The 71,784-nt window shown below is 46.2% G+C and overlaps 1 long non-coding RNA gene and 1 pseudogene across 1 annotated transcript in view; both read left to right on the top strand.

Annotated features, from left to right (window-relative positions):
• The first annotated feature begins 1,141 nt into the window (after nt 1-1,141).
• On the top strand, nt 1,142-43,482 carry LOC117978922 (putative RRN3-like protein RRN3P2; annotated as a pseudogene).
• A 21,311-nt stretch (nt 43,483-64,793) lies between these two features.
• LOC134729291 (uncharacterized) overlaps nt 64,794-71,784 on the top strand; it is a 9,583-nt gene continuing 2,592 nt past the window's right edge. Inside the window, exons 1-2 of the long non-coding RNA XR_010110260.1 lie at nt 64,794-69,801; nt 71,643-71,784. The exon at nt 71,643-71,784 is cut by the window's right edge and continues 2,592 nt beyond it. This is a non-coding gene — a long non-coding RNA (uncharacterized LOC134729291). The remainder of the gene's footprint in view (nt 69,802-71,642) is intronic.

Raw genomic sequence — 71,784 nt, forward strand, 5'->3', positions numbered from 1 at the left:
CATCCATGTCCCTACAAAGGACGTGAACTCATCATTTTTTATGGCTGCACAGTATTCCATGGCATATATGTGCCACATTTTCTTAATCCAGTCTATCGTTGTTGGACATTTGGGTTGGTTCCAAGTCTTTGCTATTGTGAATAATGCCGCAATAAACATACGTGTGCATGTGTCTTTAAAACAGCATGATTTATAGTCCTTTGGGTATCCTGGGTAAGTTTTTTAAAAGTGTTATTTGTAGAGACGGAGTCTGGCTGTGTTGCCTGGGTTGGTCTCAAACTCCTGGCTTCAAGTTATCCTCCTGCCTCAGCCTCCCAAAGCTCTGGCATTACAGGTGTGAGCCACTGCACCCAGACTCAGACTTTTTTTAAGGGAAAGAATGGGAGTGTAGGTGGGGAGACACACTTTGGGAGGCCAAGGTGGGAGGATCACTTGGGCCGGGGGTTCAAGACCAGCCTGGGCAACAAAGTGAGACCTCGTATTTACCAAAAATACAAAAAATTAGCTGGGCTTGGTGGTGTGGGTTTGGGAGGCTGAGGTGAGAGGACTGCATAAGCTGTAGGAGCCCGAGGCTGCAACGAGCCGTGATCACGCCATTGCGCTCTAACTTGGGCTAGACAATGAGATCCTGTCTCAAACCAAACCAAAACAAAACAGATAATTGTCAAATTGCTGTTTTGCTATTGTTGCTTTTTGTTTTTGCTTTGCTTTGCCTTGGAAGTGAAGAAGAGATTCTCATTTAAACAGTTATCTTGAAGTATCTTTGTGAGCTAGGGTGCAATTATTTCCTCTGTCCTTGAGACACAGATGATTCCTGTCCAACATTCCCAAGGAACTCAGTAAGGACCAAATAGAGACTCAGGAAAGACAGTTACTGATTTTACACTGTTGCAAAACAGAGCTATGGTTTATGTTTAACAAACTGCTGGCGGGGCGTGATGGCTCATGCCTGTAATCCCAGCACTTTGGGATGCCAAGGTGGGCGGATCACTTGAGGTCAAGAGTTCAAGACCAGCCTGGCCAACATGGTGAAACCCTGTCTCTACTAAAAATACAAAAATTAGCAGGGCATGGTGGCGCATGCCTGTAATCCTAGCTACTGGGGAGGGTGAGGCACAAGAATCGCTTGAACCTGGGAATCAGAGGATGCAGTGAGCCGAGATCACGACACTGTACTCCAGCCTGGGTGACAGAGCGAGACTCTGTCTCAAAAAAAACACAAAAAACAAAAAAACCAAATTGCTGTATTTTATTTTGTGAAATAGGGTCTAGCTCTGTTGTCTAGGCTGGAGTGCAGGGGTGCAATCACAGCTCACTGCGGCCTTGACCTCCAGGGCTCAAGCGATCCTCCCTCCTCAGTTTTCAAGTAGCTGGGACTACAGGTATGCACCACCATATGTTGCCCAGGCTGGTCTTGATCTCCTGGAGAGAGATACATATAAACACACACACACACACACACACACACACCCTTTTTTTTTTTTTTTTTTTTTGAGACACAGTTTCGCTTGTCACCCAGGCTGGAGTGCAATGGCACAATCTTGGCTCATTGCAACCTCTGCCTCCTGGGTTCAAGCTATTCTCCTGCCTTGGCCTCCCAAGTAGCTGGGATTACAGGCACTGCCACCATGCCTGGCTAATTTTGTATTTTTAGTAGAGACAGGGTTTTGTCATGTTGGCCAGGCTGGTCTCAAACTTCTGGCCTCAGGTGATCCACTTGCCTCGGCCTCCCAAAGTGTTGGGATAACAGACATGAGCCACTGCGCCGGGCCCATACATATGCATTTTTAAAAATTTATTTATTTATTTCGAGACAGGGTCTCACTCTGTTGCCCAAGCAGGAGTGCAGTGGTGCTATCTCCCAGGCTCAAGCAATCCTCAGCCTCCCGAGTAGCTGAGACTACAGGTGTGTGCCATCACACCCAGATAATTTTTATCATTTTTATTTTTTAAGTTTTTTGTAGAGATGGAGTTTCACCGTGTCACCCAGGCTGGATATTTTTGTATTTTTGATAGGCCTGTACAGTTTCCAAAGTTGCAACCTTTCCCCCTCCCTGAGAGTAGGGGCGGCCCCTGCTCTCCCTCTACATCCTCCACAGTCCCGAGGTTTTGGCCTCTGTTTCCTCTGTTTCCTATGCTTGGAACACCAGTCGCTCTTTTGTTGGTCTGGCTGACTTCTGTTCCTCTTTTAAAAATTTAAGTTTGGCCGGGTGCGGGGGCTCACGGGGCCCCTGATTGTCTGAAGGTTGCGCTGGCACGCGCAACTTCCGGGACAGAGGCTGTGGCTGGAAGGAGCTGGGCATCCGGCCTGAGGCGCAGCGGTCGCGTTAGTTCGGCCCAGTGGCGGCACCGCGGCTTCACACGCGTTTGCCGGGAGATGCGGCCGCTTCGTCCTCTGCAGTCAAGATGCTGGGCGCGTCGAGGACTGGGTAAGATTCAGGCCGCTTCCTTCTGCGTGTCTGGGACCAAAGCTCAGGACCGCTCTTAGAGGAGCGGATTGAAAGGATGTGGGGCAAAGCTAATGGCGTGTGATAGGAGCACGGGGTCGAGGGTCATCTCACGTTCACAGAAATGAGCTCATTCCTCCTAACTGGGTAATAGACATGGTGGGGCCTGGAAAAGTGAGTATGTTCTCTGTTCTGGAGGCCCCCTTTCCCGACTGTGTCTCTTCGTGATTTCCCAGGCCTGGGTACTGCCTTCTGCGCCTTGACCCCTTTTCCTTCCCTCTTCTTCGTCCAAATTTGGAAGGGATTTCCCTGGGCTATGTGGGTTATCAGCCGAACGTTGTCACTCATGGCAAATTGAATATTACATCTTTTTTGTTTGAAATTTGTTTCGACACACGCATTTGTTTAGCAGTCTTTATTTTGCTCCACTTTTAAAATCCCTAACCCCCATAGCACTTTTGGCGTTTAACTTTCAGAGTCATTAGGATGCTATGTTTTTTCATTAATTTACTACGTGTAAGTGAAGCAAACCTTGTAAAACAATTAGCGTAATATGATTCATAATATTTATCGAGCTCCTGCTTACTGTGTTAAACACTGGGGACAGTGGTTTATCCAAAGACACTAATGTCCCTGCTTTTTACAGAGCTTACAGCATAGGGGGGAAAGGCAGTACATAGGCCAATAAATAAATGAACACGATGATTTCAGTTATACAACAAGGTAATGGGGGAGGGAGAAGGGAGAGAAGGAGTGTTTGAGATTTCTCATTGGGAAGACATCTGTCATTTGAGCTTCTATTTGAATGAAGACAAAAATCTAGGCCGGGCGCGGTTGCTCACGCCTGTAATCCCAGCACTTTGGGAGGCCGAGGTGGGCGGATCACCTGAAGTCAGGAGTTCGAGACCAGCCTGGCCAACATGCGAAACCTCGTCTCTACTGAAAATACAAAAATTAGCCGGGCGTGGTGGCAGGTGCCTGTAATCCCAGCTACTCAGTAGGCTGAGGCAGGAGAATTGCTTGAACCCGGGAGATGGAGGTTGCAGTTAAGCTGAGATCACACCACTGCACTCCAGCCTGGGCAGCAGAGCAAGACTCCATCTCAAAAAAAAAAAAAATCCAGCCACGTAGAGATTTGGGAAAAGAGTATTTCCAATAGAGTGAACAGTAAGTGAAATGAGAAACAGCTTGGCTTGTTTGAAGAGCAGAAAAGACATGATGGCTGTAGTAAAACAAGTTGTTGGAGATGAGGTGAGAGAGGTAGGCAGGGGCCAGATTAATGTAGGATCTTAAAGACCACACTGAGAGATTTGGATTTTTACTGTAAGTGCAGTGGGAAGACAGTTATTGGTTGCTGAGCAAAGGAGGGATTGTTGGTTAAGAGTGGAAGCAGGGAGACCAGTAAAGAGGCCTTAACAATAGTCCCACTGAATTATGTTGGTTCAATAAAGGTTGGCTATTATAATTTTTATTATTTTCATGAACTTAATAGCTTGTTAATCTTGGTTCCACAGGATTTCAAATATGCGTGCATTAGAGAATGATTTTTTCAATTCTCCCCCAAGAAAAACTGTTCAGTTTGGTGGAACTGTGACAGAAGTCTTGCTGAAGTACAAAAAGGTAAGAGGAGATAATGTGTGAGGTTTGCTTTTGGTCAGGTCAGAATACAACTATTGCTGTTATACTAAAGACCAATAGAAATAGCAAGATTAATTAAGATACCAGTTGAAATCAAATATTTAATAATAGGATGATGCCGTCAGTGCAAAATTAGAGTAATAGTGTCCTTTTTTTCCCCCACCTTGGCCCATTTCACAGGTAATAATGAGAGAGTAATAATGTCTTTACTGAGGTTTCACCTCTTCAAATGCTTTATTTACAAAGCATCTTTTAACTTTAGCAAGTGCTGGAATTAAAAACAATTACAGCATTTTATTTATTTATTTATTTGTGCTGGAGTCTTCCTCTGTCACCCAGGCTGGAGTGCAGTGGCGTGACCTCGGCTCACTGCATCCTCCACCTCCCAGGTTCAAGCAATTCTCCTGCCTCAGTCTTCTGAATAGCTGGGGTTACAGGCACGCACCACCACACCTGGCTAATTTTTTAATTTTTTTAATAGAGACGGGGTTTCACCATGTTGGCCAGGCTGGTCTCGAACTCCTGAGCTTGTAATCCACCCGCCTTGGCCTCCCAAAGTGCTGGGATTACAGACGTGAGCCACCATGCCTGGCCTACAGCATTTTATTTTTTGAGGAACTTACCTAAGCATTACTTTGGGACGGTAAACCGGTTCTCTGAATAGGGATTTTTGTTTTTGTGGTAGTTTAGAAGCATTTCTACTATATCTCAGCAGTAGAGGGAAAATGTTAAGTAACCGTATGTTTATATGTAATATCCATTTGTATCCATATTTGAGTGAATACTTTTTTAGATCCTCCTGAATTAGATCATTATAGCTGGCTGTTTTTTTCCCTCATGCTTTTTGAGAATTCGCAGGAGTATCAACTATTATATTCATATGTCAATACAGAAGTATAGCTAAATGTAGTTTATCATTTTCCTTTTTCCAAGCCCTCTGGCTGCACTAACATGAGTGTTTAAATTTTTGTAGTCATGATTTTATAATCCGCAATTGACATGTGAAAGTTAGTGTTCCTTTTATAATTTCATCTGATGTTAAAGTACGGTTAAAAGTCTTGCTGTTGATACTAAACAGGAAACAAAAGCATAACTTAATTCTTTCCCCTTCTTGTTAAGAGTGAAACGAATGACTTTGAGTTGTTGAAGAACCAGCTGTTAGATCCAGACATAAAGGTAATTAATTTTGTGTTTGATCATTAGCAAAATTATTGCCACTTTATACAGACATAGTTTGCTCTTTGGGTCCCATTCTGTTCTGCAGAACTTGCTCTCTCCATGGTCCTCCCTTACTTTAATCTGGTGGTTCTCAACCAGGGACAGTTTTACCCCCTAGAAGACATTTGGTGATGGCTGCAGATATTTTTGTCACAATTGGGAGGAAAGGGTGCTACTGGCATCTAGTGGGTGAATGACAGAGATGCTGCTAAACATCTCACAGTGCACAGGGCAGCCTCCCATAACCAAGAGTGATCCAGCCACAAATGACAACAGTGTTGAGGCTGGGAAACCCTGCTCTAATGCTTCCTTTCTATTAGATTACTACCTCTTTCCTCCATGCTGCATGCAACTCTTCTGTCTCTTTAAAGCTAAAACAAACAAACAAACAAACAAAACCACTGTTTCAGCATTTCCAGGTTCGAGATACACCTATCATGTAGTAAAACCTTAATACATTTTGTTTCACCATTCTTCCTTTACTGCCCAGTTTTGAAGAGAATGGTTTATTACCATGGCAGTGGTAGTTAGATTGGAATGAAATTCCAATTTTATTATCCAGTGTGTGATCTTGAGTAAATTGTTTTAACCTCTCTGCCTCTATTTTCCACCGTGTGAAACCAAGAAAACAATAGAGATTTAAAAAATATGGAGTGTTTTGTTTTTTAAGAGATGTGGTCTTGCTGTGTTGCTCTAGCTATTCACAGGTGTGATCATAGTGCACTACAGCCTTGAACTCCCGGCCTCAAATGATCCTTTCTCTTCAGCCTTCTAAAAAGCTGGGACTATAGGTGCATGCCACTGTGCCTGGCTTTAAACATGGAAATACTTAACAAGGATTCAATGAGCTAATATGCAAGAAGCACTTAGAACAGTCTCTGACTCAAAGTAAGGGCAGTAATTGTCATCTGTTGTTTTTGTTCCAGCTGACTGCACTGTATCATTTCTCACTCACATTTAAGTCCACTGTTCTTATCACTGTAGTAATTACCCTGACAGGTTACCCATGTTTTTTTTTTACATGCTGATTTAAGTGGACTTTTTTTGAGACAAAGTCTCCTTCTTGTCACCCAGGCTGGAGTGCAGTGGTGTGATCTGGGCTCACTGCAACCTTTGCCTCCTGGGTTCAAGCAATTCTCCTGCCTCAGCCTCCCAAATAGCTGAGATTACAGGCACCCGCCACCATGCCTGGTTAATTTTTTTATTTTTAGTAGAAACGGGGTCTCACCATACTAAACGGGGTTTCACCATCTTGGCCAGGCTGGTCTTGAACTCCTGACCTCAGGTGACCTGCCCGCCTCGGCCTCCCAAAGTGCTGGGATTACAAGTGTGAGCCACTGAGCCCAGCCTCAGTGGACTTACTTTTTTAAGCCTTGTATTCCTTGTATCAGCCGACACTGTTGGCCACCCACTTCTTAAAACTTCAGTGTTTCTGATCCTCCTGTCTTCTGATCCTTTAATCTCTCTCTTTTTTTTTTTTTTTTTTTTTGCTCTGTCACCCAGGCTGGAGTGCAATGGCGCAATCTTGGCTCACTGCAAGCTCCACCTCCCGGGTTCAAGTGATTCTCCTACCTCAGCCTCCTGAGTAGCTGGGACTACACGTGCCCGCCACCACCCCCAGCTAATTTTTTGTATTTTTAGTAGAGATGGGGTTTCACCATGTTAGCCAGGATGGTCTCGATCTTCTGACCTCGTGATCCACCCGCCTTGGACTCCCAAAGTGCTAGGATTAGAGGTGTGAGCCACCACACCCGGCCAGTGATCCTTTAAGCTCTAGTATCTCTCGATAGGTTCTTGATCTTAAATTTGGTGTTGATTGGGCTTCAAAACTTGACTCTTTTCTCACTCTGTTGATTCTTCTGTGTGATCTCCTCATCTCCCTTCATGGCTTTGAAATCTACCTGTGTCCTAATATATTTGTGTCTGTAGCCAAGATTGCTCTTGTGGGCTCCAGACTTATTTCATTTTCATTTTTGGGGAAAGGCAGAACAGAGTCTTGCTCTGTCACCTAGGCTGTAGTGTAGTGGGATGATCTTGGCTCACTGCAACCTCTGCCTCCTGGGTTCAAGCCATCCTCCCACCTCAACCTCCTGAGTAGCTGTGCCACCACGCCCAGCTAATTTTTTTGTATTTTCAGTAGATTTGGGGTTTCACCATGCTGGCCAGGCTGGTCTCGAACTCCTGACCTCAAGTGATCCACCCGCCTCAGCCTCCCAAAGTGCTGGGATTATAGACGTGAGCCACTGCACCCGGCCTAGACTTGTTTCTTAACTGTCTGTTAGATGCATTTACCCAGAATCATCATAGATGCTCCAAACTTAGCATGTCCACTCTTGGCTGGGCTCCATCTTTCGTGGAGCTTTCCCTGGTTCTCTCTAAGCACATGGTTGTTCCTTCATTGAGTCCATTTCCCACACTTCCAGATCTCTCTAGTTACAGATCTGGTTTACAAGGCCCTCCATGGTCTATTTGGTGCTTCTTTGTTCCCCAGATTTATTATCTGTTGGTTTGGTCACTATACATGCCAGCCATACTGAACGTTTTTCAGTTTTCTGAAAACATACTTTTCCTTCTGTAAGAAGCAGAACTTCCAGAAAAGACTCAACTGTGTTACTGTTTAAAGACAGCTGAAGCATCACTTTCTCTTTAAAGCTTTTCCTGACCCCTGCCTTCTTTCCCAGATACAAAGGGACATTTTCTTTGTGTTCCACTGTATTTTGTATCAGCAGTTCTCATTCTTGGTATTTTGACATACCAAGAATTGCACTAGTTGTGTGGAGTGTTGCAAGTAGAACTTTTTTCGTCTTGAGACAGGGTCTCGCTGTGTCACCCAGGCTGGAGTGTAATGGGCCCGATCATGGTTCACTGCAGCCTCAACCTCCCAGGCTCAAGCAATCTTCCCACCTCAGGCTCCCGAGCACCTGGGACCACAAGCATGAGCTACCATGCCTGGCTAATTTTTCTAGAGACGAGGTCTCCCTATGTTGCCCAGGCTGGTCTCAAATTCCTGGACTCAAGCAGTCTTCTCCTGCCTTGGCCTCCCAAAAGTGCTGGGATTACAGGCATGAGCCACTGTTCCTGCCTGCTAGTAGAAATAATAATAGTTCAGTACTAAAGCATCAAAGTCTGCAACTGATTTACTTTTTTTTTTTTTCTTTTTGAGACAGAGTTTTGCTCTTGTTGCCCAGGCTGGAGTGCAATGGCATGATCTTGGCTCACTGCAACCTCTGCCTCCGAGTTTTTTAAGCAATTCTCCTGCCTCAGCCTCTCGAGTAGCTGGGATTATGGGCATGCACCACCACGCCCAGCTAATTTTGTATTTTTAGTAGAGACGGGGTTTCTCCATGTTGGTTAGGCTCGTCTCGAACTCCAAACCTCAGGTGATCCACCCACCTTGGCCTCCCAAAGTGTTGGGATTACAGGTGTGAGCCACCACGCCCAGCCTGATTTACTTTTAAAAATGGTACAGTTTAAATGTTATCCTTATAGTTTTGTTGCAGTCTTTTTAGTGGAAAAGAGATAGGATAGATTATTTTATTTACGCACTAACTTAGCTTGTTTTCTACATGCCTTTGGCCTTAGTGAGCTACCATTAATGTTATCCTTAACAGTTTTGGACATATGAAATTACCATAGTACAAATGAGTTGTGGTTTTACTTAATTTTACTGCCAGGCTACTTGGGATTTCATCAGAAAATGGTTGATCTGCGGGAGTTTGACACATGGATATGGCATAGTAAGCACTCAGTAGCTGAATTAAGGTGGGGAAAAGGGGACAGCTTCTTCTCCGCATATAGGGAGGCAAGTGGGATGGTGGATGGAGGATAGCCTTGACCGAGACAGATGGTTTTGGACCTGCTTCTTTACTGGCCTCTTGGTTGGGCAGATTGCTTATTAATCGTTCTTAGCCTCAGCTTCCTGAACAGCAAAATGGGAATAACTAAACATCTTGCAGAGTTTTTAGGATTAGAAGAAGATATATATGCGGAGTGTCAGGCACCATGCCTGGCATATGGTGTATTCTCACTAAATGATAACTCCATATGAATATCCCTGTAGGTATGACCTTGTGTTGCTTTTATTTATATGTCTAAGCCTTCCACAAATTAGGGGCTTTTTCTTAAGGGTTTTTTTCCTGTGCAGTATATATGCATGAATATAATTAATATAGTAATATTTTACATAATTGACACTGTATTTTATACCTTGCGTTTCAAATTTAGCAGTTCTTCTCATGTCACTAACAATTACTATGAACAGTAATTTGATTGCCTGAAAAATATTTCATGGAGGAATGGGGCTATCATTTATACAGAACAAACACATCATAATATATTTAAACTCAGCCACAGATTTGGTTTAGAAAAGTTATGTTTATTCATGACCCCAATTGATCAGCCTAGACTGAATTTTATCAGCATGCTTCCTGGTCAGCTTGAATATAGAGGAAATAGAGGTAGCTATTGTTCCTTTGTGATCTTCTAATATTTCAATCTGCTAGAATTCTGCAGTTTTTAAAAGTCCCAGGTGTCAACATTTGAGGTGATTTCACTTTTTCAGGGCAAACAAGAGTGATCAGGCTGAAGTACCGCATTTAAGTCTTTCTCCTGTGTGTTAGAGTTACTAGATTGCTTTCTTAAAACAATTAAGTTTATTGTGACATCTTTTTCTGTTTTAATACCCAGTTTTGATTTCCTTCCAAGTTTGTGACCTTTTCCCCCCAACCTATTCTTGATAAATGATTGATATAAGATAGCTGTAAATTTCTGTTATCTTAGAGGATTTGTGATTTTGAAAGTACTCTTTGTTTAACTTAAGGATGACCAGATCATCAACTGGCTGCTAGAATTCCGTTCTTCTATCATGTACTTGGCAAAAGACTTTGAGCAACTTATCAGTATTATATTGGTAAGTTCACCATTTATTTTACTGTCAAGTATGTAATTCAGAACTTTGGTAATAATATATGTTATATTAATAACATGCTGCTTTTATCTTTCTTCCACCACTCTAGAGATTGCCTTGGTTGAATACAAGTCAAACAGTAGTGGAAGAGTATTTGGCTTTTCTTGGTAATCTTGTATCAGCACAGACTGTTTTCCTCAGACCGTGTCTCAGCATGATTGCTTCCCATTTTGTGCCTCGTAAGTCATTACTCTTTGCTTGCTTGGAATTTTCTTTTCTTTTCTTTTTAATACTTCTTTATTAAAATACCACCTTTCCCTTATATATGAGAGACTGCTACCATGGAAGATTCCAGATGCATATTGGCACCAGGTCTGGTAGACATATATTCCCCGTAATGACCCTTATGGAGGTGTCTAGATTCATTTGTTGCTGTGAGTTTTATGAATTATAACTTGCTTTATTGAACTCCTGGTGAAATCTAGGAATTTTTAGCCGTTTAAAAACTATAAAGTTGCTTTACTTTTTTTCAGATTGTGCATTTAATTAATCATTGGGCTAACTTTGGATTATGGAAAAATAACTTTTTTTATAGCTGTTCATTGTCTAGGTCAATAACTTTTTTTGTATAGCCATTCATTGTCTAGATCAATGACAGAACAACATATTTTCTTTTTCCCTCAAAAGCCCGAGTGATCATTAAGGAAGGCAATGTAGATGTTTCAGATTCTGATGATGAAGATGATAGTAAGTATAAAAAGGTTTAAAGCCTGGGCACAGTAGCTTACACCCATAATCCCAGCACTTTGGGAGGCCAAGACTGGAGGATCACTTGAGGCCAAGAGTTTGAGACCAGCCTGGGCAACATAGTGAGACCTCGTCTCTGCAAAAAAACATTTTTTTCCAAATATTTTCTTAAAAAAGGCTTAAAATAGAACTAGGCAGGGTAGTGTGTGTCTTTAGTCACAGCTACCTGGGAGGCTTAAGTGGGTGGATTGCTTGAGCCCAGGAGTTCAAGCCCTGCCTGGTGGCAAGACACTGTCTTCTTTAAAAAAAAAAAAGTAAAGCACAGAATACCTGGCACCTATTCTAATAAGTAGACTGCAACAAATGACAACCTTTGATGTAATCTTTTTGTTATAGTTACCATTGATATGCAGTCAGTTGTCCTGAATGCATTATTTATATAATTAGTCCATTTAATTTTCATTGATGCTGGTGGAGAAAAGTCTTGAAATTATTATTTCTCTGATAAATTATTCCGTTTTGGTTAGCATGTGTTTTTAGCTTCAAGTATGTCACTTTTTGTTTGTTTGTTTGTTTTTTGAGACAGAGTCTTGCTCTGTTGCCCAGGCTGGAGTACAGTGGTGTGATCTCGGTTCGCTGCAGCCTTCACCTCCCAGGTTCAAGTGATTCTCCTGCTTCAGCCTCCTGAGTAGATGGGACTACAGGCGTTTGCCACCATGCCCGGCTAATTTTTGTATTTTTAGTAGAGATGGGGTTTCACCATATTGATCAGGCTGGTCTCGAACTCCTGACCTCAGGTGATCCACCCACCTCGGCCTCCCAAAGTGCTGGGATTACAGGCGTGAGCCGCTGTGCCCGGCCAGCATTTATTTTTAGCTTCAAGCATGTTGCCCTTCAGTTTTGTTTTGATGCTCATACTCTGAACTTTTCTCCTTTCAGATATTCCTGCAAATTTTGACACATGTCACAGAGCCTTGCAAATAATAGCAAGATATGTACCATCGTGAGTATACTTTTCCTTATTTTGAATGTTTAATTCTCAAGAAAATTGTAATCAATTAGTAAAAATTATAAAATGTTAATAGTATTAAAGCTTGAGTCTTACATTGCATGTTTTTTTTGGTATCCACTTGAGGAAACATTACATTCTACAAAAAGTGGCATTTCCATTTTCTATTTATTCTCTTTAATTGTTTTTCAAAGTTTGTATGCAGATTCTCCCCCAATTTTGTATGGTGGTTGGAATTTTGTTTTTATCTTCAACAGATATGCTATCCAAAATTTTTCAGTGAGAAACCCCGGGTGTGTTTGTGTCATGCCATATGAATAAAAATTGCACTTCTAAGAAAAGCTTTTCAGGTTTGTGGGTTTCTTTTGGAGGGGTGGATTTCTGGTTCCCTCTGTCTGTTGATTATTTGTTAACTGAAAAAATCCAACTTGATTATTTTTACTTCTTTTAAAAATAATATACATGTGTAGTGGGAAATGTCAGCAAAAGTGCTGTTATGTTTCTATGGGAGAGAAGCTCCCTCTTTGATTTGCTGTTGATATCAGAGTTAACAGAAGCTTATTTTCTCTAAGTCGTTATAGACTTTCTCAGAAGCTATACATTGTAAGTTCCAGTTCTGGCCGGGCGCGGTGGCTCACACCTGTAATCCCAGCACTTTGGGAGGCTGAGGCGGGCGGATCACCTGAGGTCAGGAGTTCGAGACTAGCCTGACCAACATGGAGAAACCCCGTCTCTACTAAAAATACAAAATTAGCTGGGCATGGTGGCACATGCCTGTAATCCCAGCTGTTTGGGAGGCTGAGGCAGGAGAATCGCTTGAACCCGGGAGGCGGAGGTTACAGTGAGCCGAGATTATGCCACTGCACTCCAGCCTGGGCAACAAGAGCGAAACTCTGTCTCAAAAAACAAAAAAAGTTCCAGTTCTTTGAGGTAGGGGTTCCTGTTTGCCTCCTATGTCTATCGATATTTGCTTTTAGAATGGTAGTTTTCCTTTTTATTCCTTTTCTAGAAAGTAAAGTTAACATGGATTGATTTAATTTTTTAAAAATAGGACACCGTGGTTTCTCATGCCAATACTGGTGGGAAATTTTCCATTTGTTTGAAAATCAGAGAGAACACTGGTAAGAAATCTTTTCATTGAGAACATCATGGAAAAGTTGTTTGTATGATTTCATTTTAGATGATATTAGGTCTTTTTCTTTCTTTTTCTGTCTTTATTTTTATTTTTCTTTTTTGAGACCTAGTCTCACTCTATCGCCCAAGCTGGAGTGCAATGGCATCATCTTGGCTCACTGCTACCTCTGCCTCTCGGGTTCAAGCAATTCTCCTGCCTCAGCCTCCCCGTTAGCTGGGACTGCAGGCACCTACCACCATGCCCAGCTAATTTTTGTATTTTTAGTAGAGACAAGGTTTCACCATATTGGCCACACTGTTATCGAATGCCTGACCTTGTGATCTGCCTGCCTCGGCCTCCCAAAGTGCTGGGATTGGTGAACCACCGTGCCCGGCTGATGTTAGGTCTTTTTCTTAAAGGTTACTTTGTCTTCTAGACTTTAAGCTGATGTCTAAGAATTTGACTCAGATTCCTTTCTTATAAAGAGGCTGTTGGGGATTCCCAGTGCCTTTTTCTGTTATTACTATGTGCAAGTCAAGGTCTGAGTTCATTTCAGGAATATCTGTAGTGGCTTTATGCTCATATGGGCAAGAATTACTAGAAGATAATAGTTCATGTATTACTAATTGTGAACATGCCTTATTTTAACCTGAAAACAAAGCCTTCCATAGAAGAATTCTGCTTAAGTTTTTGTACAATGTTCAGATCATCTGTACAGTTTTTAATAATTAATAGTGGTTGCCTTAGTAGAAAACCGAATCTAGTAGCATACAAAAAGAATTATGTACCATGACCAAGTGCGACTGATGTTAGGAATGCAAGATTGATTTTTTTTTTTTCGGGGGTAGGGGGACAGTCTCTGTCTGTCATCCAGGCTGGAGTGCAGTGGCACCATCTCAGCTCGCTGCAGCCTCTGCCTCCAGGGTTCAAGTGACTCTCCCACCTCAGCCTCCCAAGTAGGTGGGGCACCACACCCCACTAATTTTTGTGTTTTTGGTAGAGATGGGGTTTTGCCATGTTGGCCAGACTGGTCTTGAACTCCTGACCTCAAGCGATCTACCCGTCTCCACCTCGCAAAGTGTTGGGATTAGAGGCGTGAACCACCGTGACTGGCCAAGATTGAGTTAGTACCTGAAAATGAATTAATAAAATATTTTGTAGCAATAGAACAAAGGACAAAAACCACATAATCATCTCAGTAGATGCAGAAGTGTGTGACAAACACCAATATCCTTTTATGAGAAAAACAGAAGGAAATTTTCTCAACCTGATAAAGGGCATCTGAAAAACCCACAGCTAACATCATATTCAGTGGTGAAAGACCAAAAGTTTTTTCCTAAGACAAAGAACAAAACAAGGATGTCCGCTCTTGCTGCTTGTCTAGCCAAGGCAGTTAGGCAAGAAAAAGAATTAAAAGCATCCAGATGGAAAGGAAGGCGTAAACTCTCTTTTGCATGGTGATTTTATATGTCATTCTAAGGAGTTTACACACACACAAGAAATTTTAGAGATAATAAATGAGTTCAGCATGGTTACGGGACAGAAGACTAACATACACTAACCAGTTGTTCAAGACAATTGAATAGGGGAGAATAGTCATTTCAACAAATGCTGCTGGCAGAAGTGGATATGAACATGCAAAAGAGTGAAGCATATGGATATCCATACACAAAAATGAACTCAATAAAAGCCCTACATGGAGTGTAAAAACTGTAAAACTCTGAGAAGAAAACGAGTACATTTTCATAATGTTGGATTAGGCAGTAATTTCCAGATTTGATGCCTAAGCACAAGCAACCAAAGAAAAAATGCATCAATTGTACTTCAAAATTAAACGTTGTTATGCTTCATAGGACATCTTCAAGAAGATGAAAAGAATCCCCAAATAATGGGAGGAAATATTTCTAAATTTTATGTCTGGTAATGGACTTGTATATGTAAAGAACTCTTATAATTGAATAATAAAAGGGCAAATGGCCCAACTGAAGTGGGCAAAGGATCTGAATAGGCATTTCTGCAAGAAAAGCACATGAAAAGAAGCTCAACATCATTAGCCATCAGGGAAATGATTTCACTTCATGCCCACAAGGATGGCTATAATCAGAACGAGAAGACAGTAACAAGTGTTCACAAGGATATGGAGAAATGGGAACGTTGGAACTGTCATATGTTGCTGTGAGAATGTAAAATGGTGCAGCCGTTTTGGAAAATAGCCTGCCATTTCTTCAAGGTCAAATATAGAATTAACACGTGACTCAGCAGTTCCATTTCTGGGTTTATACCCAAGAGAAATGAAAATATATGTCCACAGAAAAACTTGTACATGGATGTTCATAGCAGCATCATCCATAATAGCCTCAAGTAGAAGCAACTCAAATGTCTGTCAACTGATGAACAGATGACAAAACATGGTACAATGGAATATTACTCAGCAATGAAAAGGAATGCTTTATATGTTACAACATGATTGGACCCTAAAAACATGCCAAAAGACTGTGTATTATATGACTCCATTGATATGAAAGGAATGGTTTACATGTTACAACATGATTGAACCCTAAAAACATGCCACAAACTGTGTATGACTCCATTGATATGAGAGGAATGGTTTACATGTTACAACATGATTGAACCCTAAAAACATGTATTATATGACTCCATTTATATGAAATGTCTCAAAGAGGCAGATTCATAGAAAGACTAGTGGTTGCCAAGGTCTTCATTTTTTAGGGGTGCACTAATGGATGTAGGATTTCTTTTTAGAGTGATTAAAATGTTACAAAATTGCTGGCTGGGTGCAGTGGCTTATGCCCATAATCACAGCACTTCGGGAGGCTGAAGTGGGAAGATCCAGGAGTTGAAGACCAGCCTGGGCAACATAGTGAGAAAATGTCTCTCTAAAAGGAAGAATTAACCTCATGTGGTGGTGTGCACCTGTAGTTCTAGCTACTAGGGAGGCTGAGGAGGAAGGATTGCTTATCCCGGGAATTCAGGGTTGCAGTGAGCTATGATTGCACCACTGTACCCCATCCTGAGAGAGAGAGCAAGACCCTGTCTCTAAAAGAAAAATAAATGTTCTGAAATTGATTATGTTGATGGTCACATAACTGAATATATTAAAAACTTAAATTGTATACTTTAAGTTGGTGATTGTATGATATATGAGTTTTATCAATACAGCTACTTAAAAACCTATAGTTATACAAATTAAAAATTTCATTTACTGGGGATAATTGAAATGATTATACCGAACATAATACATGTAGAAACAGTATAGTTTTTGTATTGCTGGATAGTCTGTTTTTTTCTTTTTAAATATTTGAAACTAAAGGTCATGTAATTGATGTTTTTCTTACATAACTGCGAAACATTTATTCTCTGTTGAAATGTTTTATCTTACGTTTTCTCCTTTAGGAATGTTACGTTCATAACTTACTAAGGATTAGTGTATATTTTCCAACCTTGAGGCATGAAATTCTGGAGCTTATTATTGAAAAACTACTCAAGTTGGATGTAAGTATTGAGTAATCTATTTTTATTTTCTTTTATTTTTTATTTTTTTATTTTCATTTACTGACTTGAATTTGTTATAATCACAGTATGTGGAAACAATAGTCAGTGATAGAAAAGAATCCACTTGGCCAGGCATGGTGGCTCATGCCTTTATTCCCAGCACTTTGGGAGGCCGAGGCAGGCAGATCACCTGAGGTCAGGAGTTCGAGACCAGCCTGGCCAACATGGCGAAACCCCGTCTCTATAAAAAAAAAAAAAAAATTAGCCAGGCATGATGATGGGTGCCTGTAATCCCAGCTACTCAGGAGGCTGAGGTGGGAGAATTGCTTGAATCCGGGAGGCGGATCTTGCAGTGAGCTGAGATCGTGCCACTGCACTCCAGCCTGGGCGACAGAGTGAGACTCCGTCTCAAAAAAAAAAAAAAAAAGAAAAGAAAAGAAACCACTAGCACCATTCTTTGCTTCCTTTCTTTGAATGTGTCTTGAACTCCATCTGTGCATGTGCTGGGAGTTGTAGACAGTTCCTTCTCATGATTGGAGAACAAGGCGTTAAATACATAGTTATCCAAATGTAAAAGTATGGTTGTGGAAAATGCTATGAATGAAACATACATTATGAGTTAGAGAACCTGATAGAATCACAGTGGGGTCAGGAAGGGATTCCTACGGAAGTGATTTTTCCTGTTTGGCCTTTCTTAAGGGCAGATTATAATTATAAACAGTTAAAACTTTGTTTAAGGAGGCCCGCACTAAGGTGCAGTGGGAATGAAAGGAAGTGGTAGATTCTAGTGACATTGTGAGGAAAGGTGAACTGGTCCTTGAGACTGGTTTGGAGGAGGGGAGGCAGACAGTAAGGGAAAGGAATCCTTCAATAGTTGCTCCCTGTGGAATCGAATCTTGGTGTTGCCATTAATGGTAGTTAGAAATATGAAGAGGAGGCCGGGTGTGGTGGCTCACGCATGTAATCCCAGCACTTTGGGAGGCCGAGGCGGGCGGATCACGAGGTCAGGAGATCGAGACCATCCTGGCTAACATGGTGAAACTCTGTCTCACTAAAGATACAAAAAATTGGCCGGGTATGGTGGCGGGCACCTATAGTCCCAGCTACTCGGGAGGCTGAGGCAGGAGAATGGTGTGAACCCAGGAGGCGGAGCTTGCAGTGAGCCCAGATTGTGCCACTCTGCTCCAGCCTGGGTGACAGAGCAAGACTCTGTCTCAAAAAAAAAGAAAAAAAATATGAAGAGGAGGCAGTTGGAAGAGTAGTTCCATGTTGGCCACGTTCAGTTGCTGGTGTGCAGCCTACCAGAGAATACTCACAGGCAGTCGTGGCTGCAGATGGGGACCTGAGCATAAACCTTTGGAAAGATGCAGTTTAGGACAGGGGAGGAGAAGGGTGATCAGAAGTATGGGGAAAACCAAGAGCCTGGATGCTCAGGAAGAACCCGCCGGAAGGAGGAGTTTGGTCAGCAGCATCAGATACTGCTGTCATTTTTTAGAAAGATGAAAAGAGCAACAGTCCTTGGATTTAGTGGTTAGAAGGTAGTCTTTGTTGCTTTCTGGAGGACCATGTCAGTGAAGACGCAGAAACTGCATTTCGGGAGAGGATGTGGATGGTGGGGAAGCAGAATTGGGGCTGTTAGAGACCTTGGTGCAGGGTTGTGGTGGAAGGAGGGGATGGAGCAGGGCTAAGAGGCGTGGTTTAGGAGTGGGGAGACGTGAGCAGGTTTGTGGACTGAGGGGAGAGGAGTTTTGGTGGAGGAAAACATTGATGCTATAGGGAAAGCAGGAAGATGGAACAAGGTCTTAGAAGAGCTGGAGCTTGGGCTCACTGGTGCAGTGCTCCCTTGGAGTTGCACCTCTCTGGCCAACTGTATATGTACTCTTTATAGTCTTTCTCTGGTATATACTTAAGGAACATTTTAGAATGTTTACAAAGAAGGTCAAGCATAGTTAATAAAAAATGGCATGGTCTGAGTGGTATGTTAAGATATTTGAATGGTGATATACCAAAATAAATATTGCATCATGCACATTTGGCTTGCAGTTCATCATTTTTCTGCTCAATTGATTGATGATATGTTTATTACACAATGTGTCTGTGAGTGTCTGGTGCATAGAGATTGTATTAGTCGATTTTCACACTGCTGATAAAGACATAGCTGAGCCTGGGAAGAAAAAGAGATGTTTTTGTTTGTTTGTTTGAGATGGTGTCTCGCTCCATTGCCCAGGCTGGAGTGCAGTGGTGCGATCTCGGCTCACTGCAACCTCCACCTCCCGGGTTCAAGCAGTTCTCCTGCCTCAGCCTCTTGATTAGCTGGGATTACAGGCACGTGCCACCATGCCCGGCTAATCTTTTGTATTTTTAGTAGAGATGGGGTTTCACTGTGTTAGCCAGGATGGTCTCAATCTCCTGACCTCATGATCCATCCACCTCGGCCTCCCAAAGTGCTGGGATTACAGGCGTGAGCCACTGCACCTGGCCAAAAAAGAGGTTTAATTGGACTTACAGTTCCACATGGCTGGGGAGCCCTCAGAATCATGGCGGGAGGTGAAAGGCACTTCTTACATGGTGGCGGCAAGAGAAAATGAGGAAGATGTAAAAGTGGAAACCCCTGATAAAACCATCAGATCTCGTGAGACTTATTCACTATCACGAGAACAGTATGGGGGAAACCTACCCTATGATTCAAATTATCTCCCACCAGTCCCCCCCCACAACAACATGTGGGACTTACAGGAGTACAATTCAAGATGAGATTTGGGGCCAGGCATGGTGGCTCACGCCTGTAATTCCAGCACTTTGGGAAGCTGAGGCCGGTGGATCACCTGAGGTCAGGAGTTCGAGACCAGCCTGACTAACATGGAGTAACCCCATCTCTACTAAAAATACAAAATTAGCTGGGCAAAGTGGCACATGCCTGTAATCCCAGCTACTCAGGAGGCTGAGGCAGGAGAATCTCTTGAACCTGGGGGGCGGAGTTTGCGGTGAGCCGAGATCTTGCCATTGTATTCCAGCCTGGGCAACAAGAGCAAAACTCTGCCTCAAAAAAAAAAAAAAAAATGAGATTTGGGTGGCGACACAGAGCCAGACCATATCAGAGCTAGAATAAATGTTGAATTTGTTGAGGCTACCTGACATAGAGCATCATGTGATAGTTGTCGATTTTATATAAGTATGTAGTAAAAGGGGCTTGGTTTATTATATTTAAATTCCTTCATGACCTAGGTCAGTTTACAGGCTTGCACCATAATTGTGTATTGTGTTGGGGTGTGATATAAGGCACTAATCTGGACACCTTGAACGTGTGTATATCAGATGAATTTCCATCCCAAAATAACATAGCTGTATTTTTTAAATCCTTTTATTCTTCCCCCCCCCCCTTTGTTATAGGTGAATGCATCCCAGCAGGGTATTGAAGATGCTGAAGAAACAGCATATCAAACTTGTGGTGGGACAGATTCCATGGAAGGATTGTTTAATATGGTTAGCAGTTTATTAATGAAAGTGGAGATGAAGTTTATCATAATCAAAGGGTGGAAACAGCTAGTGCTGCTCATCTTTGTTAAGGCTTTAGATTGAAAGAATTAAAATAGTTCAGCAAACTTGAAAACGATTCCTTATATGAGTAATTTGCTGCCACGTCATTTAGCACTTAGCATAATTGGTCTATTTCCAAGGCTTTGAATTTGGGTTTGGTGAAGTATGTTTCACTTTTGTTCTTGTAACTTTCAGTGTTAGTTTTTGTAAGCCAGATGCTGTCTGTGAGGGCGTGGCTAATAGAAAAGCATACCTGTTTAATTTCTGCATTTTACCACTTGTACACTTTATAGCATTACTTCTTACGAGTAGCTGGGACCACAGGTTACCATGCCTGGCTAATTTTTGTGTTTTTAGAAGAGGCGGGGTTTCACCATGTTGGCCACACTGGTCTTGAACTCCTGACCGCAAGTGATCTGCCCGCCTCCTGCCCCGCAAAGCGCTGGGATTACAGGTGTGAACAACTGTGCCTGGCTCACGTTCCTTTCTCAGTACACTTGGAGAGAAAACAGATTGCTGCCTGCCAGCCCAGCTAGGTGCTCCGAAAATGTCATCCTGCTTTTTGGTCACTAGGTGGTGCTCTTCCCTTAAGCCTTTCTCTATTAAAATCTCATATGGGGTAATTAACAGTATTTCCTTTATTCTTTCCAAGGGTTGAGTTGTAACTAGCCCAAACCAACTTATTAATCTAGAATTTTAAAAACTTTAGGCTTTGTCTTTTCTTCTTCTTCTTCTTTTTTTTTTTTTTTTGGTGGGGGAAACAATATAGAAGGCTTTTCCTTCTCTGCAACGATTTTGTGGCTTCCTAGAGGTCAGGAGAGTGTTGGTCATGGGAAAGAAGGTTGAATTCAGTCTGCCCACATGGGCGTGCCTAGCTTTAGAACAGTGCTATTTAGGAGAAGTTGGAAGTTACACCCTTTGGTGAGAAGCTGTGTCTGTTTTTTTCCATGATTGGCATAATTAACTCAAATACCAGCTGTACGTTAGTCCGTATTTCTGTTCATGGTTGAGTTCAATGTGTCCAGAGACCGGAAGGTGCTTTGCACTCACAGGAGTGCCCATGTGGAGCTCCATGGGATGTGAATTATTGTTGGTCACCAGTTCTGGCTGACACTGGAATCACTTGAAGAGTTTTTATAATATGTGGATTCCAAAGCCCTGTCACAAACCTATTGAATTTGTACCTCCCAGGTTGAATTTTTTGTTGTTTTTTGTTTGTTTGTTTTTTGAGATGGAGTCTCACTCTGTCACCCAGGCTGGAGTGTAGTGGCATGATCTCAGCTCACTGCAACCTCTGCCTCCTGGGTTCAAGCGATTCTCCTGCCTCAACCTCCCAAGTAGCTGGGATTACAGGCACCTGCCACCACGCCTGGCTAATTTTTGTATTTTTAGTAGAGACAGGGTTTCTCCATGTTGGCCAGTCTGGTCTCGAGCTCCTGACCTTGGGTGATTCACCCGCCTCGGCCTCCCAAAGTGCTGGGATTACAGGCGTGAGCCACTGTGCCTGGCCCTGGGTTGATTTTGATGCTTAGCTAGGTTTGGGATCCATTGGATTATTTAACACCCGAGGTGCCTTTTGTTTTTAATGATATTCTCTCAACGTGTTTTAAAAATGAAGCCCATGAGATAGTTATGAGATAGTAGAACTTTTCCCTACATTGGTGAAGTAAAAATCTTGGGATTTTGATAGCCAGATTATCTTAGGCATTAAAAAATATCACACCGACGCCCTCTCTTTTTATAGGGATTCGCAGAGGCATTTTTGGAACATCTTTGGAAAAAATTGCAGGATCCAAGTAATCCTGCCATCATCAGGCAGGCTGCTGGAAATTATATTGGAAGCTTTTTGGCAAGAGCTAAATTTATTCCTCTTATGTAAGTAACCTAATTTTCTGAGTACTTTTTAATATCATGCTTTAAAAAGAGTATAGCATTGTCTCAAGTCAGAAATATCTCCCATATGTTTTTGGCATGTTTTTAAAGTGAATAAAATTCCTACTCTGTGCAAGATGTTTATATTTCTAAGTGGTGATTTTAGAATAAAGTGTCTCCTTTTTTATATATAAAACCCTGTATGTAAGGCTTTTGTCATCTCTTTTGTGTGGTTGCACTTAAAGATCCATTTGTTTTGTGGATAGAGGACAGTGTTGTATACTGTTTTGATTCTTTTTGTAGGTTTTTCATTTTTTCATTTGCATTCCAAATCTATTGTATCTGTTAAAGCTGAAGAAAAACCCTTTTAAAGGTAAGAGACCTATCTAGGAGGCCAGTTTCTTTCAGTGGCCCATGAAGATATCTTTGGACAAGGATGCTGTTGAAACCCTTCCCCAAGAACAAAATTATTCACCATAGGACTTGACTGGATGCATCAGGGAATACTGAAGTCCACCAGACTGTCTTTCTCTTGAGAGGTGTTGGTGAACATGTCCTATTTGGCCAATCACCCTAAGAGGGGTGCCTTTGAGATGGTTAGGAGAACCTGCTTTCCATCCCTTGGGACGTTCTTAGGGGCTTACCTGTTCCTAGAAGGTCAGAGCTACTCTGCCTTGTAATTGGAAGGTTGTCTTCCTACGCACCCATCCTTATCCTTCCTTTCTTTGCTTTTCCTCTGTACCCATGGGTATTATTTAAAGAAACCTATGAACTTACTTAGCATGGTTTGTAATGAAAGGCAGTTGTGTGTTTTTATGTTATTCTGATTTTTTTATGAAGTGTAAAGTTGACTTGAATTTTTCTTTCCTCTAGTACTGTAAAATCATGCCTAGATCTTTTGGTTAACTGGCTGCACATATACCTTAATAACCAGGATTCGGGAACAAAGGCATTCTGCGATGTTGCTCTCCATGGACCATTTTACTCAGCCTGCCAAGCTGTGTTCTACACCTTTGTTTTTAGACACAAGCAGCTTTTGAGCAGAAACCTGAAAGAAGGTCAGTGTTGTGGGAGTGCTAGACTGGATTTTCCTTGTGTTCTTGTCACCCTTCAGAATGGTGATTCATTACTTTTTTGAGATTTTTATAAAAACTGGATTCAGAAAACTGCATGTACACTCAAACTTTTAATAATAATTTCAAGCAGCTCATAGGCCCCTACAAACCCCTTAAGATAGATTTGAGCTTGAGAACCCTACAAACCCCTTAAGATGGATTTGAGGTTAAGAAAGAGGTTTCTGCCTTTGAAGGTTTGAAATGTGAAGATGTCTCCAGAGGTGAGGCTGAGCCCTGGGCTGTGCCAGTGCCCTGTACAAAGCTTCAGTTGGATGCACCTTCTCTTTGTTGTCCTTGTAACAGCCCAGTAAATGGCAGGTATTCTCCGTTTACAGACAGCACCAAAGCACAGGAAAGTCATTTTCCCAAGATCACATGGTTACTGGCAGGATTAGAAAACTGAAGCCAGGTTCAGCTGACCCTAAAGTTTGAGTTTATATAGATTAAACTCTGCCTGAAGCCTTGAGACTTAATTGACCAGTATTGTTTTGCTAATTTCTAAGAGTTACTTATAATTCAAATCTATCAGTTGAAACTTATTAGATTAGTGTATTTTAGTGAAGAGAGTCTCCAAGAACAGTATTTATAAGTCATTGTAAATTGTTCTGTTTATGTTTATGAATAATTCATATGGTTTTGTGGGTCACTTCCTCTAAACCAGGGTCTGTCAACCCTGCATGATTGCCATTTGGGCTGCATCATCCTTCATCGTCGGGGGCTGTCCTCTGCACTGTAGGATGTTTAACAGCCTCCACCTACTAGCTGCCAACAGCAGTCCCCGACCACCCCCAGCTGTGACAACTAAAAGTGTCTCCAGACACTGCCAGGTGTCCTCTGTGGGGGTTGCAGTCTCCTTAGGTTAACAGCCACAGCTCTAAACTGAAAGTTGTACGTGTTGCATTATATATGTTTACCTACATCCTACATGCTTCTAAAAGATGTTGTATGAACTAGTAGGATGAGGTTTTATCACAAGGTAAGTAAATACAAGCTCTGCTTTTCTTTGTATAAATTAATGCCAGGAATCTGAATTAAATATCTTGTTTTTGTAAGCAGTGACATCCCATTTAGCTAATTTTTATTGAAATATGCATCAAAGAAACTCCTAAGAAGATATACTTAAGTACAAGTTGGTCAGCTTGCCTCTTAAAATAAATGTGATGTCTTTATTTTACTCATGTAAGAAAGAATTGTATTCATTAAGTCTAAGAAAGTGGCTTCTGTCTAAATTTGCCGTCCGTTGAGGTAGAAGGCAAATTTGGAGTTTTCTTGTTTAGAAAAAAAACTACAGATGACTACTGTGCACCTGAAAACAGCACTCAGCTTCACTAACGAGATATGCAAGCTAGAATCAAATTGCTGTTTTGTTTTGTTGTCTGTCGCGATTGTTAGCTGAAACGAAATCACAAGGTCTTTTTCTCCCTCTGTATTATCTCAGCATACACTGAGCTTACAAACGTATGAACTTGACGTTGTCATGGAATCTTACAGCCTGCTACTTCCTAAGTTTTCTTTAGAGAAGCTGCCTTGGTGACCAATGAATGTGGTTAGCCTAGTGATACTCTTCTGGGCCATATACTGTGTGACTATCTGCATGGACCTTTATTTAAAGCATTTCTGCAAATAATTTTTTTAAGTTTTTTTTAAATGTGTGATAATTTGTGCTTTTAAAGATATCTTACACTTTTCACTTACTTGTACCTTTAAAAAATCTTTTTTTTTTTTTTAAACCAAAGGTTTGCAGTATCTTCAGAGTCTGAATTTTGAGCGGATAGTGATGAGCCAGCTAAATCCCCTGAAGATTTGCCTGCCCTCAGTGGTTAACTTTTTGGCTGCAATCACAAAGTAAGTTATTTACGCTTTCTTGATGGGAGTTATTTAAAATATTTTTATTTATGTTTATCTAGTATTGTAAGAGTCTGTTAAATTTCTATGAAATTAGTAACATTATAAAAGGCCGGGCGTGGTGGCTGACACCTGTAATCTCAACATTTTGGGAGGCTGAGGTGGGAGGATTGCCTGAGGCCAGGAGTTAAAAGACCAGCTTGAGCAACATAGTGAGACCCTATCTCTATAAAAAAATTTTAAAAATTAGCTGGATGTGGTTGCCTGTGCCTGTAGTCCCAACTACTCAGGAGGCTGAGGTAGGAGGATCACTTGAGCCCAGGAGGTCAAGGATGCAGTGAGCCCTGATTGTACCACTGCATTCCAGTCTGGGCTCCAGAATGAGACCCTGTCTCTTAAACAAACAAAAACAACCCAGTCCTTGCAGGAAATACTGTGATACAGCTATTGTTTTTATACTTTGATGGCATTGGAAATTACTACTACTTCTTATCCAAAGGGCAGCACTTTGAAATAAGTATGGCAACCAGTAAGCTGAGAGGGGCAAAGCCATAGATGCTTATTAGAGTGACTCCTGTAATACTAATAGAAATAAACTGGACATGAGGCAAATGTTGACCTGTAAGAGATTGGTTTAGAGAGTTCTCTTCTGTCAGGTCTGGTAGCTATGGCTAATCCATAGCCTTTCCTCTGTGCCAGGCAGTTCTAAGCACTTTACATAGAACTCATTTGATCCTCAAACAACCCTCTAGGATGAAACCCTGTTTATCGACAGGGAGGTGGAGGTACAGAGAGGTGAAATCACTTGCCTAAAGTCATAGAGCTAGACTGGCAGCACAGATTTAAATGTAGTCTGGCTCCTTTGTAAGCTTTCACTAAGTTATTCTGCTTTATGGAGAAAGCGAATTGGAGAATTGAATATTCAATGAGGATATTTAGGCCAGATCATAGCTTAAAATCTTCAACAGATAAGAGCCAGTAGCTTGCTGAGCTCTGTCAGCCTCTTTAGTTCTCCTTTGCTAGGCGTCTGGTTCAAGGTGTCCTCTCTTCTGAGTCTCAGTGATAGTAAAGGATTAGGAAAAGGCATAAAGAGACCAATAAGCAACGGCGGTGAGTGGGTGGAGGCTTCAGCACGTTGGTTAAGATGGTGAGCAGCTCAAAGAGTGAGGATGGATGAAGCAAAGCAGAGGCCGCTGCCCCTGGTATGTTCTTGGGGTGGGGACAGAGGACTGCATTTGTGAACCATCTGGTCCAGGGGCTCTCGATTTGGGGTTGGCATGCGCATTGGAGGGACAGAGTGTGATGCGATGTGAGGCTAAGAGCAGGGGATTGAAATAAAAGTCTCTGCCTAGGTACAGATATGGTAAATAAAGGCGTGTACCATTCTGTAGCTGTTGCTTTTGCCTGCTTGATGCTTTTGAGATTGAACCATATTGACACAAAGCTTTATTTTGATTTTAACTGCTGTGTTATGTTCTGGGAATCTTTTTTATTGAGTCTTTGTTGGGATTTCATCTGTTAGTTTTTGTCTTTTTTTTTTTTTTGAGACAAGGTCTTGCTCTGTCACCCAGGCTGGAGCGCAGTGGCGTGATCTTAGCTCACTACAACCACCACCTCCCAGGCTCATGCAGTTCTCCTGCCTCAGCCTCCCGAATAGCTGGGACTACAGGCGCCTGCCACCACACCCAGCTAATTTTTGTATTTTTAGTAGAGACGGGGTTTCATCATGTTGACCAGGCTGGTCTCAAACTCCTGAGCTCAAGTGAACCACCTGCCTCAACCTCCCGAAGTGCTGGGATTACAGGTGTGAGCCACCGTGCCCAGCCGGCTGTGTTAGTGTTTTAGTGCTCAGGAACATTCTTGTGTGTGGGCACACGCTTCCTTGTCACACACCCGGAAGTGCGGTCAGCTGCAGGGTTGTAGGAGATGCAGATCTTCAACTTTACCTGATAGTGCAAACCACCCTCCAGTGTGGTTTTGCTGATGTGTCCTCCACCAGGAGGAGGGGTCAAGTGCTGTGAGCCTTGGCTAACAGGACAGAAATCAAAGTATGTGGCTTGAAGTTGCCATGGTGACCTGAGAACCTGAGATGGAGAGTGACAGAAGTGAGATCTAAGTCCTCATCTTGGAGAAGCTGTCCAATAAATAATTTTTCAAGTTGCTCAATCATTTAGAGACAACTACTGGAAAAATTAAAAACATAATTGTCTTTATTTTATGTTTTCTTCTATGCATTTAACTGTTCTCACTCGGCATGCCTAGTCCTTTCTGTGCCTGTTTTTGAGGTCATGACTTAGTCAACCCCGTGTCCCTCCTTCAGTAAAGGCTTATTTCTTCTTCAGTGCTTCTTCAGCAAGTCTCTTCACCACCATTATTTCCTCCTGAGTAACTCCTGAATCCCTTTTCCACCAACCTTCTAATTCTTTTGCAAACAGTAAAAATAAAGACACCTATAGTTATGTAATCTAAGAGTTTTGCCTTGCAAACATTTATTTTTAATGAATAATATCTATTACTCGTTAAAATATAAGCCCAGTTTCACATTCTGAGTGATAGCCATGTTTTCTTTCTCCTTAGCAAACTTGCAGATAGAAGACCCATAGAACGGTACCCTAAAAGTGTTACTTTCTGCTTTATATTGTTATTTTTACTAGCACTTGTTATATTCAGCAATTTCTCTGTGGTAGGTACAGTTGTCACATGCAGCTCACATCCGCAGAGTCACTCCAGCATGTTAATGCCTCTGTCTGTGTTGTTTTTTTGTTTCACAGTAAGTACCAGCTCGTCTTCTGCTACACCATTATTGAGAGGAACAATCACCAGATGCTGCCAGTCATTAGGAGTACCACTGGAGGAGACTCAGTGCAGACCTGCACAAACCCACTGGACACCTTCTTCCCCTTTGATCCCTGTGTGCTGAAGAGGTAGGTACTTTTAAACATTGACGCTGGAGGAAGTGGATTTTTTTTCTTTTTGAGACGGAGTCTCGCTCTGTCGCCCAGGCTGGAGTGCGGTGGTGTGATCTCGGCTCACCTCAAGCTCCGCCTCCTGGGTTCACGCCATTCTCCTGCCTCAGCCTTCCAAGTAGCTGGGACTACAGGCACCCACTGCCACGCCTGGCTAATTTTTTTGTATTTTTAGTAGAGATGGGGTTTCACTGTGTTAGCCAGGATGGTCTCGATCTCCTGACCTCATGATCCGCCCACCTCGGCCTCCTAAAGTGCTGGGATTACAGGCGTGAGCCACCGCACCCGGCCAGGAGGTGGATTTAAACGTGATACATGTTTGCTTTTCCCAAAATTGGGATTTAGGGCTCTTCACCAGAAGTGGCCCTTCCTCGCTGTTGATGAGCATCTCGTGGTCTCCCTGCATATATTTCACAGATGCAAAGTAGAGGATGCCTAGCTGGACTTGCCAAGTGGTGCAGGCACCCCAGAGTGGGTAGATCTTTGCCTCACTAGGAGCCAGACTGACATCAAGGGGTTTTTTTTTGTTTTTCTTTAAACTGTTATTTAAACATGTAAGGTTATGGGGATAATGGTGCCAGGATAGGGGAGGGTGCTGTCTTTTCTTGCTTCATAATTTTCTGCCAAGTGTCTTGTTCCTTCCTCTAGAGACCACATCCCATTCTGTTGCACAGGATAAACAAAAAACAAATGATTGGCTGGGCGTAATGGCTCATGCCTGTAATCCCAGCACTTTGGGAGGCTGAGGCGGGCGGATCACTTGAAGTCAGGAGTTCAAGACCAGCCTAGCCAAGATGGTGAAACCCTGTCTCTACTAAAAATACAAAAATTAGCCGGGTGTGGTGGTGGGCGCCTGTAATTCCAGCTACTTGGGAGGCTGAGGCAGGAGAATCGCTTGAACCTGGGAGGTGGAAGTTGCAGTGAGCCGAGATTGCACCACTGCACTCCAGCCTGGGTGAGAGAGTGAGACTCTGTCTCAAAAAACAAAACAAAACAAAACAAAAGCGATTTATCTAGATGAGTTATTCTAGAAAACCACTGGGCCAGCCTTAACTTGGCACTTGTATAAGGAAGCAGGATTTTTGCTTATTATGGTATCTAAAATAACTAGCAGCATCACGACCATCTGGGATTGTCTGGTCCCTGAAGTCTTGGTTGACTGAAACCAGATTAGTTGTTTTTCCTAGACTTACTTTTCAGCAAATTACTACAGAAATATAAAAAAGAGAGTTCCAGAATATTACGGTTTCATTTCCGTTTGGATATACTATATCTAACTGACTTGTCAGTTTTTGTAAAGTTTAGAAACAATTTCACATGAAAATGGAAAGATGAAAAACGGTAGTTCAATACTCCATCGACATGAGTGAATGAACTCTTATACAGAAAGAGCCACATTAGTTACAGCATTTACATAGAGGGTTGTTTTTTTGTTTTGTTTTTTTCTTTTTTTTTCCCTTTTTTTGAGACAGTCTTGCTCTGTCGCCCAGGCTGGAGTGCAGTGGCATGATCTCGGTTCGCTGCAAGCTCCGCCTCCCAGGTTCAGGCCATTCTGCCTCAGCCTCCTGAGTAGCTGGGACTACAGGCGTCCGCCACCACACCCGGCTAATTTTTTGTATTTTTAGTAGAGATGGAGTTTCACCGTGTTAGCCAGGATGGTCTCGATCTCCTGACCTCATGATCTGCCCACCTCAGCCTCCCAAAGTGCTGGGATTACAGGCGTGAGCCACTGCGCCCAGCCAGGTTTTTTTTAATGTAATTATTTAAGCTGTAGTTTTCACTTCTTGGTTTTGGGTAATAGATCTTGTGAGAAAAGATCCAAACCAATTTTGACTTCTGCTGAAGTATTTAACTTGACTTTGAAATGTGATCTTTGTTGACAGGTCAAAGAAATTCATTGATCCTATTTATCAGGTATGGGAAGACATGAGTGCTGAAGAGCTACAGGAGTTCAAGAAACCCATGAAAAAGGTCAGTTTGTGATTGATTGAGCACACTCTCAGAATCTCCTTTCTGGTTCCAGGTCACAGTCAGATAGTAAGTGGCAAGTCGCTCGTGCGTGTAATCCCCACACTTTAGGGGGTCAAGGCCAGAGGATTGCTGGAGACCAGCCTGGGCAACACAGTGACACCCTGTTTCTACAAAAATTTTTTAAATTAGCTGGGCGTGGTGGTGCACACCTGTAATCCCAGCTCCTCTGGAAGCTGAGGTGGGAGGTCAAGGCTGCAGTGAGCTGTAAATGCAGCATGGCATTTCATCCTGGGCAACAGAGCAAGACCCTGTTTTCTTTAAAAAAGCACACCGAAACCATGTCTTACTCATTCTGCCTTTATAAAATTCCAGGCCCAGGTTTTGTTGTTATTTAAAGAGTCTATGGCTTTTTTGGATAAATTGCTTAAACCAGACACTTCACATACTGACATGTGAGAAGCGAAGGTTAATTACAAATTAGCTGAACAAATTTAGATCTTTGCCACTTGCGCATTCTCACCAAGTAACAATCTCCAGTTGACTCATGTTGAAATTGCCCCAGCAGTTTACATTAGTTTTATAGATCTTCATGAATGGGTAGTGAAGACGCAGGTTGCAACATACCCTCCAGGTCACATGAGGTGGAGCTGAGACAGTTACAGTTAGAGAGGAAAGTTAGAATCCAGTAATAAAGAATTTCGCTGCTCTGTTGCTTGGGAGCACATTTGTTTTCTCATTAAAAGCAGCTTCAAGATGGCTTTTTTTTGGTTGTTGTTTTTCATAAGTAATCATTAATAAGTAATCATTGGAAAGCCCCACCACACCCAACCAATTAGCTGCGTGTGGTGGCAGGCATCTGTAATCTCAGCTACTCAGGAGACTGAGGCAGGAGAATTGCTTGAACCTGGGAGGCGGAGTTTGCAGTGAGTTGAGATTGCACCGCTGTATTCCAGCCTGGGCGACAGCGCCAGACCCTGTCTCAAAAGAAAAAAAAAATAATAATATAAAGTGACCAGGTGTGTTGACTCACGCCTGTAATCCCACCACTTTGGGTGGAAGCAGGAGGATCACTGGAGCCCAGGAGTTTGAAACCAGCCTAGGCAACATAGTGAGACCCTGTCTCTATATTAAACACACACACACGTGCGCACGCACACACACACACAAAGGCAGCCAGACTATGCACTAGGAACTGCCCTGGGAATCCCTTTGCGTTCTCACAACAATCCCATTTCACAGATGAAGAAACCAAGGCACAGAAATATTAAGTAACGTGTCCAGGTGCGGTGGCTCACACCTGTAATCCCAGTACTTTGGGAGGCTGAGGCAGGCAGATCACAAGGTCAGGAGTTCGAGACCATCCTGGCCAACATGGTGAAACCCTGTCTCTACTAAAACTACAAAAGTCCTAGGGTAGTCAGCCCCTCTCACCCCTCCCTCATCCTCTCACACAAGAGTCATTTACTGTCCCTCCAGTTATGCCCAGTCACGCAGACACTCTGCTGCTCAAATGCCCTCACCCCATCCTCAGCCTGCTCCCAGGCCACCTCCCTCCAGAATCCACCTTGCCTGCCAGGTGGCCATAGGGACCCTAGCCATACTGTCTGCTTGTGGCAGTGCCCTCCAGCCTGGGGGGTCTTCCAGAGCAGATCTCTGGCCAAGCGCAGTGGCTCATGCCTGTAATCTCAGCACCTTCAGAGGCCAAGGCAGGTGGATCACCTGAGGTCAGGAGTTCGAGACCAGCCTTGCTAACATGGTGAAACCCCGTCTCTACTAAAAATACAAAAATTAACCAGGTGTGGTGGTGGTGCATGCCTGTAGTCCCAGCTACTCAGGAGGCTGAGGCAGGAGAATCTCTTGGACCCAGGAGGTGGAGGTTGCAGTGAGCCAAAATGGTGCCACTGCACTCCAGCCTGGGCAACAGTGAGACTCTGTCTTTAGAAAAAAAAAAAAAAAAAAAAAGCGGAGCTCTGATATAAGCTGCCCTGGCACACAGTGAGCCTCCAGAAATTGTCCCTTGACCTCTAAATGCACCAAGACCCAGGGAACACGCCCACTCTGAGCACCCTGACAATGTCCCAGTCCCAACACGGTACCCTGAAGCTGTCCCCAAAGTTTCCCCTGCCACACTCCCTGACCACTCTCTGGTATCTCAGAGCCCTAGCAACAGCCCTATAGAGGGAGGGTTCTAGGCATGGGGCAGGCATGAGCACTGTGCTTATAACCAAGCAAAACACTCCCTCTGTGCCTCTAGGTGGGGCAGGTCACGCTGGGGTCTGTTTGCCCTGTCTGCCCACTGCAGCCTCCTCGGGGAGGGCCAGCGTTGTCTGTGCATCCTGTGAGCCCCAGGGTCTATGTGCACATATGTGTGTCTGTGCCTTTCTCTCTCTCTCTCAGTGTGTGTGTGTGTGTGTGTGTGTGTGTGTGTGTACACGGTGCATCTGAATTGTCCTGAGTGCTGTCTCGGGTATCCTTGAGCTGTGTGTGCATGTGTCCCCCTAGCGGTATCTCAGTATTTTTGCCTGTGGGAGCTGCACACCGTGAGCTGCACACCTGAGGGCCAGGTGAGTCTGGGGCTGGTCCTGTGCCTGGCGGTGTCTGCATAGTATTCTGTGGCTACATGTATCTGTGCACCCCAGAAATGGGCAGTCACCCAGGAGACCTCTCTACAGTGACCCCAAATGATGGATAGTGAGATAGGGACAGTATGATCTATATTTTTTTTTGGTCACAGGGGTTTGTTGCACAGGGGCACAATATATTCTTCTCCCACCCCCAAGCCGGGCCCTTTCTGCCCCTGCTCCTCCCACCCTCTGGTGTCTCACATCTCAGGGACAGGTGGAATGAAGGATAAGTTCGCGGACCCCAGATCAGGACAAGCGGGAAGCTTCCGGGCTGCTGGAGAGGGTCACAGCCGGTTAGGGGAGGGAGCCAGGAGAGGACTCTGTGGCCCTGGGGAAGGGCTGGGCTAGTTCTGGGTCCCTGGGAGGAGTGAGTGGGGGGCCCTGCAGAGGGCTGGGACCCAGAGTGTGGGTGAGCATTAGAAGAGCAAGCTGGGGGCTCTAGGGCAACTAGGAACTTGGAGAGGGATGGGAGGCAGGGCTGCTGGGTCCCTAGGAAGGGCTGGAGGAATCCCGGAACGCCTGAGTTCCGGGAAAGCCCCTTCCTCACTCACCCTCGACAGACCTGGGGCCAGATCCAAGCAGCAGCAGCAGCAGCAGCAGCAGCAGCATGATTGGCAGGCATGCAGGTAGCGGCCCCATCGGAGGGTGGCAGAGGTGGGACAGTGCTGCCGGGCCACCAGAGGCAGCAAGCCCGGCGGACACACACCCTGGCTGCCACGCCCTGGCCCGTGGCCCGGCCTCCCCCCCCCCCCACCTCACCTTCCCTCGGGGCCCAGGCGGAGCCAGCTAGAGGCGGGCACCTGGGGCGGCGCAATGGCGTCCTGATCTCTGCATCTTGGTCACTGAAGGGGCTCAAGAGGCCTCGGGGCGCTGGGGACAGGACCGGGAGTCAGGCCCAGGAAATTCTCCTTGGAATAAGGGAAGAAAAGGCGCTCTTTTGATGTTATTATTCCCCCAGCCCCTCCCCCGCTCACCTAATCCCATGTGTACAGTGTCATGGAACCTTACCATGTTGTGTGTGTAATCCCCTGTGTGCAGTGTCATGGAACCTTACCATGTTGTGTGTGTAATCCCTTGTGCGGTGTCATGGAACCTTACCATGTTGTGTATGTAATCCCCTGTGTGCGGCGTCATGGATCCTTACCATGTGGTGTGTGTAATCGCCTGTGTGCAGTGTCATGGAACCTTACCATGTGTTGTGTGTTATCCCCTGTGTTCAGTGTCATGGAACATTACCATGTGGTGTGTGTAATCCCCTGTGTGTGGCATCATGGAACCTTACCATGTTGTGTGTGTAATCCCCTGTGTGCAGTGTCATGGAACTTTACCATGTTGTGTGTGTAAGTCTGCTCTGTTAGCAGCTCTGCAGGATTCATTCACAGGTGCCCCCTCCACAGTTGACTCTTCTCTTTCAGAGGGCTCCTGGCATAGTCTGTCTGATTTTTCCTTTATACACAACCCTATAGGGAAGATCCTTGCATATATGTCTTGGCAAATAGATAAGTTCCTGGAAGTAGAATTGCTACATGTGTTTAAAAGTTTGTTAAGACGGTAACAGGTTTTCTAGAAATGTTTTACTAATTCTTCCATGGACAGTGCTTGAGAACAAGTGTTTTCTACACCTTTGCTAAGGCTGGTAATTTTTAAAAATGGTGTTAAAGGCACATGTCTACTTTGAAATCATAACTGTTTGTTTGTTTAAAGGAGACCCTTGAGAAATGAAACCCTAAATTTCAGGAACTTCATCTCTTCATCTCTGAAAACACTTTGTCCACACTTATTGTTTTAAAAAGATTTTTTTTTTTGGCCATAAAGTAGTATATGTTTTATTGTTCTGTTAAGTTTGAAGTGACCAGCCCACCACAGTTAGGTCACTGAGTGTTTTGGTTGCCTGGTTATTCTTTCAGGAATGTTTGAATCAAAATGCTCACAATTTATTCCCCCAGAAGAGAGAATTTTCAGAAATCTCCTAAGAAGGTCTGATGTCCGTTCATATGATCTGTTTGCTTTGTTAGTAGAGAAAACTACCTTTGGAGACTAGTTGTAGCATGGAAGGGGAAGGCAGTAGAAATAGTTTTGGGGTGAGGCGAGCAGTCCCAGGGGAACATGAAGGCAGCGTTTCAGGAGTGCTGCTGGTTAGTTTTCCACGCCATCACTGCACATTATTTTACAAATCCCTGTTTCTAGTTCAGAAGGCAAATGACAGTTTCTTTAGAAAATGTAACACTGTAATCTTGTAAAATGAAAGTGTTCCAGTTACATCATTTTCGGTGATTTCAGAACCATTAAAGTTCTGACAGCCTACTTCCCCGATCTCTTTGTAGACTGTGGCCCAAAGAAGGCTTAGAGAAATAATTTTGAATCTTGATTTTGTTCCAACTCTGTTCCTTAAATGCCTAAGAACTGCGATTTCTTGAGTATTTGTTAAAAGCCTACTGTGTCAGCCAGGCATGGTGGCTCATGCCTGTAATCCCAGCACCTTGGGAGGCTGAGGCGGGCGGATCACGATGTCAGGGGATCGAGACCATCCTGGCAAACACGGTGAAGTCTCTACTATAAATACAAAAAAAATACAAAAAATTAGCTGGGCGTGGTGGTGGATGCCTGTAGTCCCAGCTGCTCAGGAGGCTGAGGCAGGAGAATGGTGTGAACCCAGGAGGCGGAGCTTGCAGTGAGCTGAGATTGCGCCACTGCACTCCAGCCTGCGCGACAGAGCAAGACTCAGTCTCAAAAAAAAACAAAACCTACTGTGCACAGAGCTCCGAGGCCTGCCCCAGTACAAAGCCTGCAGTCTCTGACCCAGGAGAAAGTGTGCACAGCTGCAGGTACCTTGATGTGTCAAACACATTTGCATTCATAGTAGGTTTAAAGTACTTTCCTTGTCTCGAAAGTATGCATCTAATAAAGTTTAACAGGATAGTCAAGAAAGTAGAAGAAATAAAAATTTCCCATAATTCTACTGGTTGTAGCAGCTTTTAAATTGTTGACGTGTATGTCTTTCCAACTTTTCCTTATTTTTATTTAAAAAGACTTCTAGGATCCTCTGACTTGGCGTGTACCGACTATGGCTTGTGCTTACTCTACCTGTCTGAATGCAAAAATTGTGACTTGCATCAGGCCTGTCACTGCAGTTGATTGATTGTGATATCTTTATTTACTTATTTAAGACAGAGTTTTGCTCCGTTGCCAGGCTGGAGTGCAGTGACGTGATCTCGGCTCACTGCAACCTTTGTCTCCTGAATTCAAGCGATTCTCCTGCCTCAGCCTCCCGAGTAGCTGGGATTACAGGTGCCCGCCACCACACCCAGCTAATTTTTGTATTTTCAGTAGAGACGGGGATTTCACCATGTTGGCCAGGCTGGTCTCAAACTCCTGACCTCAGGTGATCACTCACCTCGGCCTCCCAAAGTGCTGGGATTATAGGCGTGAGCCACTGCACCCAGCCTGATTGTGGTATCTTTAAAATGAACAAGGAGTTCTTTGGTCTAATTCTAAAAGTAATGCATACAAAATTATAAAAAGCAACACATACAAAAAGCAGCAAAGTACAAAGAAGAAAATAAATGTCACTTGCTGTCCCACTACCTGTGGAGTCATTACTGGAGTTACTGCACACCTCTCTTCTGCCGTTATGATGAAACTAGCTCTGTGACCCCAGAGAAGTCCCGTAACCTTCCTGGACTTGTTCTCTTCTCAGCAAACTAAAAGGTTAGAGTAATGAGTACAAGGGTCTCTCTCTCTGTTCTTCCAGGCCTCGTGTGATGACCAGTTTCCAGTGAGAGTAAAGAGCCTTTGACTGAGGTCCTGAGAAACTTTGACTAACCACAGGCACTTGTAGGCATGGATGGAGTTTTAAAAGTTTCATGAAGCGAGAATTCATCTGCAAAGGCTTAGGTGGAGATGGTTGATGCGCTCCCTGCCTGTGAGGAGTCCTGAGGCTGAAGGCAGAGCTGTGTGCTGTACTCAAGGGACACCCCCACCTCAGCCCCTGAGTAGCTGGGACTATTGAGGCTAATAGCTTAAAGTTTTTAACAGTAATACCAGTGTGTGACCAGTGTGTCATAGGTGCTGATAATCAAAACAGTCTCAACCTTAACACACTAAGTGACAGAACCCCGACCCTCCTAGGCACAGCTGAGACCAGCTGCCCCCATCACACAGCAAGCGTCAGGTGATCGTCACGGCTTCCCACAGGATAAGCAACTCGGCCCCAGCTCAGGGTGGCCACAGTGTGGTCCCAACCTCCTTCCTTTTGTCTAAAATTGACTACAAAAACAATGTCAAAGATAACCTCAAAATCAAAGACCAAAATCGGCCGACAGTGGTCCTTGGCTTTGGATAATTTCCCACCAGGTAGATCAGATTTGACTGCTTTTGCCTAGGACCTGTGAGACGTTCCTGTTAGAACTGCAGGACGATTCAGCATCTTTCAGTTTTAGAGTTTTGAGATGAATCATCTAGTGTGTACAGGCTTAAAGGCATGGACACTCTTTTTTGTTTTCCTGTTAAGATCTTCTTCGGAATGTCAATCTATGTAACACGTCTGAGGGGAGTTGCTTTGGTGGAGGTGGAGGCAGGGACCAGAGGGGCCTGTGCACTTGGCTTTCCTCTAGCACCTGGAGAATCCGAATGCCAGCCAGGAGTGCTTCATCCACATTGGTGGGCAGCCTTGTGTGTAAGGTGCTGGGAGGGCGGTCTGCTGTGGGGTGGGTGCTGTGACCTTGTTGGTGTCACAGTATAAACAGGTGTGAGTTGAGACCCTTCCAGGAATGCCTTCCCGAACAAGGCGGCATTTGAGTGGGGCTGGACAGAAGGTGGTTAGATTTCCCTGGTGGAGGTGGCTGGAGGGTTGGTAGTATGGGAAGGGCTGGGGCACAGCACCAGCAGAGCGGGGCAGGTGTCATCTGGCCACAGTGAGGTCATCCTCCTTGGCTGTGGTGTTGGTGCCCTTGAAAGCAGACGGTGTGCCAAGGTGTGCATATGCTGAAAGGCATTCCCAGTGGCCAGCATTCAGATTTCTGATTTTTTTCTATCAGAAATGTTACAGTAAGCATGCTCATATGTATGCGTGTATATAATATCTATTCTTATATGCTGGCATTCATTTTTGTAAATAGTCACACACTGGTATTACTGTTAAAAACTTAAAGCTATTAACCTGGATAGTCCCAGCTACTCGGGCTGAGGTGGGGGGTCCCTTGAGTACAGGAGTTTGAGTCCAGCCTGGGTGACATAGCAAGACCTCATCTCTTAAAAAACAAAAAACAAAAAACAAACAAGATGATTAATATTAACCCAGAGTCCATATTTGTTGCTTAGTGAAGAAGAAGGCTGCAGACAAATCTGTTGATGAGGTAGATGGTCTCGCACCTCCCACCTGTATGCTATTTGCTTATCTCAATGTGTGAGCATGTAGAGTAGAGTGCGGTAGGAGTGCACTAGACAGTTCACACTGTCATTTCAGGCAAGGAAATGAGAAGAAAAAAACACTCATGGCACAATGTACAATCTTTAACAAGAACTGTTGACCTTAAACTTCTATCTATAACTGCAAATATGTAAATTTTTAAAAGTTGACTAGGTCTAAGGAAAAGGACTAGAAGGGTCACAGACAGATAGAAATGTGATTTGCAGAGATGAGGCAACTGTGGCCGATTTTGGTCTTTGATTTTGAGGTTATCTTTGACATTGTTTTTGTAGTCAGTTTTAGACAAAAGGAAGGAGGTTGGGACCACACTGTGGCCGCCCTGAGCTGGGGCCGAGTTGCTTATCCTGCGGGAAGCCGTGACGATCACCTGACACTTGCTGTGTGATGGGGGCAGCTGGTCTCAGCTGTGCCTGGGAGGGTTGGGGTTCTGTCACTTAGTGTGTTAAGGTTGAGACTGTTTTGATTATCAGCACCCATGACAATGTGATATTCAGTGTATTTTTTCCCCTTTTAGTTCTGGACCTGCAGATAGACTGGCTTTGATTTTGGAATGAGGTGACCAACAGATAAAACTTTATTTTAAAGTTGGGAAGAAATCATTATTATTGATTGGGTTTTATCGTGGGTTTTCTCAAACCAAACAGGGCAGCCCCACAGAGCATTGAGTCAGAAGTCAGAAGCTTGCAGGTTTGGAGTTAGGACTGACTCAGTGGCACATTAATCACCCAGTGTCTGGGCTTTTCTTGGGATTAAGGAGTTATCCTATTTTTCTGCCTGACTGAGAATAAGTTTAAAAAGGTAAAATATGAAATAGGTTCTGCTGTTTCTCATTCAACCTTAAGGTGTCAGCACTGTTTACTATCTTAATGTTAAAATAATTCTGTAAAACTTTTCATGTTAAACATTTTTTTTCTCTGTCACTGATTTCAGTTGTTTTGGAGAATCATGTAGCAACAGATGAAGACGAACCTGCTTTGAAATGCCAGCGACTAGAAATCAATTGCCAGGATCCATCTATAAAGGTAAAAATCTGACTCTGTTCTGTGATGTGTAGTGCGCTGCAGTGTTCTGTGACGTGTAGTGCATTGCAGATTTCAAGGGCTGCTATAACAAATTACCATCAATGGGATGGCTTACAAATGTAGCCTCTCAGCTGTGGAGGCCAGAGATCCAAAACCAAGATGCAGGCAGGGTCTCGCTCCCTCCAAAGGTTCTACAAGGTGGATCCTTCCTGCCTCTTCCAGCTTCTAGTGGCTCCGGCCCTGCCTCAGCTTGTGGGGCTCCTTCCAGCTGTGCCTTCCTCTTCATGTTGCTGCCACCTCTGTGTGTCTGTGACTGTTTCCCCTTCTCTCCTCTAGTAAGGACTTGTCATTGGATTTAAGGCCCACCCTAATCCAGGTTGATCTCATTGACTAAATTACATCTACACAGACCCAAAGAGTTTCTAAATTACATCTCCACAGTTTCCAAAGAGACCACATGGGTAGGTTCTGGCGGTTAGGATGTGGATATATCACTTTAGGGTGTGGCTATGTCACCAGGCAGCCTGCTACAGAAGAGTGTGAGCCATTTTTTCTCTTGAAGAGCACAAAGAGTAAGAATTGTTTACTTTGAGATGCTGCTGAAGGAGGCATCTTCCCACACACCTGCAGGCCCATTTTGGATGGAAGGAAAGTGAAATTTCTACCAGTGATGAATGACTTCTGTGTCTGCCATTTAAGTCACTTAGATTCTAAAGTTTACTAGATGGGGTTCTTGGGAACTGCTCATTCAGTTAATTATTTTTGGATCTTTGAATTTGCTTGGTTGGTTCCAGTGTTTGCAGAGTCACAGAGGTAAATATCGGCACATGTGAGAAGGTTATGAGAGCAACACAAAACCAAAGTCACTTTTCATATAATTCCTCTACTTACACAGGGTGTCTATTTGGTAATATTTAATTTGTTTTGTTAACAAGGAGAAGCAGTGTAAATGTGTATGAAAAACTTACAAATAAATTCACTGTAAAATGCCTATTTCCAACCAATGGATAGGATGTGGCTCTTTTAGTAAACACTGCGTTGTCATTCCCTAAATAAAACGCAGTTGTGATTTTATCACAGAAGACACATCTATTACACATAGCACAGAAATATATAAAGTGGGCATGGAAGTGGCCCTGCCTTTGTCCTTGTCCCACTGTTGAGAAGAGGGTGGGCCCCCGGTTGAATGTGACTTGCGTAGAGTCGTGTGCGTGGCTCTAGGTTGTTTTATTGGTATATAAGAGTGATTTTTCCCAAAACCCCAGGCAGAATCATTGGTAATTCAGAATTAAAATAATATGGGTGTACTGTTTAAAGAATTTGAGAGCCAAACATTTGATGTTCTCTGGTTGTTGAAAATAGTGGGGTTATCAGTGGCCATTCAGGGATTCAGCCACCTATTGTTGCTTTTCAAGACGATGCATGTTTGTCATGCCATGGACCGTACCTCCTTTGTAGATAAGCTGATTGAGTGTCATCACGTGGGCTTGGGTACACCTGATGCCGTGGCTCCTTCCCTCTCTCACACGCGCCTTAAACAGAGAGTAGTCAGTCAGGGAGGGTGAGTTTCAGTTGGTTTCTTTAGCTCCTGTCTATATCAGCGCCCAGTGGTGAATCTTGCCAGGAGAGGTGGTGACCTGAGAAAAGGTGAGTTCTTGGGCAATATGTGGATTTTCCCTCCTGCAGCGCTGTCCCTGCCACTATGTACACCAGATTTCCATGCCAGCTACATGTTGTATGATATCACCGCAGTTTTGATATTCTGCAGATTCCCTTGAGATCAGAAAGGAGAGTGGGTGTAAGCAGTGTTGTAGGTCAGCTGCAGTTAGTGGGAAAGCGGTTCCAGCTTCAATGTGGGCCAGCCTCCCGCTCTCCCTTCAGTGTGGGCTGGCCTCCCACTCCCCTGTGCTGCGAGCTCCACGGCCAGCTCTCAGCGGCTGCCACAGTGCTGCCCCTGCTGTCCCGAGCCTACCTCCCCCTTCCTTCTGATGTGTGCACTTTGGACCCCACACTCTTTAGGTCATGGGCAGGAAAGGAGAGAGAAAAGACAAAACACAAATTCTGTGCTATTTTCAGCTGTTGATTCTTAAGGCAGGTGCCAGCCTTCCTGAGTACTAAGCAGGGCTGGTGGGTGCTCCCCCAGCCTGTCCCTCCCTAGACCCGAAGGAGTGTCCTTCTGTCTGCTGGTGAGACCTGGTGGAGGGTGTCTCTTTTGCACAGTGCAATTCCTGTGTGATTAACACGTTTCCACGTGTGCTCATGGTGGCTCCTGATGGGGACGGCAGCTAGGGAAATGAAGTTCTTCCCTTTCTGGTTTGTGTGTTTTCTGTTTCTTGGGTTTGGAGTCCGGCACATGACTGCTCGCTGTCGTTACTTGGAGTTAGAAATCCGGAGGAGACTCAGCCGGAAAGGTCAGACGTGGAGCCCGGCTTTGCCAACCACTAGGTGGCAAGCTTGCCGCTCAAGAGCCCCACGGGAGCCTCAGGACCAAATCCCAAGTCAGGGCCACAGGGGATCCCATCACCTTTTCCGATTAGGCAGCAGGGTGTGAGGTGAATGTGCATGGCGTGTGGCTTTTATGCTGTTTCGATGCTAGGTGTAATCTGTTTTTATTGTTGAGAAGATTTGACTAGTTTTATATGTAAATTTACTGATTAATAATAACATATTAAAGTACATTTTTAAAATTAAATGGGCTTAACCAAGAATTGCAACTGCACATAGAAGTGAAACCATGACTAAGTCATCACATTTGAAACAGGACGTGTGACTCGTGTGTAAAATGTGAACTTGTTACTCACATGTTTCTGGCTCATAGCTCAGCAGCTAGTTCCAGTGTGGGGACTGTTCTGTCTGAATAGATAGAGTTGAGATCAGGAAATAGCTGTTTGGTGTTTCTTGGGGTTGTCTTCTTACAGTTCAGGAGACCCTTCCTAAAGCCGGTCTTTTTTCACTTCCAGTCATTCCTGTATTCCATCAACCAGACAATCTGCTTGCGGTTGGATAGCATTGAAGCCAAATTGCAAGCCCTGGAGGCTACTTGCAAATCCTTAGAAGAAAAGCTGGATCTGGTCACGAACAAGCAGCACAGCCCCATCCAGGTTCCCAAGGTTGCCGGCTCCCCTCTCAGGGCAACCCAGACGTGCAACAAAGTGCGATGGTAAGAACAGACCAGGGTGCCGGGGCCTTCAGGTCACTCGGGGAGAAGCGCGTCACCTCCTCGCCCAGGCCCGCAGCTTAGTGGCTCAGTTTGCTGGAGATGCGCAGTGTCTGCCTCAGCAGTCTCAGCAGTTTCTAACTAAAGCTGACTTTAGTTAGACCGAAACCGAACACACGGCATCCTGCCAGGATGACCTGAAGTCATCCTCACCTTTCCTTTCCAATAAAGCCGGCCCATACACCTTTTCTTTAGAACTAACCCACCAGATCTTAGAAGATGTACACGTGCTTCTTTCCTTTTTCCTACTCTACCTGGCTAGTCTTTAGATATGTTTTTCTTCGTATGTGGTGTTTATACATTTCACATGAATATATCAAACTTTTCATTCAAATCTGCAGTTTTCATTTTGCTTATTTTTAAAAAGTAGAGTCTAATGAGTCTAATCTTAGAAGGCTGTGTGGTAGTTTGCGAACTGTTTGAGCGGAACCTTTATGATGTCTTAAGAAGCCTCGGACCTGCTTGGTGTCCACTCATCCAAGGCTTCCTGTCAGATATTCCAGCTGACAGCTCGCGCTGAAGCTCAGGCTCTGGTGTTGCTAACCTTCCCCACACCTGGCCAGAAAGAAGTCCTGCTTAAGGCAGTGGACACGGCACAGCTTTGTGCTTGACAAGGGGCCTTTTGACTGAGCGCTGCTCACTTCAGGTTCCCTGGCCTGGCTGTAGCCTTCTGCCCGGTGTGTCTGGGAGGAGAGAGAATGGTGGGACGGCAGCGGGGGGGCCGGGGAGGACATGTGGATGCCGAGGAATGGGAGCTGCAACAAGCCTGGAAGGACTGTTGTGACCTTGCTGCCCGTGTGTGCTGCGGGTGCCACCCTGCCCATGTGTGCTGGTGGCTGGTGCTGGGTTAGGTGCTTTGTGGACCTCGCCAGGGAGTTTGGGAAGTCTGGGGGCAGCTCACATGATGGCTGCTGTGCTGGCTGAAGCAGTGGTGCCTCTTTGAACTCTCGGGCGTGCCAGGGGTTTTGGAAACGCTACCCGGCCGTCTTCTGAGCTCCGCTGCTGGTGGTGGAGTTGGCATCTCAGTTCGCAGGCGGGAGCTGGGGATCGTTCATGTGTTACTCTGAGATGGGGCCTTCGCCCTGCACAAATGCTGTCACTCACGTGTTTCCCCCCAGCAGGAGTTTGTTTACCATGTCCTCTGTGCAGGGACGCTGTTGGGCTCCCAGGTCAGGTGTGCAAAGCTGTTGGACCCAGTGCCTTTTTTTTAGGGTAGTTTTTTGGGGTAATGTCCTCTTACCCTAAAATGCAGTTCTTAGAAAATATAATTTATGTTTCCAAAAAAAAAGAAAATGTAATTTATAACTTATAGTTATTAGACTGCCCTAGCTGTAGAGAATGAATGTGATAGTATTGTGTAATAAGACAACACATTTCAACATGGTGATGGTTAGCCGTGAAAAAGCCGGACGTCCCACCTGGTGTGTTGCGTCCTGGTGACTGGGGGGGTGGTCCCTGCAGATGGACCCAGGTGTGACACTGGGAGTTCAGCCCCCAGCTGGTGATGGAATATTACAGAATGGTGAGCAGTTCCTAATGAACTTTCACATAAAGCAAAGTATAATTTTTTCTAGACTTATGTAATAGTTGAATTCATGGAAAATTCAAGTCATAGTAAGACCGTGCAAAAATGTTTTGTGTGTAAACGTTGAATAGAGTAAGATTCTGAGTTCAGAGAGTTAGAAGCATGTTTTCCACTCATGAAGTTCTGGTTCATTGTAAGTTTTGTATGTGGAGAGTTTTTGTTGGGTGAGACTGTCTCGCTCATTAAAGGACGTCTCAACCTCCCTTACCTCTGCCTGCCAAATTCCAGTACTCTCTGAATCTTGACCACCAAAGATGTCCCACGGGATCTCAAAGCACCCCTGGGCACCTGCATTGAGAACCACTGTTCTAAGGAATTAAACACAAGGATGAACGAACCTCTCCTGCCCCCGGAACCTTGTGTGCTGGTGGACGGCTGCCCATCACGTGTCACTTGTCACTTGTCATGTTGTGCCAGTGCTGGGCAGGTCATTGTCACCACTTGGGAAAAGTGTTGACAAAATTGGTTGTTAGAATCCACCACTGACAATGTGCGATGGGGAGAGAAGTTCCTCTGTGAAGAACTCCAAAGGCTGAGTGTGGTTTCTGTCGTGGGTTGGTCTTGAGGGTGCCTTGCTTGGATTCCATCTGCACAGGGCGGAGCTTGGGCCTCTGGCTGTCACAGTTGCCCTGACAGACACTGAGGTGACCTTGGCCAAGTCACGCATTCATTTCCATCTGAGTTTCTAGTTTAAGATAAGAGGAAGAGGACCTGGAGCTCCTCTGGGGCTGCTTTGGCCCAGGGTCCTCCTGCTTTCTGAGGGTAACAGTGTCTGTGCCCACGAAAACATGTGATGTTAGTCACAGACCTGCCGTGGCAGAAATCCCCCATGCTTCCCTCTGCTGGGGGCAGGTGTTATCATTCACAGCCCTGCGGTGGTTGTCTGTCTGCTTGTCAACAAGCAGTGAAATAAGAGTAAAGTTGCCTAATACTGACTCAGATGCACAATCCAGTTAACCCAGATGTGTGAGATCTTCCGGTTTGAAAGAACTGTATTGGCAAGGCAAAATCAACCTATTGTAGAATATATTTATTGTATATCAGCATGGGGATTATTAATATTGCTAATAAAACCATTATTTGTAAAAAGTAAGATTAATAGAAGAATTGTTCTTCTATTTTCTCATAGTTTTAAATAGGATAAAAATATATTCTATTCAAAATCCTATTTAAAATATATCCTATTCAAAATTAAAAGAAAATGTAAGAATGGTTTCCTTTTTTTTGAGACTCTGCTCTGCCACCCAGGCTGGAGTGCAGTGGCGCAATCTTGGCTCACTGCAGCCTCTGCCTCTCAGGCTCAAGCAATTCTCCTGCCTCATCCTCCCGAGTAGCTGGGATTACAGGCATGCACCACGCCGCCCAGCTAATTTTTGTAATTTTAGAAGAGACAGGGTTTCGCCACATTAGCCAGGCTGGTCTTGAACTCTTTACCTTAGGTGATCTGCCTGCCTCGGCCTCCCAGAGTGCTGGGATTAAAGGCGTGAGCCACCACGCCTAGTGGAGTGATTTCCTTTCATAGTAAAGTTTTAAATATGGCATATTTGAATGACTTTTAAAGAAGGAGACTGGGTGTGATGGCTCACACCTATAATTCCAGCATTTTGGAAGGCCAAGATGGAAGGATCACTCGAACCCAAGAGTTCCAGACCAGCATGGGCAACATAGTGAGACCCCCATCTCTACAAAAAAATTTAAAAAATTAGCTGGGCACAGTGGAACCTGCCTATAATCCCTTAGGGGGCTGAGGTGGGAGGATTGCTTGAGCCTGGAAAGGTGAGACTATGGTGAGCTGTGACTCTGCCACTGCACTCCCGGCTGAATGAGACCCTAACTCAAAAAAAAAAAAAAAAAAAAAAAAGGATGTTATTAAGTCTGGCATTTCTTTCCATGTAAGTTCTTTTTAAAAGGCAGTCTCACTCTGTCATGCAGGCTGGAGTACAGTGGTGCAGTCTCGGCTCACTGCAACCTCTGCCTCCCGGATTCAAGCGATTCTCCCACCTCAGCCTCCCGAGTAGATGGAACTATAGGTGCACGCTACTATGCTTGGCTAATTTTTGTATTTTTTAATAGAGATGAGGTTTTGCCATGTTGGACAGGCTGGTATCTTTCCATATAAGTCCTGAAAATTAGAAATAAAAATTGCCAACAGTTGAAAGCTGTTGACAGAAAATTGTAGGGGAGAAATAACAGATAAGAACATAATCCCAGTATGTCAATGAAAAAAAGTATGTTTAAATTAGAAAGTTACTAATTTGTGAACACATATGAGTGAATGAGAATTGTCTGTCTAAAATTGGGCAGTGGAACATTGAAAAGGAAAAGTCTCCAAAGTTAAAAATTGGTTAGCATTCTGAATAATAAAGTGCTTCTATGGATTATTTATTTTGGGACTCAGATATTTTGAGGTGGAGTCTCGCTCTGTCGCCCAGGCTGGAGTGCAATGGCATGATCTTGGCTCACTGCAACCTCTGCCTCCCAGGTTCTAGTGATTCTCCTGCCTCAGCCTCCTGAGTAGCTGGGATTATGGGTGCAGGCCACCACGCCTGGCTAATTTTTTTTTTTTTTTAATTAGAGATGGGGTTTCACCATGTTGGTCAGTCTGATCTCAAACTCCTGACCTCATGATCCACCCGCCTCGGCCTCCCAAAGTGCTGGGATTACAGGTGTGAGCCACCGCCCCCAGCCGGGACTCAAATATTTTAAATGAAGATTAGAAGTATGTAAGTCACAGATAGTATTACATCCAAGTCGTATGCTGTTAAAATAGCCCGGGGTTCCCAGGGCTCACTCCTTGCTGTGAGGGATTAGCTGGGAAGTCCGAGTGTAATCTTACAGCACAGATGCAGACACCTTAAGGGGCTCTGAGTTGTGACGAGGCCCCTGGAGAGAGTGCGAGAAGCTGCCCCCTGCGGTGTCACTTGCCCTTCTGTTTAGAGCGGCTGCATCTGCTCAGAGCCAGCCCAACCCTCAAGGGCGGGCACAGCCTTGCAGCAGCAGGGGCGTCACTAAGGCCCCCTCTCTGTGTGTTGAAATCCACCCCACCTGTTGGTTATTTCTCATTAAAACTGACTGGTCTGTGCTATCAGTGCTGAGAGCTGATTATTCTTTCCTTTCACTCTCTGGAACACAAGAAGGCAGTGGAGTACTGCTTGCCTCACTTGGCATTTTGGATCCAGATTTTTGGGTTCTACACCTGAATGAGATTCTTTAAATAACTTCGAGAACAAAGAAAAGAAAAAGAAAGCCCCTTTTATTTGAAGCTAAAGTTGAATCATTGTAATAAAAATGCGAGTCACCTGGATGGGCCTCATCCAACAGTCATCATCGACGTGGGGACAAGAAAAATGGTCTTTTAAGTTTTGTAGGTAGGGGCGTATTTTCTTCCTGCAGGTGCGCCATCAGTTTGGATTTTGCTTCATTGTAGTTTTGGTGTAGTGACCTGAGGTTTTAACTTTAAAGATGTTTGGGCCTGTCCATTGAATGCTAGTGTGGACAGTTCAGTTGGGGCATTCGTTATGTCACATGGCCTGCAGGGATCCAGGGCACGCACATGCTCACGTTTATACAGGTAAATGTTAACATCCTTTGTCTGTACTTCGAAGCTGGACAGAGATAGTGGTGTAAACAGGATGCAGCGGAGCATGGAGTGTTGCCCGTCAGGGGATGCAGGCCCACGTGGCTGCGCACATCCAAGACACAGGACACAGGGCGGGCGACAGGGGATGCAGGCCCACGTGGCTGTGCACATCCAGGACACAGGGCGGGCGACAGGGGATGCGGGCCCGCGTGGCTGCGCACATCCAGGACACAGGGCGGGCGATGGGATGCAGGCCTGTGTGGCTGCGCACATCCAGGACACAGGGCAGGTGACAGGGCTCTGTGTCCCCAGCACACCTGTGGAGTTGGCTACTGGGCAGCTCAGACAGCAGCTCACAGCCCAGGATTTTCTGCTTTGTTTTCATTAACTGAACATACTGACTGACTCGAAAAATTATTTTTAAAAATAAAAAGCTAATTTTATTTTAGTTTATTTTAATTAAAAAATAGATTTTAAAATCTGCTTTTTAAAGTCATAGATGTTTATCTTTAAGAACATTAAACAATTAAAGAACTAGCATGTTTCTACAATTTTACAACAATTATAAACCATAGACTTCTGTATAAGACTAGTTCTGGAAATTTTTAAAAGTGTGATTTCTTTTAAAGTATGTCTTCCAGAGATGTGTCATGTAAGACTCAATGAAGGAGAAATTTTTCTTTTCCTCAGAACTGACTGTTGACCCATGGATAATTGAAATATTTGATTAAGGAATGATTTTAATTCCCTCTAGTATGCTGTCTGCTGATTCTCTGTTTTATTTCCTAGAGTGTCTTTTATTTTATTTCCTAGAGGGTCTTTTATTTTTCCTAGAGGGTCTTTTATCTATTTTATTGATAGATATTTGTGGAAAGGGTGTTGTGGTGTTATGTAGAGCTAGGCCTCAATCTGAGCATCTCTGTTCTGGCACGGGAGCATGAGAGGTCTTGGCCAGGGTAAACCAGTTTTTTCAGTTGTGGGTCATTGACATTCTCAGTCAAAATTATAGCATTTCATAGGCTTTAGAATCTGACAAACTCAAGGGAGAGCTGCGTGAATTGTGAAGAAATGGTTTGGTCTCAGCTAAGATGGTTTTGTTTAATTCTTTTCTTATTTAATATTGAATTTTGGTTGCTTTCATTTAATTTCGTGTACATGTAATTTCTCTTCCTGACTGGTCTATACTACCTTGCACAGCTGCATACTTTTGTTTTGTTTTGTTTTTTGAGACAGAGTCTCGCTCTGTCGTCCAGGCTGGAGTGCAGTGGTGCTATCTCGGCTCACTGCAACCGCCGCCTCCCGGGTTCACACCATTCTCCTGCTTCAGCCTCCTAACTAGCTGGGACTACAGGCGCCCGCCACCATGCCCGGCTAATTTTTTGTATTTTTAGTAGAGACAGGGTTTCACCGTGTTAGCCAGGATGGTCTCAATCTCCTGACCTTGTGATCCGCCTGCCTCGGCCTCCCAAAGTATTGGGATTACAGGTGTGAGCCACTGCGCCCAGCCAGCTGCATACTTTGAGTGACCTAATAGTGACACCCTCTACATGCTAGGGCTGAGTACTAGCCAAAGAAAACATACAGTTTACATACCTGCAACTTCGGGAATTATTCACATAATCGTATGATACAGTTTACATACCTACAACTTCGGGAATTAGTCACATAATTGTATGATACAGTTTACATACATACAACTTTGGGAATTATTAACATAATCATATGCTTTAGAGATACAATCTAATAACCAAACTAATGAGAAACATACATTTAAATGTTGTAATGATTATGCACATTCTAATAATTTGGAGCACTTCTCTAGTTTTAGAATAACTCAGAACTCATTGATTGGCATTGTATTGAGTCTGTAGATCAATTTGGGGGAATTGCCAAGTTAACAGTATTGAGTATTCTGATTCATGAACATGGTATGTCTCTCCATTTATGGAGGTCTTTAATTTCTCTTAGCAGTGTTATACAGTTTTCAGTGTTCAGCTCCTGTGCATATTTTGTTACATTTATCTCTGAGTACTTCATACTTACAGATGCTATCATATTCATACTTATGGATACTATCATAAATGGTATTGTATTTTAAATTTCAGTATCCAGTTGTTCGTTGGAAGGATGTAGCAGTACAATAGATTTTTCTTTACTGACCTTTATCCTGTGTCATTTCTAAATGAACTTGTTTTAGATTTTCTGTAGGATTTTTTAAAAATATGCGTAATTATGTTACCTTTAAATAGAGTTTTGTTTCTTCCTGTAGAATTTCTATACCTTCTCTTACTTTAATGTGCTGGCCATGATCTTTATTTCAGTGTATTTTCTTTATAAAAATATTTTTGCCTTATTCTTCATCTTTGAGTGAAAGCATCCAGCATTTCACCATTAAGTCTGATGTTACCAGTACATTTTTCCCAGATGCTCTTAATCAGGTTGAAGAAGTTTCCTTCTATTCTTTGTTTCATGGGAGTTTTTTCGCATGAACGAATGGACATTGGATTTTCACATGCCTTTTCTGTATCTTCCGAGATGATGGTATGGTGATCCTTCTTGATTCTTTTGTTAAAGTGAATTACGTCGATTTCGAATGCTAACCGAACCTTGCATTTCTATTATCATAAACCTGACTTCATCTACGTGTATTGTGCTTTTGCTATACTGATCAGTTTTCTAATATTTAATGAAGAGTTTTTGCGTCTGTGTTTGTGTGACATGTTAGTCTGCAGTTTTCTTTTTTTGCCATGTCTTTTTGTTATCAGGATAATGCTGACCTCAGCAACGGAGCTGGGAAGCTGCCTGTCATTGTCTAGTTTCTGAAAATGTTTCTGTGAGATTAGTTTTATTTCTTTTAAAAAATTTGATAGAATTTGCCAGTGAAGCCTAGGTTTTTAATAATAAATTCAATTATTTTAATAAATATAGAACTGCCAGGCACAGTGGCTCATGCCTATAATCCCAGCACTTTGAGAGGCTGAGGAGGGTGGATCACCTGAATTCAGGAGTTCGATACCAGCCTGGCTAATGAGGCAAAACCCCATCTCTACTAAAAATACAAAAATTAGCCGGGTGTGGTAGCGGGTGCCTCTAGTCTCAGCTACTCAGGAGGTTGGGGCAGGAGAATCACTTGAACCCAGGAGGTGGAGGTTGCAGTGAGCTGAGATTGCACCACTGCACTCCAGCCTGAGAGACAGAATGAGACTCCTCAAAAAAAAAAAAAAGAACTTCGATAAATGTAGAATTTCTTGAGTTAGAGTTGTTTGTGTCTCTCAAGATTATTTTCTTTTCCCCCAAATTCTAGAGTGTGTCTGCACACTGTTCCTCATGGTACCCACTGTATGTTTCCATGTCTGTGGGTCCACAGGATGCTCCGTGGCCAAGCCTCCCTGGGCTCCTCTGATCTGTGACCGTTTCTCATGCTTCCTTGTTTTTGGCGACTTTTTGAGGACTGTTGGGGTCGGTTATTTTGTAGGATGTGCCTCTGTTGGAATTTGTCTCCTGACTAGACTGGGGTCACAGGTTTTGGGGAGGGAGGACATGGAGGTGAAGTCCTTCTCATCACATCCTGTCCAGGCCAGCACTGTCAGGAGGACTCAGTGCTTAATGCTGATGCGGGTAACCTGGCTGAGGTGTGCTCTTCAGCATTTTCCACAGTCAAGTGACTCTTTCAGCTTTCATCCTGCACTTTGGAAGGAAGCTGCTATGCCCATCACCCAGTTAAGGAGTGGGGAGTTGTGTGCCGCCTCTTCGAGGGTGGAGCATCACAGATACTGTTGTCAGTCTACCCGGGAGCCTTGTTTCTTCTTTCCCATTTATTCACTTATTCACTCATCCGTTTCCATCAGTGTGTGCTCATGGAGATGTATTTTACACTCTGGGTTAGAATCAAGTTCTGCTTCATTCTGGTGCTCACATCCTTCCAGCTTTGGCCATTGGCAGCTTGTCAGTTGGCTCCCGTGCCCCTTGACATTTCCCTCCATTCCCTCTTCATTGTAGGTGTTTCATCATTAGTGTTTTTTTTTTTCTTCTTGTTTTCTTTTGAGACAGAGTTTTGCTCTTGTTGCCCAGGCTGGAGTGCAATGGGGCGATCTCTTACTGTAACCTCCACCTCCTGGGTTCAAGCAATTCTTCTGCCTCAACCTCCCAAGTAGCTGGGATTACAGGCCGTGCCACCACACCCGGCTAATTTTTTGTATTTATATTAGAGACGGGGTTTCACCATGTTGACCAGGCTGGTCTCGAACTCCTGACCTCAGGTGATCCACCTGCCTTGGCCTCCCAAAGTGCTGGGATTACAGATGTGAACCACCATGCCCAGCCTGAGCACTTTTTACTTGCACAGCACTACCAAATGCTTCTCCAGGCTCATTGTGAGTGCTTGTCCCAGCCTAGAATCAGCTGTTTCTCCATGAATTGAAAAATGACGTTAGAGACCAGGATGCGGTGTTTGGAGGGCCCTGGCATTAGAGACCAGGATGTGGTGTTAGAGACCAGGATGCGGTGTTTGGAGGGCCCTGGTGTTAGAGACCAGGATGCGATGCGCAGCGGTGCCCTGTGTCCTCTGAGCATGCGAAGGGCCCTGGGCGGCTTTTCACCCAAACATGTTGCCTAGGAGCCCTGCATCCTGTGCCATTGCAGAGTGCTGACTTCTGTGGAGTCAGTCCTGAAGCTGCTTCCCTCTCTAACTGGTAGTCATTTCTGTAGCTTCTAGGAAAGAGGAAGAAAACATACCCGTCCTTGACCTGCTCGCCCTCTGATTTGAGACTGTTGGGTGGAAGTCACAGATCTCTGTCGGAGCACAAGCGTGGCTCCTTGGGGAGAGCAGCATGAGGAGTTAGATCTGGAGCCTCTCAAAGCCAATTGCCAGAAGCTAGAAGCTTCTTTCTTTCTTTAGCAACGAGGTTTTAAAGTTTGTTACATTAGGTTAGTCCTGTTTCTCTGGTGCAGTGGTTATTTGGAGAGTTGGTTTTATATTCAGTTTTACTTATTTCATTAGATATTAGGAAGAAAATTTTAATGCCAATTTATTTTTACCCCTGGGTATTTTTTGTTAGATCATGTTTTTATGACTTTTTAATCTTTAGCATGGTACAGTGGCTTAGGCCTGTAATCCCAGCAACTCGGGAGACTGAGGTGACCCAAGTCACGTGTGAGGAATGTCATGCCCAGCAACCTCAGGGAACGCGCTCTTCTCCAAATTGCCACCCACTAGACTGTGAAGCCACCTCAATGCCACAGGATGGGGGCTTGCAGAATGTGTTTTGTGACCAAATGGAATTAAGGCAAAAATTAATGAGAAGAAAAGTAGAAAAATCCCTGAATGATTGGGAGTTAAATAACAAACATTTAAATAACCCCTAGGTCAGATAAGAAAGAAAACTGGACATGTGAAGGTATTTGTAACTGAATGACACATGCAAATTGATCAAAACTCGGGGAATACATCGACAGTTGTATTAGAGAAAAGCTTAAAGACAAGGAAAAATTAAGGAAATGAGGCACAAAATGTAGAGTAGATACAACCAACAAAACCAAATTGGATTCTTTGAGAAGATTAGTACACTTGAGAAAGTCCTGGTACACTAGTCAGAGAAAAGAGAGCAGGGACAAATTACAATGTCAGAATCTACGAACCCTTCAGACATAAAAACTTGAGGCTGTCTCAAAAGTCAGTGGGAAACATTAAATGCAATTGACAAATTACTAGGAAAAAACTGCTATCAGAAGAAATAGAACATCTTACTAGCTCCTGTCTTTCAGAAATCTTACCTATATCTTGTCACAAAGAAAAACTCCAGGCTCAGCATTTCAATGTTACGTGTTTCCAAATGTTTAAGAAAGAATAACGATCTTTTAAAAGTCTTCCACAGAACCAAAAAAAAACAACCAAAAAAAAAAAACAAAAACAAAAACAAAAAAACACGAGACTCTCATTTCCCATCTTGTTTTATGAGGCAGCATAACCCTGAAAAGGATGTTTCAAAGAAAAACAGAAAATCCAGGCCAGTGTCTCTCTTGAACATCCTAAGCAACCCTAAACAAAATATGAATAACCCCGATCCAGTGACATTGAGGGATGATATGTCATGATCAAGTTAGGCTCAGGAATGCAAGGTTGGTATAATATTTTAAAAGTCAATGTAATCCATCACACTAACAAAAGAGGTAAACTATATGGTTATCTTAATAAATGCAGGAAAGTAATTTGTAAACTTCAACACCCATTCATGATGAACTATGCCTAGTGTTCCATTATTGGAATGCCAAGCATGTGGGAGTTCTTTATATCCTACTGCTCGAGCTCATTGCCAAGCAGTAGGTGACTTCAGGCATAAATGGGTTAAGAGAACCTTTAGCAAACCAGGAATAGAAAGGACCTTCCTTAATTTGATCAAAGGTATCTATAAGAAATCTACAACAAGCAGCCCACTCAAGGGTGGAAAGTGGAGAGCTGCCCCCACCCCCCTCTCCCGTTCCCTGAGATGGCTGCCCCTCACTGCGATGTGCTAGCACACCAAAGCAAGAAAAGAGGCTTATAAGGGCCAGGTGTGGTGGCTCACCTCTGTAATCCCGGCACTTTGGGAGGCTGAGGCAGGTGGATCACCTGAGGTTGGGAGTTCAAGACCAGCCTGAACAATATGGAGAAACACCATCTCTACTAAAAATACAAAATTAGCTGGGCATGCCTGTAATCCAAGCTACTCAGGAGGCTGAAGCAGGAGAATCACTTGAACCCGGGAGGCAGAGGTTGTAGTGAGCTGAGATCATGCCATTGCACTCCAGCCTGGGTGACAAGAGTGAAACTGTTAAAAAAAAAAAAAATCTTAAAAGGCTTTAAAACCAGAAATGAAGCTGTCAGTATTTACAGGTGATATGGTTATATGTGAAGAAAATCCAAAGGAACTCACAAGCAAACTGTTAATAAGTGAATTTACAAAATTCCTGCCCACAAGGCCAACATACAAAAAACTGATTATATTTCTAAATTCCAGAAACGAACAGTAATAATCACTTACAAATGTTACTATAGACACTAAGAAATTTAAACTATGTAGAAACAAATCTAACAAAAGATGTCTGGGACAGAAAGCTATAAAATATTAGGAAAGTGAAGAAAACCTAAAAAAAAAAACAAAAGAAAAGGAGGGATGTAGCCTGTTGGTGAATGGAAGCCTCAGTATCGTAAAGATGATGATTTTCTCTAAATGGTACATTCAGTGCAATTTCAGTGAAAATCCAAGCAGAGATTTTTGTGGAAATTGCCATGTTTATAGTAGAATGATTTATATTCCTTTGGGTATATACCCAGTAATGGGATTGGTGGGTCGAATGGTATTTCTGGTTCTGGGTCTTTGAGGAACTGCCACATGTGTCTTCCACGATGGCTGAACTAATTTACATGCACGCCTATGTCCATTGCAGCACTGTTCACAATAGCAAAGACATGGAATCAACCCAAATGCCCATCAGTGATAGACTGGATAAAGAAAATGTGGCCAAGGTGGGCGGATCACTTGAGGTCAGGAGTTTGAGACCATCCTGGCCAATATGGCAAAACACCGTCTCTACTAAAAATATAAAAATTAGCCAAGCATGGTGGTGCGTGCCTGTAATCACAGCCACTTGGAAGGCTGAGGCAGGAGAATCACTTGAACCTGGGAGGTGGAGGTTGCAATCAGCCAAGATCACGCCACTGCACTCCAGCCTGGGTGACAGAGTGAGACTCTGTCTCAAAAAAATAAATAAATAAATAAATAAAATAAATTGGTCAATTTATGGACTCTGTTCTGCCAGGAGCAGACACCAGAGTTTCCTCATCCTCCTCGGAAGCCTGCCTGCCTTCATTGCTGCTGGGTTATCTGACAGTGAATTTTCCCCTCTACCAAAAAAAGGAAAAAGGCCAAAGACATGAAGAGTCACCTAAGAGAAGGCCTCCAAATGGCCAGTAAATGTGAAAAACTGCTCAGCTTCATTGGTCAAATGAAAACCGCCAGAATCGCTAAGGTGTAAAAGGCCAGCACCATGGAGGGTGTGAGCAATTGGGCCTCCCGCACACCCTGGTGGGGTGGAAGACGGTGCAGTGCCTTCTGCCAAGTCAGCTGAGGCCACCGAGGCTGCAGCAGCCCATATTGGGTGTGCCCATCAGAAATGGCAAGTGGGCTTCAGGAGACACCGCCAGAATGGCCTTGGCAGCCATGGTCAGCCCCATCCTGGAGAGCCTCAGACACCCATCACCAACGCAGAGTTGCTGCTCGTCCCATGGAAGACTTTGCGGCAACATAAAGGAGGGGCTCGCGGCTCCCACAGTCACACCAGCGAGTTGCACGTGTGCGTGCCGTGGGACACAGACATGCAGTGTGATCCTGTCTGCCCCTTTCAGAAACCAATGAAATCATCAGTGGGTGAGGCATTCTCTGCAGAGGGAGAGGAGGCAGGGATGAAGGAGCGAGGCAGGGGGCTTCCAGGAGGCTGGCATTGTTTCCCAGTCTGTGTGTATTCACTTTGTGAGATGGTGTGCTATGATCTGCACACTTCACAATGTCATTCTTCAATTAAAAAAAAATATATTAAAACACAAAGGGCCAGAGCTGGCCATGGGCAGACCTGCACTATGAGACGCTGTAAGACTACAGGAAGCGGGAGGACCACGGTTCCAGACAGAAGATCTGAGATGGGGAAGGGAGGAAGAGCAGAGAAAATGGTAAATGTGTGGGCAGGCCAAAAACTGGATTTATAAAAGAAGAGGTCTTGGGCTTAAAAAGAGAAAAAGAATTAGCATATGTAAAAGCAACTTCAGGATCCCTTATCCATTAAAGGCTACACCCAGAATATGTAACTTCCACGCTAGTAGAGGTGAAAGCTACAATTAGAAAAATACATGGTCTGTCCAAAAGAAGGCAGGAAAGGACGGGGGCCTGGCCTGGGGGGTGTCCACTTGGCAGTGTCGCTGGCCCTCCTCGGGGTCAACAGGAAAACTGACTGAAATGTACAAGTGTGCTGAGAGTCTCAGGGGAGTGCAGCCCTCCTAGTCAAGGGTCTGGGCAAGGAGAGTGCCTGGGCATCGGGGCAGCCCCGGAGTCACTTTTCTCCTGGGCTGGTGGCTGCCCTGACAAGTGCTGCCTGGGTGGGTGTGTGGGGCCTTGGCCAGCCTTGCAGCCGGAGGGATGGGCACTGGGACCTGGGGCTGCCAAGGACGAGGGCCCCAGTCTACCCCTTCCCATTGGGCTGAATCCTGGGAGGGCTGCACCCTGAGTCTCCCGGGGCTGCCACTCAGCTTCACATTGTCCCAGTCATGACCCTGGACTGATGTGGTCTTGCACGGCTGGTGTCCCCAGCTGCCAGGCAGAAGCAAACACTAATCCTTCTGGGAGGAAGATAATGCTAAATTATGTCTGTGAGCAATTTTGCAAATACGGTATCCAGCACACAGAAACAATCAGGCAAAGGAGAGAAAACAATGTAAATAAAAACCTATGGAAATAACAGAGAATAGAAACAGCCCCACAGCGATGAACTGGACACTTTTAAAAAGTACCAAACTGGCCGGGCGCGGTGGCTCACGCCTGTAATCCCAGCACTTTGGGAGGCTGAGGCGGGCGGATCACGATGTCAGGAGATCAAGACCATCCTGGCTAACACGGGGAAACCCCATCTCTACTAAAAATACAAAAAAATTAGCCGGGTGTGGTGGCAGGTGCCTGTAGTCCCAGCTACTCGGGAGGCTGAGGCAGGAGAATGGCATGAACCCGGGAGGCAGAGGTTGCAGTGAGCCAAGATGGCGCCACCGTACTCCAGCCTGGGTGACAGAGGGAGACTCCGTCTCAAAAAAAAAAAAAAAAAAAAAAAAAAAAAGTACCAAACAGTAGCTCTACCACTAGAAAATAGAATTATCAAAATTAAGAATTCAGTATGTAGGTATAATAGCAGATGAGACACATCTGAGGAGGGAGGAGGTGAACTGGAAAACAGGGAGGAAGAGATCCCAAATGATGTGTGTTGCACCAGACACTGAAGGAGGAAAGGACTCCATTCCTTCACAAGCTCTTCCAGGAAGCAGAAAGAGGTGGACATCCCCCAACTCATGTTTTGAGGCTAGCATTTCTTTGGCATCAAAATCTGAAGACATCAGCAGAGAGAAAAAAATTACAGCCCAATCTTATGCTTACACATTCACATTCTTTCTTTTTTTTTTTTTTTTGAGACGGAGTCTTGCTCTGTTGCCCAAGCTGGAGTGCAGTGGTGCAATCTCAGCTCACTGCAACCTCTGCCTCCCAGGCTCAAGCGATTCTCCTGCCTCAGCCTCCTACTCAGATAAATTCTAAGCAAAATTTTAGCAAACCAAATCTAGCAGTGAACAATCTCATTTGGTAACTAACTGTGGCTGGATTCAATCAGGTGTCATATCTTGTATTCTGTACCCTTGTTAAGCTCTCTAATTAATCATAACAGTTTCCAATAATATAACAATCTCAGTCCTTTAGATTTTCAACATGACACGTGTTTGGGCTGTGACTGCAGCTTGGCTTGACCTTAGAATATCACTCAATGTGACTCGACACACTGACAGATTAAAGGAGGAGAAATTCATGTGATCCTCACAGCCAAGGCAGACACAGCTTTTGAGAAAATTCAGCATCCAAGAAAAATGCTTAAAAAAAAAAAAAAAGGGCCAGGCATGGTGGCTCACGCCTGTCATCCCAGCACTTTGGAAGTCAGGAGTTCAAGACCAGCCTGGCCAACACGGTGAAACCCCGTCTCTACTAAAGATATAAAAAAACAGCCTTGCGTGGTGGTGGGCACCTGTAATTCCAGCTACTGGGGAGGCTGAGGCAGGAGAATCGCTTGAACCCAGGAGGTAGAGGTTGTGGTGGGCTGAGATCGTGCCATTGCACTCCAGCCTGGGTGACAGGGCGAGACTCTGTCTCTTTTTTTTTTTTTTTTTTGAGATGGAGTCTCGCTCTTTCGGCCAGGCTGGACTACAGTGGCACTATCTCGGCTCGCTGCAACCTCTACCTCCCAGGTTCAAGTGATTCTCCTGCCTCAGCCTCCCCAGTAGCTGGAATTACAGGCGCCCACCACCACGCAAGGCTGTTTTTTTGTATTTTTAGTAGAGACGGGGTTTCACCGTGTTAGCCAAGATGATCTCGATCTCTTGACCTCGTGATCTGCCCACCTCGGCCTCCCAAAGTGCTGGGATTACAGGCATGAGCCACTGCGCCCGGCCAACTCTTAAAAAATAAAAAAAAGCATTCTAGAAAATAAAAGGAATTCCCTTGACTTGATCAAGAGTTTCCACAGAAGCCTTGCAGCCACAGTGCGCGTCCCCATGGTCAGGAGCAGGACTGGGTGCCATTCTCACAGCTTCTGTCCAGCTGTGTGGAGGTCTTCGGAGCAGAGAAAGAAAACAAGCCAGAGGTACACTGTGGAAACGAAGAGACAAAACAAAACCCACTATTCGCAGGTGATGTCACTGTGTTCTGGAAAACTCCAAACAATTTCCAAAGATAACCTAAAGTATTTCCCAGGGATAAATATCGGAAATATTAAGAGATGTCAGCACGTTTTTGGGGATCAAAGTCAGTATACAAGGTGTCATTGCGTTTCTGTCATCAGCAGTCATGCGAAAAGGAAACTTTAAAAAGCCACCGTTCAAAAAGCTTTAAGATATAGAAGTGTCAAGAAATAACTCCAATTAAAGATGCAAAAGATGTTTATAGGAAAAAAATCATAAAACTTTCCTGAAAGAGGTTAAAGAAGACCTAAATTAAGGGAGCCCCGTCCCGCATCTGTGGATTGCAGAGCACATTGTGCTGACCCCTGTTCTGCCGTCTCCCCTGTGGCTGGCTGCCCTGGCCCCTTCTTCAGCCGGGCCAGGAGCCCAGACCCGTGCTCCCCTCTGCGTGGACACACCCTCAACCCCTTCGCACCTCCGAGGACTCACCTCGTAGGACTCACCTAGACAAAGCCCCAAACTGAGATACATGAACCTTCGCCTGCCCTGTACCTGAGAGCGGGAGAAGCAGCACACACCTGGTTGCATTTTTGCTGTGAAACCACAGGCTTCCAGGCAGCCTCTTCATACCGCCCGGCAGCCCCACTTCCCTTCCCTTTGCCTTGAACCTGTACACCGCCTCCCCACCTCCACTCCACTACTGGGGATGCCTCCCTGTTCATCAGCCAAAGCAATCAAAAGAAACCCCACAGGCACCCCAGCCACACCCACTCACCCACCTGCCCCGCGCTCGCCTCCCTTTGGTCCCCCACATGGGCGGGTGCCCGCCTGGCTCCCCCAGCAGCCGGGCCCCACCCACCCCGCGCTCGCCTCCCTGTGCTCCCCCACATGGGCGGGTGCCCGCCTGGCTCCCCCAGCAGCCAGGCCCCACCCACCCCGCACTCACCTGCCTCTGCTCCCCCACATAGGCGGGTGCCTGCCTGGCTCCCCCAGCAGCCGGGTTGCGGGAAGATGGGCGAGAGTCAGCTCTCTGAGTGCTTGGCGGCAGGCGGTCAGCTCAGCTGGTGGGAACAGCAGGACGGTGTGGACGTCAGCCTGGCACCGGGCAGGGGTGCCCCTCAGCAGAATGGCATGGGGGCTGTGGCAAGCTCCCCTCCATGTCTGGTCCCTGGAGTCAGACTAGACCTTCGCCGCATCCATCAGGAGGGGTGGCAGCAACGCCAGCCTCTCCAGGGTGATTTTCGGTAGAAACAGACCCCTCTAGATCCCAGAAACTGGGCCCTCACCATGGCCAGCTCAGCCTCATGGGGTGAAAAGCCATTGTAATATCCAAGTAACAGCAACGAGGGTCACGAGTTCTGCCTTTGGGGCGTGCTGGCAGGCGGGCGGGGGTCTGCGTGCCTCGGCTCTCTCAGGCCCGCGCGGGAGGTGCCGTAACTGTCCCAGGCTTCAGACAAGCTGACTGTGGCCAGCTGGAAAAGGCTCCCCCAAATGCCCTGATCCCCAGAACCTGTGCTTGATGCCTGGATTAGCCCATTTTCACACTGCTATAAAGAACTGCCCAAGACCGGGTAATTTACAAAGGAAAGAGGTTTAATTGACTCACAGTTCAGCATGGCTGGGGAGGCCTCAGGAAACTGACAATCATGGCGGAAGGCAAAGAAGCAAGAACCTTCTTCACAAGGCAGCAGGAAGGAGAAATGCAGAGCAAAGGTGGGAAGAGCCTTTTATAAAACCATCAGCTCTCACAAGAACTCACTCACTATCATGAGAACAGCATGGAGGAACCGCCCCGTGATTCAGTCACCGCCCCCTGGGCTCTCACTCCACACGTTAGGATCATGGGGATTAAATTCGAGGTGAGATCTGGGTGGAGACACAGAAACTGACCATGCCACTGCCGTGCACAGCACTGCCGGTGGCTGAGGGTCACGAGGCAAGGTCTTCCCAGATGATCCAGCTGGGCCCAACATAATGGCAGGGTCCTTTTAAGGAAGAGGCAGAGGAAGATTTGGCCCACACAGAGGCAATGGCCCTGGGACACAGACGCGGAGCCAGAGATTACAGCGAAGCAGCCACAAGTCAGGGCACGCCTGGCTTGCAGACACTGCAGAAGCAGGAAGGACCCTCAGGAGAGCACAGCACTGCAGCCCTTGGCTTTGTCCCCACAGGGCCCATGTTGGGCTCTGGCCTCCACACCACATTTTAAGGCCCTTGGTTTGTGACGTCATGGCAGCCCAGGCGCCTGGTAATGGCTGAGGACTGAGGTGCCCTCCCATGCCCTGCACACAGGTCTCACTGACCCCAGAGTCAACTCCTCCGTGCGATCTGTATGTCATTTGGAGGTGGATGCAGGGTAGAGAAGAGAAGACTTTCTTGAGGATTTTTGTCCCCTTCTCTTTGAAGAAATAAGGCCATTTGCACGTCTGTGGGGATGTGGGGATGGAGGTGCACGTCTGTGGGGATGTGGGGACAGGGGTGCACGTCCGTGGGGATATGGGGATGGGGGTCCACGTCTGTGGGGACGCGGGGATGGAGGTGCACATCTCTGGGGATCCCAGGACAGAGGTGCACGTCTGTGGGGACGCGGGGACGGGGGTCCATGTCTGTGGTGATGTGGGGATGGAGGTGCACAGAGGACGCCTTCTGGTGAGCCCTGCACGGTCACACTGTGGCCCTGGCCATCCCTGTGGGACAGCGCATCTGGGTCTGGCTGCTGGTGCAGCCCATCTCGATTCTGGACTGAGATTCAATGGTCACACCCGACGTCTCCTGGGTGAAGGCAGAAGACAGGGCTCTGGGGTTGCTGCCCAGAATTCAATTGCTCTTTCCACCCTGAAGAATCAGGCTGTCAAGTTGCACAAAACTGGTGAAGGGGACTTCTGGGGGTGAGGATCTTTGGGGGTTGAGTTGCTGATGTCCTAGGATCTTCTCCCCACCTCTGTTTCCCCAGAGAACTCTCGCCTCAAGGGTCCCCACTTCAGCGTGACTTCCCTGAAAGCAGGTGGTGGTGACGCTGTAGGGTGTTGGCCTCCTTTCCTGGCCTCACCCTCTTTCAGGGCCTTGCCCACTGTATGGGGGGGCCACGCATGTGTTTGCTGAGGCTAGGTCATCATGGGCACCAATAGCTTCTTGCCCTCACTCCCCAAGACCACCTGCTCCAGGGGAGGCCAGTGCCATGTGCCAGCAGCTCTGTGGGGAGGCTCAACAGGGGAGTGCTGAGGCCTCGAGCCACCAGCCCCGGTCGGGACTTCAGATGACTCCAGCAAAGACATCTCGACGGCAGCCTCATGAGTGAGCCTGTGCCACAGCTGCCCAGCCAAGTCACGCCACATTCATGACCCAGAGAAACCAAGATAATCAATGACTGTTGTCCTTTTTAGCCACCAAGTTCAGAGGTGACTTGTTACGCAAAAGCAGAGAACAAATGTGCCAGCTGCCAGGGGTGTCGACGGCTCATAGCTGGGTCCCTCTGGAAATGGCTGCCGTGTCACCCCATGTAATGCCTTCTCCTGGGAGCAGCTGTATGGAAAGACTGGTCCTCATGTTTCCATTCAGGACACCCACAGAGGGTCTCTCTTCTTTGTGGGTGAGGCCTCAACAGTGAGACCTCAACAGTGAGACAGCTGAGGCCTCTGCTGCAACCGCATTGCAGCCCAGTGGCTCCCCCTGCCCAGGCCCACTTTCCACACCCCTGCAGGTGTTGCTCCAAGGAGCCTCTGCACCTCCTCCCAGACTCAGATCTGTTTCCTGGGACCCAGGCATGAGGCTTCTCCCCAGCAGCCTCCGATGTCACGTGGATCAGGCAATGCTGGGCATCTGTGTCCATGTTGTCTCCTCTCCAGGATCAGGAGGTGCTGAGCGTTTGTGTCCACGCTGTCTCCTCTCCAGGATCAGGAGGTGCTGAGCGTCTGTGTCCACGCTGTCTCCTCTCCGGGATCAGGAGGTGCTGAGCGTCTGTGTCCACGCTGTCTCCTCTCTGGGATCAGGCAATGCTGGGCGTCAGTGTCCACGCTGTCTCCTCCCTGGGATCAGGGGCTTTGCCAGCTTGCTCACCTTTGGCCCCTGGGCACGTGATGGACTCTTACCAAATGTTAGTTGAGTAAATGTGAGTGGGTGGCACGGGAGGAGTCAGGCTAGGTGGCCGTCTGTGTGGGCGATTCGAGAAAACTCTTCCTGCAAACAGCCACCTGGAACCTAGCACCAGAATGCCTGGGCCTCACCATTGATGGCTCCTTTTTCCCTCACTCCTCACGTATAGAATGCAAATACTATGAGGAAGACAAAGGCATGAAATCATTAATACTTTAGAGTTGGAAGCAGCTTCAGAGTCACACACACGTCCAACTGCCCCTCCCCAAATCACCCAGGCCGAGGCCGCCCCACCCCAGTACCCATCAGAACACCCTGGAGGGTGAGTTCAGACCCCCGGGGGGCTGCCTCCTGGGCTTCTGATTCAGGAGGCTGGGGCAGGCCCTGAGGCTCCACATTGCTGACAAGTTGCAGGTGGTCCGCTGCCAGTCCGCTTGGAGAACTCTGCTCCTGCTCACGCTGGACTGAACTGGCTGCTGCCCAGCCTACCACGGTCTCCGTCCGTCTTCTCTGGCCGGGGCTGGCTCTCCCAGGTGTCGCTGAGTGCCTGGTTGTTCCAATTCAGTTTGCTTACAGTGTCTGTGAGTAATACCCAAGGCTCCCCTCCTGCTCCTCCACACCCACGTGGCGTGAGCAGCTTCCCCAGCCCTGGTGCAGCCTCCTGACTTCAGGCCTGTCTCTGCCTCGGTGTGAACTGTATCGGAGAGATGTCCTCCCAGCATGGGCTGCTGTCCTGCAGGTGAGAATCATAACGTGGTCATTCAGAACCACTCGTCTTAAAGTGCCTTCTCTAGACAAAAAATGCCTTTTCCATCGAAGGTGGGGAGGGGAGAAAAATGGCCTCCAACCCAGGGAGTGCTGTGCGGGTTGGGCAGGTGCTTGTGGGCTCTAACAAATGGATTTCCACGAGGGGCCCAGGGCAGCAGGTGCAGCTTGGCCGGGTGTAGCCTCGCTGGAGACATGCGTCTGCAGCCGGGCTCTGTGGGGCCTCGGGACAGGCACTGGGAAACCTTAGAAACTGCAGAGCCAGGCCAGCGATGGCACAGTGTCCATGGCAGGGAAGCTCAGGAAGCTTATGGTCCAGCCCCCTTCACAGATGAAGACGCTGTGGCCCAGACGGGCACTCATGGCACTTGCAGTCAGTGTTGAAGGCCCCTTGCTTTTCTTCAGCCCCCAGGCACCTGGGCTGGGTGCGGCTTCCTAAACCCCACTGTCAGGGCCCCTCCCGCACCGCCCCATGTCAAACCATTTCCTGCAGCGATGGGGCTGTGATGCCACTGCTGAAGAGGCCAGCGTGAGGAAGGCTTTTGAACTAAAACCACTCCCCGCAGTGGCCAGTCTGCAATGGGCTGTTTTTCTAAAGACTTTTTTTTGTGGGTACGTCATAGATGTATATATTCATGGGGTACATGAGATGTTTTGACACAAGCATGCAAGGTGTAACAATCACATCAGAGAGAATGGGGTCTCCATCCCCTCAAGCATTTATCCTTTCTGTTACAAACAAGCCAGTGATTTTATTTTAGTTATTTTAAGATGTACAATCAAATTATTGTTGACTGTGCTCACCCCGTTGTACTATCAAATAATAGGTCTTATTCATTTCTTCTTTTTTTTGTACCCATTAACCATCCCCCCACTTCCCTTCCCAGCCTCTGTTAACCCTCCTTCCACTCTCTATGTCCATGAGTTCAATCGTTTTGATTTTTAGCTCCCACGAATAAGTGAAGACGTGTTTTTGTTTGTTTTGTTCGTTTGTTTGTTTGTTGAGACGGAGTCTCGCTCTGTCACCAGGCTGGAGTGCAGTGGTGCCATCTCAGCTCACTGCAACCTCTGACTCCCAGGTTCAAGCGATCCTCCTGCTTCAGCCTCCTGTGTAGCTGAGACTACAGGTGTCCACCACCACACCCAGCTAATTTCTGTATTTTTAGTAGAGATGGGGTTTCACCATGTTGGCCAGGCTGGTCTCGATCTACTGACCTTGTGATCTGCCTGCCTTGGCCTCCCAAAGTGCTGGGATTACAGGCGTGAGCCACCGTGCCTGGCTGAAAACGTGTTGTTTTTCTTTCCATCCCTTGATTATTTCACTTAACATAATGACCTCCAGTTCCATCCGCGTTGTTCCAATGACAGGATCTCATTCTTTTTTGTGGCTGAATAGTACTACGTTGTGTACGTGCCACAATTTTCTTTATCTGTTTGTCTATTGATAGGCACTTAGGTTGCTTCCAAATCTTGCTACTGTGAACAGTGCCGCAGTAAACACAGGCGTGCCGGCCAGGCGCGTTGGCTGATGCCTGAATCCCAGCACTTTGGGAGGCTGAGGTGGGCGGATCCCTTGAGGTCAGGAGTTCCAGTAAACACAGGACTGCAGACATCTCTTTGATAGATGGATTCCTTTCTTTTGGGTCTATACCAAGCAGTGGGATTGCTGGATCCTATGGTAGCTCAATTTTTAGCTTTTTGAGGAACCGCCAAACTGTTCTCCATAGCGGCTGTATTAATTTACATGCCCACCAACGGGGTACGAGGGTTCCCTTTTCCCACATCCTCGCGAGCATTTGTGATTGTCTGTCTTTTGGATAAAGGCCATTTTAACTGGGGTGAGGTGATGTTTCATGGTAGCTTTGAGTTGCATTTCTCTGACGATCATTGATGTTGAGCTCCTCTTCAGATGCCTGTTGGCCATTTGTATGTCACCTTTGAGAAACGTCTATTCAGATCTTTTGCCCATTTTTAATCAGATGATTAGATTCTTTCCTATAGAGTTGTTTCAGCTCATTATATGTTCTGGTTATGAATCCCTTGTCAGATGAGTAGTCTGAAAATATTTCCTCCCATTCTGTGGGGTGTCTCTTCACTCTGGATTGCTCTCTTTGCTGTGCAGAAGTTTTTTTTTTTTTTTTTGAGATGGAGTCTTGCTCTGTTGCCCAGGCTGGAGTGCAGTGCCACGATCTCAGCTCACTGCAAGCTCCGCCTCCCGGGTTCACGCTATTCTCCTGCCTTGGCCTCCCCAGTAGCTGGGACTACAGGTGCCCGCCACCACGCCTGGCTAATTTTTTTGTATTTTTAGTAGAGACGGGGTTTCACCGTGTTAGCCAGGATGGTCTCGATCTCCTGACCTCGTGATCCACCCGCCTCGGCCTCCCAAAGTGCTGGGATTACGGGCATGAGCCCCCGTGCCCGGCCTGCTGTGCAGAAGCTTTTTAGCTCGAGGTGGCCCCATTTGCCTGTGTTTGCCTTGGTTGCCTGTGCGTGGGGGCATTGCTTGAGAAATGTTTGCCCAGGTCAATGTCCTGGAGATTGTCCCCAGTGTTTTCTTGTAGTAGTTTCATCATTGGAGGTCTTGGATTCCAGACTTTAATCCATTTTGGCTTGATGTTTGTATGTGGCGAGAGCTAGGGGTCTCGTTTCACTCTTCTGCGGATGTGTAGCCAGTTTTCCCAGCACCGTTTATGGAAGATACTGTCCTTTCCCCAGTGTACGTTCTTGCCACCTTTGTTGAAATTGAGTTCACTGTAGGTGCGTGGGTAATGGGCGGCTCTTCCAGCTGGTGAGTTTCCATGGCTTCTGGCGCTTTGACACCTGGTGACAGGAGAGCCTGGTGAGCAGGGATCCAGCCCTGTGGACGCAGGATGTGAGGACCTGTGGCTGAAGCCCGGCTCGGGGAGGAACAGTTTACCTCCAGCCCTGGGCAAGGCCATGCTTTTTGTGTCTGTTACCTCCGCAGACTGTGGTGAAGGCACAAAGGCTCTCGCAGCTGAAGGGCCTATCGTAGGTCAGGTCTGGCCTGTCATAAACGGGTAACAAGTGGCCCCTCTGGGACAGGCGGTGCAGGGCCCCAGCTGTGAGGCGTGTGTCCCTTCTTCTTAATTTCACCGACACGGCTGGTTTGACACCCCCCCGGTGCAGGCTGCAGGGAGATCAGATACACGTGCAGCCTCTTGCTTTGGAAAGCTCACCGTGTGGTCTAGTGCATGGAGAAGCTCCTGGGTGTGAGGAAAGTTCTTGCCACACTGAGAGTGCTGTGGGACTGGACACCTGGCTCCTGCCAGGGCCGCACTGGGCAGGGCTGTGGGCCGTGCAATGGGAGGTCCTGTGGTCCCATGATGTCCAGTGAGCACCATGGCTGGCTAAGGAAGGGTCTCCCCCACACCACAGCCAGTCCTGTCCCCCACCCCCAGCTTCATGGCCTTTGCAAGTCCCTCCACCTCTCTGTGCCCAAGTCTGCCCACCTGTGAATGGGGAGAACGATAAGGGCCACACTCACTGACTGCGGGGGTCTCAGGGGAGAATGACAGGGACCACACTCACTGCGGGGGTCTCGGGGGAGAATGACAGGGACCACATTCACTCACTGCGGGGGTCTCCGGGGAGAATGACAGGGACCACACTCACTGACTGCGGGGGTCTCCGGTGTGGGGAATGACAGGGACCACACTCACTGCGGAGTCTGAGATGAGATTGGATCAGGGAACGCGCAGTGCCCAGCTGACTTCCCATCCCATGAGCTGGGGTAGACGGAGCCATGGTTCTGGTACTGCATTCTCCTCCATGCCTCCAGCTTCTGCAAGTGTTGCCCTGGGCGTCTGAGACCCTGTCTGAGCCTCTCTGCAGCCTGGTGAAGGCGGGCCTGGCCCCCAGATGCAGCTGTGTGTGCGGTGAGTCGGCTTGCTGGGCCCACAGAGGGGCAGGGAGCTCAGAGGGGCTGTTGGGGAAGAGGTGCCTCCCCTTCTCCACCTACAAGCCCAGCAAACCTGGTTCCTTGTGGCTGCCGCACTGAGAATTCTTGGACGCCATTGCTTTGGGAGGAAGTGGGCACTGGAAACAGGCCAGGGGGAAAATGTCTTATCAGTCTGTAAAAAATTTCAGCTGCCTTCTCTTTCTGTGGCCTCTCATGGAGATGATGCTTCTGGAGCCAGGGAAGCAGAACCCAGAGGTGACTTAAAAAACAACCACCAACCCTCCAGGTCGCAGGGTAGTGAACGGTGGCTCCGCAGGGAAACGCAGCTGTTTCTGCCCCTGCCCAGCCTGTCTTAACCATGCCGCCTGGTCTTCTGTGCCGGGCTCTGCGCGTTCAGGGTGTGATTCTATTTAATTCTTAAACTAAACCTTAGTGTGCAAAGGGGAAATGTGGCAGGAAGCACACCAAAAACAGCCACTGTGTTTATTTTCAAGGGGCTGGATTATTTTATGCATTGCTGCCATTTCTGATCTGCAATAGATATATATTATTTTCATAATCAGAAAAACACATTATAAAAAGCTTTAGGAAGACAAGTACATGTGTGACGCTCATATGTCCTGGCTGATCAGCCAAGGTTGCTCCTCTGGAGAAGCTCGGGGGTCACCGCCGTGCACCCCTCCAGCTCATGTCAGCCTTGCACAGTGCACACAACCCCGTCCCCTCCCGCTTTCCCTCCTGAGTTGACCCTGGTTTATCTGGGATGGCCATGGGCTCCGCTAAAAATATGCACCATCCAGGATGGTGGTGTGGAAAGAGAAAGGTGCCGGGGCCCTGTGTGTTCCTGGACTTCCTAACTCTAGTTCTGGAGACCAGAAGGGAAATCAAGAGGCCCGCCGAGCCGTACTCCCTCCAGAGGCTCTGGGCCCTTCCAGCCGTACTCCCTCCGGGGGCTCTGGGCCCTTCCAGCCGTACTCCCTCCGGGGGCTCTGGGCCCTTCCAGCCGTACTCCCTCCGGGGGCTCTGGGCCCTTCCAGCCGTACTCCCTCCGGGGGCTCTGGGCCCTTCCAGCCGTACTCCCCCTGGGGGCTCTGGGTCCTTCTAGCCGTACTCCCTCTGGGGGCTCTGGGTCCCTCTAGCCATACTCCTTCCAGAGGCTCTGGGCCCTCCAGCCTCTCCCAGCTCCTGGGCACTCCAGGTATTCCTGGGCTTGTGGCCACATCGCTCCCATGTCTGCCTTTATCCTCATGTGGTCTCTTCATCTTTGGGGGCAAACCCTGCCCCCCCACCGTCTCGCTCGTGAAAGGATACCTGGTCATCCAGCGTGGCCTCCCCATCTCAGGTGAAAAGCGTGCGCTCTGGGAAAGGCTCTTTGATGAGGATGGAAAGAGAAACTGCAGAGCGGGGAAAATATTCACAAACACACATGCCCGACTAGAGCCCTGGGGTCCAGACTGTATAGAGAACTCTCAAAACTCAACCGTGAAAAAACAAGCCAATGTGAGAATGGGCAAGACATGGGGGGGCTCTTCCCTGAAGAGGATGCAGACAGCCAATCAGGGCGTGGCAGGTGCTCCTTGCCAGCAGCCGTCGGGAAACGCACTGAGACCACAGGCAGGGATCGCCACACCCCCATCAGGACGGCCAGCACAGAACCGGTGATGCCGCGGTGTAGACACAGGGCCTGGACCTCCAGAACCAGCGATGCCCCAGTGTAGACACAGGGCCTGGACCTCCAGAACCAGCGATGTCGTGGGGTAGACACAGGGCCTGGACCTCCAGAACTGGCGATATCGCGGTGTAGGCACAGGGCCTGGACCTCCATTGCTGGCAGGAATGCAAATGGCATGGCCACTCTAAACACCAGCTTGACAGTTTCACCCAAAAGTAAACACCCGACTAATGTACAACCCCACAATGACACTCTTGAGGTGTTTATTCCAAAGAAATGAAGACGTATCTTCATGCCAAAAACTGTGCAGCTGTAGTTGTAACAGGCAGAACGTGGAGACAACCCGAGCGTCCTTCAGTGGACACACGAACGGCCGCACCGCGGAACGCTACTCAGCTGTGAAAACAAACAGACCAGCTGCACACAGCAACTTGGACTATCTCCAGAGAATTCTGCCGAGTGGGAAAAGCCGACCTCAAAAAGCCTGTACATGCCATGACGCTGTTTATGGAACTGGCATCATCAAACCAGAGACCGAGAACAGGTTGGTGGTTTGCCAGGGCTGGGGATGGTGGGTGGGGGGTGTAGGGGCCGCAGGGGGGCAGCTGGAGGCAGCCTGTGATGAGGGGAACAGTTAGTGCTTTGGTGGTGGTGGCAGTTACACGAATCTACACGTGTGATAAAATGGCCTTGCCTGAAGTGCGTGTGCGCGTGCACACACACACACACACACACACCAGGGCATGCAGAGCTACGAGAGTCTGAATGGGTCCTGTGGGTCATGCCAGGCTGATGGCTTGGCATGCTGCTGTGTTGGCACGCCTGATGCTCTGAAGGGTGTGGCTGGGTGGGAGTGAGAGTCAGGGATGCGTGAGGGTCGGGGATATGTGAGAGCTGGGGACGTGTGAGAACTGGGGGCATGTGAGGGCTGGGGATGTGTGAGAGCTGGGGGTGTGTGAGGGCTGGGGACACGTGAGAGCTGGGGTTGTGTGAGAGCTGGGGACATGTGAGAGCCGGGGACGTGTGAGAGCTGGGGGCATGTGAGGGCTGGGGATGCGTGAGAGCCAGGACAGATGCGTGTGGCTCTCTCTGCCTTTCTCTGCAATTTCCTGTGCATCTATAATTATTTCAAAAGTAAAAGTTTTTTTACAAAAAGAAAAAAATGAAGAAAAAATCACCGCAAATTCCTGTTTTGTCCCTTTGATCTTTTTTTACTTGGAGAGATGATTCAGGTCTCTGAATACTCAGCCACTGACTGCCTAGAAGACCCTGGGGAGGGCTGGGCCTCTGAGGCTCAGGCCAGTTTATACCTGTGGAAGTGCCACGTGTCTTCACGGACCGTGGAGGTGCCACGTGCCTTCGGGGACCGTGGAGGTGCCACGTGTCTTCACGGACCGTGGAAAGTGCCACGTGTCTTCACGGACTGTGGAAGTGCCACATGTCTTCAGGGACCGTGGAAGAGGGGCTTTTCCTGGGCTTGATGCTGCTGCACTGTTGCTGGGACCCAGCTTCTTGGAGCCCCGGTTGTGTGCGAGTGACCTGGGAGGTGGACCTGTCGGAGTGACTGTGAGGGAAGCTGTGTGAAGGTGGGAGGCCGCCGTATCGTCAGAGGCAGCTATGGCAAAGGGAGGCTCCGCACACAGCACCCATCAGCAGAGCAGGAGGAGGAGCACGAGGGGAGGCGCCATACTGTGATTTTATTTCTTTGTTTTTTTGAGACGGAGTCTCGCTCTGTCGCCCAGGCTGGAGTGCAGTGGCGCGATCTCAGCTCACCGCAACCTCCGCCTCCCGGATTCACACCATTCCCCTGACTCAGCCTCCCCAGTAGCTGGGACTACAGGCTCCCACCACCACACCTGGCTAATTTTTGTATTTTTAGTAGAGACAGGGTTTTGCCATGTTGGCCAGGCTGCTCTCAAACTCCTGACCTCAGGTGATCTGCCCGTCTCAGCCTCCCAAAGTGCTGGGATTACCCAGGCATGAACCACCGCACCTGGCTCCTATCTTTTCATTGAAATCTTGCCTCGCAGCTTTTAAAGACTGTACATTTCTTCTAAGTTCTTTTTAGAATTCTTCGCAGTGTTTTGGTGGAGCCTTTTGAGTTTCTTCATGGGCTCTCCACAGCCCCACCCTGAGGACGGGAGCCCTTTGGATGAGGCCGGTGTCAGCAAAGGAGGCACAAGAGTCTCAGCCGCTCGACCTGGTCCTGCCCACCGTGGTCCCAGAGAACCGTGGGAGCAACGTCTACCATTTGGGCTGACTCTCTGCTTTCTGTGTCAGCTCACCTGTCACCTCCGCCTCTGCAGAGAGAGGGTGATGGCGCGCAGGGGTCAGGCACGACCCGGGTGCTCCTGGAGTCTCATCTTCCTCTTTTCTTCCCTTCAGAGTGTGCTGATCCAGGCTCAGATTCCCGACTCTACGGCTTCCTTAGCAGAGGGGCCCTGGTGCCAAAGGACTGCTTTTAAAAGAAGATACAATTCTGACTCACAAATACAGAATACATACATGTCAAAGACTTTATTTAACT

The sequence above is a fragment of the Pan paniscus genome, chromosome 18, assembly GCF_029289425.2.
Source record: "Pan paniscus chromosome 18, NHGRI_mPanPan1-v2.0_pri, whole genome shotgun sequence".
NCBI classification, from domain to species: Eukaryota; Metazoa; Chordata; class Mammalia; order Primates; family Hominidae; genus Pan; species Pan paniscus.